Source organism: Bidens hawaiensis, unplaced genomic scaffold (assembly GCF_021521415.1).
Source record: "Bidens hawaiensis isolate Kalapana, Puna unplaced genomic scaffold, B.hawaiensis_p1.1 tig00014095_1, whole genome shotgun sequence".
NCBI classification, from domain to species: domain Eukaryota; kingdom Viridiplantae; phylum Streptophyta; class Magnoliopsida; order Asterales; family Asteraceae; genus Bidens; species Bidens hawaiensis.
This window is the reverse complement of record NW_027492212.1, coordinates 241,395-313,483: the sequence shown is the minus strand read 5'-3', so window position 1 is coordinate 313,483 and position 72,089 is coordinate 241,395. Positions and strand designations below refer to the sequence as shown.

The following is a 72,089-nucleotide window of genomic DNA, read 5'->3' as shown; positions in this document are numbered from 1 at the left end:
TAAATAAATTTCAATCTGAGTCACTGTACTCATCTACATTGTTCAATCCTTCAATTACTAGCTGTGAAAATCTTTTAGATTTAGATATATGTTAGGACCGTGAATGAACTCAAATACGTATATTTGTTTCTATTCGTTTATTTTTTGTTAACACACTAAATGAAAATAAATGTATATACCTATACCTATATATTTTTAAGTAATATCTATATCTACATACACAACCAAGATTAGCTAAAAGTTTAGACATCTAAAAAGGGTGAGACAATGCATTTTGCTAGACACATTAAGGTCTATATCCAAACTAGTGCACTATGCGATTTTACCTCATAACGTTGGGTCAAGATTGGTGACTTCATGCTCAGATTTTTGTTAATCTGTTTGACGCACTTACAAACTTAACTCTTACCCCATTGGTATATGTGGCAATTCATGTTGCATTCTCATGCTTTTTAGGCCTAACGATGACTCGATAACACATGTATATTCATTAATGACATCCTTTAATAAACATAAATCTATAATATATATAAACGAAATCCAAAAAATCATAGGTGTCGCGATGTGGTCACTCCCCCTCTTTTTGGAGTCACCAGATTTGCTTGATTTTTAAATGGAGGCTTCTCATGCATTTGACCCGAATTCATGGGTATGGGTCTTACCAAACCCAGATATTCTTTAAACATGTTATAACATCTCATTAAATTAAAAATTATTCTCATCAAATTATTGATGTAAAAATCCTATAAAATTGGATATACTAAAAATTAATATCTTATTTATTTTAAAAAACATATATATATATATTATTTAAATTAAAAAACCATTATGATAGTAAAAAATAAACGGGTTTTAGGTCTCATCAAACCATAAGTATATTATTAGCTTTCATAAATATTATTTATAATTAAAAAACCAATTTTATAGTAAAAGAAATAAACGGGTCTTAGGTCTCATTAACATCTCATTTATTTGTCAAACAATTTATCATCAAGCCATAAGTATATTATTAACTTTCATACAATAAAATAATATTAATACAAAAAATAAGTAAGTATTAGTTAAAATAATATAAAACAACCCCCGTAACACGGGGGATAAAAACTAGTATATAAATAAATATGTATATTGGTAAATGAACGATAAGACATGTGTTTGTATTAATTCACTTAATTAATTAATTGAAGTAAAAAACGAGTTTCATTTTTGTTTTATGATTAATCAACGACTGCTGAATAGCTCACAAAGGATTCATTAAACGTTTGGTTAAATTTTTTCTATACCTCTTGACTCTCGTTCTTCTTATATACAAAACTTGTTTAAAGTAAGTCAAATTTTATTTTAAATCATAAAAAGTAGAGGGGAACATTATTTACTTGTATCAAGAAGCAAAGAAAAACGTATATACTGAAAATTGTTATTTTAGAATTGCGTCTAGATCTATATTTATTTATTTATTACGAAACTTGAAAACTTATCACTTTAGAAATTAAAATCTTTATGTAACACGATCGTACACTAGACCAAAGGTATTTTGGTAGTTATTGATATTTGTAACAAGTGGATATATAAAATTTCATATATTTGTTTTCATTTATTATGTTAAACACTAGAACCATAGATAAGTTGTTCAATGTGTTTAAGTATATAAAAAAGAAAACCAAACACAATTTGATTAAGTGAGACAAGAATTAAAGTGTGTTTTTGTTTAATAGAAAGTATTATATTGGATATTTAAGGATAGTTAGGTATATACATAAATTAAGAAATATAAAGGAAAATATTTAAAGTTTAGTTAGGTATATACAAAATTAAGAAATATTTAAAGGAAAATAAATATTAAATCTTACTAACATAATAATATTTTTATGAATTGTACAACAAATTTATTATTTATCAAAATGAAAGGAAAGAAAAGCTGAAAAAAAGCTAGTAGTTCTTTTGGAGGATGGCAAAGATAAAATGGTCTGGTGTGGGGATGTTGTGGAGAAGTTCTCGGTTAGGAGCTTCAAAAGGTTATTAAATGTGAGCTCTCTTGTCATTCCTGAGCATGTTTTTGTTTGGAATAAATGGGTTCCCCTTAAGGTGGGTTTTATCGCATGGAGGGCGGTTCTTAATAGGCTTCCGACGTTCGTGGAGTTGGCGAAAAAGAATGTGTCGGTTGGGTCTTTGTTGTGTCCAGTGTGTGAAGCGGAGGTGGAGTCGGTAGATCACCTGTTTATTTCTTGTGGCCTAGCGCAAACGGTTTGGAGCTTCATATCACAATGGTGTAAGGTCCCCTTGATTTATGCTTTCAGTGTTCGGGATTTGGTGGAATTGTATAAGTATTCTTCGTTTCCTAAAGACAAAGCTAAAGTATTCCATGCGGTGTGTTTGGTGTCAGTTTGGTGTATTTGGAAGAAACGTAATGCGTTAGTCCACAATGGAACTCCAGTACGCGTGACTGATTTGGTGGAAGAAATCAAAGCGATGAGTTTTCTTTGGATAAAGAATAGATCTAAAAAGAGTGGGTTATTGTGGGAGGATTGGTGCAAATTTCGAATATAATTCATGTATTAGCTCGTTTTGGTAGATGGTTAGCCTTTGTTGTAAATGTCGGGTCTGGTGTACGATGGCTATACTCGGTGGTGTTCTAGCTCCTTGCTAAAATTTTTATTAATAAAATTAAATTTTGTTGGTCGTTCAAAAGAAAGAAAAACAAGTAGGCTTGTGGGTCAATAGTGAAATTTCTTCACCTATTGTTTTTTTTTCTTTTCTTGATATGTCGAAAAAAATGTGTGTAAATAGGTGTAGAGATAATAAGAAAAAGAAGTTGTACATTAAGCTATGCTAAGTTGTACTATCAAGGAAGGAGTGGGTAGATGGGCTATGTAAATGTAAGGTTGGTCAGTTTATGTATGAAAATGGGGACTGTTTACTTGATGTGATCTTTTGCTTTCTTTTTCTTCACCTTGCCCTCTTTTCTTTTTTCCTTTACTGTTTTCCCTCCAATACAGCCTTTAACTTTAAATAAACATTTTGTTATTTTTTGGTTTTATTTGACAAAATGGTTTGCAATTTAATACATAACTGAACAATATGGTAACATTCAATATAATTCATGAATGGGGGAAAATATGTACTTGATACACATAAAGTGAATGCTTTATGTTGGTTTTGTTGTGTGTACTAAGTAGATATATGTGAAGATATCTATTTGATTTGAAAATTTATAACCAGAGTTAGTATCTGATTTTTGGGTCATTGACGGTTTAAATTTCCGGGTTTCAAGTTTTTCGGGTTTTTTGTCAAAAAAAAGTGACCTGATAATCGACCCATATTAATTTGGGTTGGTCAGGTTCGGGTTAGTTCGGGTCAGGTTGTTCGGTTTTCGGGTTTAAGTATAAAATGAAAAAAAAAAGGTTTTATTCGCAAAATATCAACATGTTACTAAATAAATATCATAAAAATTCAAACATGATAATATTTAAAATCCCAAAACAAACTATAAAACATAATATTTTTAAATACCAAATACTCCAAACCAAAACACATATATCAAGAAAAGACAAAAAATGCTCGGGTTGTTTTCGGGTCAAGTTATTCGGGTTTTTGTTGAGAAAAAATTAACCGATAACCGACCCATTTAAGGTTCGAGTTGGTTGGGTTCAGGTTGTTCGGGTTCGGGTTTCTCGGTATCCTCTAAGTCGGGTTCGAGTGGCTTTGGGTCGGATACGGTTAAAAAACACACCATGGGGGTCACTAGCATTGTTTTCAAGCTAAAGTTGATGTCAATCAACTCGTTTTTCCTTCCATGTCTCGGTTAAAAAAACGTCATTTCCACTTTGGTGGGGGTGGTAACTGGTAAGGCGGTTAAGGTATAGAACATAAGGTTAAGAGTTTAATCCATGTAAAATGTGACATTTTGTTAGAAAAAAAATTTATAATAAGACAAATTGTAAATAATTCCACCTTTTGTGTATTAGCCGTTAATAATCTCACATTTAAAAATTTCCGCCAACCGTCCAACTTTTCCACTATTTTTCTTTCATTTGACCTCCGTTAAAAAACACTTAACGTCGTTAAGTGTTTTTTCCGAATTTCCAACCGATGTTGTAGGGCTTTTGATTGAAAAAAGATACGAGTCAACTGATGTAAAACTTATCTCGAAACATGATTCAAATGGCTTGATTTTTGTTAATTGAAAATTTAAACACCTGAATTGAAACATTGTTTTGTCGTTTGGATCACCGTTTCGAGATCATTTTTACATTAGTCAACTCGTATTATTCTTCTGATCAAAAGCCTTAAAACATCGGTTTGAAATTCGAATAAAAAAAATTAACGACGTTAAATGTTTTTTAGCAGAGGTCCATTGAAAGAAAAATAGTTGAAAGGTTAAACCGTCGGCGTGATTTTTAAAGATATTATTATTATCGACCAATACACAAAATATGAGATTATTTATTTGAATGTCTTATAATAAAAAACAGTTATATAATGTATCAACTTCTAATTATTACCACTCATATTATTCTCGATGATTGCAAGTTGAAATTGTGAGTATTGATGGGAATACACCACCACTTGATCACTTATTACCCTCAGTTTTCGGTTCTTTTGGGGACTACAATCATTGTACAGTTTCTAAACAAACAATGCTTCATGGTACATGTTTTCAAGTTGTAACAAGTGGATTAAAAGTGGTAACATGCAACTTCATACTTCATGGGTATGCGACCCACGAATGGCCTAGACCCCAAATATGACAATCTCAACACCCAAAGATTGCATATTTGAGAACTATTATACTTTTTAAGAAGAAACAGTTTGCAATTACATTTGATGTACAACCCTTATAAAATTATAAAGATATAAACATTTATGAGTAGCACTTGTATTAAGGTAGTCAGAGGGGGACGGTATGGGCTTGGCAACAGCTCGACAAGTTAGCAATGCTAGCGAAAACACTGGTCTGCCTCCTCCTCTACCGCTGCCAAAGCTACCTGCCCGACTTGTTCTCGTTGAGCGTCTATGTGGTGAACGGCACCGTTAAAATATAGTGTTTCTTATTACTAAAAAAACAACAATCTTACATCAATCTTAAATACGTCTATCATTTTCAACCTAAACTCAATATCATGCATCTTTTAAAATTCCATCATCTAGTTCAACATCATCATCAAGTTCACACAACTCATCATCTGGTGATACTAATCTTAATATCTTACTCCAATACGTCTAGAAGTTTCAGAAAGCACAAGGTCAAAAGTGTGTATATCGGATATCAAGAAGTTGTTCATCATCGTCTAGTGCAAGATTACTTTGTTGAAAATGCAATGTTTGGTGATGAAGTTTCCATAAAAGGTTTCCGAGGTCAAGAGAACTATATATTTGTGTGAATCGTCGGTGGTATGGAGAAAAACTTTGAATGGTTCAAACAAGTTGGGAGGCTAGAAGTAAAAGGACCTTTACATCATTACAGAATTGCACATATACAATACAAGAACTAACATACAAAATATTTCCTGACACTTATGACAAGTACTTGAATAATGCCTGAAAGAATACCACATGAAAATCTATAATACTTTACGACGATGTTATTCATTTGTATGGAAAAGAATATTTGTGTAGACCCACTTCCAACTACATACAACTTTTGTTCGCAACATACGAAAGTTAACATGGATTTCCTAGTTGCTAGGTAACATTGATTTTCTTTGGAGTTAGAGGAATCGATCAATAAAACAACATGGTTACACATAAGAGATGATCACAAGTATCTGATAATTATACTTGAAGTTGTAGCATCCTGAAGAAACACGGATCCACTCCCCGGGTATGGGTCCTGGATCCAATGAGTCCACAAGGTACAATACAATAACTACTACCACGATATGAGTAAGGCTTCCTAAAGTCCAATGACCGGAACCTGCAAAACAGATACCGTGAGTCTTGTTACAGGAAGGACAAGAGGGGGGGTCTTCCTGTAACCACCCTCCAGCGTGAGAATCAGTAACGTTCATAAATGGAGAAAGTACTGAAATGTAAAGACTAAATGTAGTCAGAATGTGGGTGAGTGAATGAATACCTCATACCGTTTGACAAGGTATTTATAGCCGAAGGATTATGGAAGATGATTGGGACAGATGTCCTCTTCTAGAAGATCTTTGATAACCGCCTGGACACGTGTCTTCTTGTGATAGGTTGGGCTATACGTCCCATGTGCATGGGTATAACAACATGGACACGTGTCACCAGCTGATAGGATGGATCGCACCCTGACCATGTGCATGGTTATAACAACCTGGCCATGTGTCCTTTGTTCATTGGTTAGTGTGTCACGTATTCCCTAAGTAAGAATCATGAGTCTTCTTCTAGAGAGTACTTGAATGGTGACAGCTGGCCCGCAGGCACTGTCCTCCAGTTGCTATGCGGACAGATGTCTTGTCCTGCGGACGACTTCTGAGGACGCCCGAATGCTTCCCCGTAAGCTACGAGGACGTTCCTCCTCTATCGTGATATGCGGGTGACCCATGTGTCCCACGGGTGGCTTATAAGAGGATTCTCTGTGATCCGCGGGTGGTACTTAAGGGTATTTGGGTCTTTTTGGTACCTTACCTCTATAAGTCCCCCCAGTCCAGTGTTTCTTCCGTGTGAAGTCTTATGCGGGTGAAATTCTCGACTTAATGTGTGTTGGGGATTTTTGTTGTTCGGAAGTTAGGTAGAAAATATCTTCTGTTGGTATAGATAATCATGAAAAAGGACAAGTTGACCACTCGCAGGCGCGTGAACAGGTGATGGAACGTTTTTTACGGCTGTCACTGTACCCGGCTGTACAACTTTTTCTCTTTTTCGAATTTCCCGCGTGACGTGGTAATCACTTATTGGGTGATGAACTTCTCTCTCCACTGTTCGTATCCCATCGCATTGATTGTAATGGGTATAAATAAGGAGAAACTCCTTCTTTTTAAGGTTTTATCGCTCTTTTTTTTCTGATTATCTTCTTAATTTTCTCTCTGATAAAGCATTGAACTTTCTTATATTCTCTCATCAGATCTTTCTATAATGTCGAATGTTCAAACTGATGTTGACGAGACAGAAGTCGCCTGGGACTATGCAGAGTATGAAAAATTGTTGAAAACTTATGGTATTCCACCCGAGTGGGAACCAGAGTTCCCTTCTATTGGTTCTATAGCCAGTTTCCCACCGCCTGGGAAAATGGCTTTGTATGCCGATTACTTTGTTTATGGAAATTTTCGTCTTCCTATAACAAAATTTTTGCAGAGATTGATAACTGCGTATGGGATCCACTTATCCCAATTGCATCCTCGTGCTATGATGCGGATTCGTCACTATGAATTTGTATGCATAGCACGTGACATGGTGCCACACATTGACCGATTTCCAGTGTTTTATCGGCTTGCTAACCTAATGGTTGGTACACGTGTCAAGGGTTTTCCGATCGGAGTATCGGATATGAAGTTGAAAAAGGGTCCAAGGACTGGCGGAACAAGTTTTTTTGGATTTCTGAGGACGTGGTATCGTTAGATATGGTTCGCCGCCCAGTAAATTCCGCCCTTCCTAACGTTGTTACCGCTGCTCATGAGGGCCAAGAATGATATCGTGTACTCACAATGGAACCGACACCCATGCGAGCCTTGCCGGAAGAAGCTCTAGTGTGTGCGGGCATGAGCCGTTTGTGGTCAACAGAATTTATGGAGCCCATTTTCATCGACTTGAATGAGCGTAAGTTTCCTTTTACTGTCTCTTTGCTTGCTTGAATATTTTTATGATTAAGCTCCTATCTTTTTCAGGTCGGAGTTCTATGATTAATTCTCTTTTTGAGGACAGAGGGTGTGTCCGAAAAAGTATCCGCGAGGCGGGGGACCAACCCATACTTGACAAAACTAAGTCCCATTTTCTGTTCCCGAAAAAGGTTCAGGCTGAACCTGTAATTTCAAATGCCATATTCGAAACAGGTGCGTATGTTCTGGACCCTCCTCCCCTTACTGTCGTTACTTACGATGGAGCGATTGCCATCTTATCATCAAGCGATGATGATGGAGATATTTCTCAGCTTTCCACTTCGGAAGAAGAAGAAGAAGACTCTGATGAGGGTACTTCTGAATTTTCCTCTGTCTCGTCTTTGTTAGCAGAATTGGAGAGAAAAAGAGCTTTTGTAGCTTCTCAGACGGGTCATAAAAACGTAGAAGCTGCGGATACTGAGGCGGGACCATCAAAGAAAAAACGAAAAATTCACCGTCCCAAAAAGCCACAGTATAGCCTTGCTGACCGTCTTGACACTGTTGAAGGTGTGTTTCATCTTTTATTGTGTTCTTTTTTATAAGTGTTTGGCTAAGTGTAACTTTGTTATGTAGATCCGTTAATCTTCAATGAGGAAATATCAGAGAAGCTATCCACACCAACTCCACATATTGACAAGCCATCATCCCCTTATTCAAGAGGAGAGGCGGAGGATAGACCTTCTACTCCGCCTGATGTTACTGGTATGGAGGACCGGCCAACCTCCCCTTTGGTTGATGTTACTGAAGATGAGAGGATGCCAACTCCTCCAACTGGTGTTTCAACAGAAAGTCCAGACAACCAGTCTGGTCGTGATACCCGTTTTGATTACTTGTTTCAGGGTGGGGGTGGCACTGGTGATCAGCAGGACAATCCTGCTGTAAACGAAGAAAATGTTAGAAATGTGGAGTCTTCTCCTCCGCGACAACCTTTTTCTACCCCAGCTGGGTTCCCGTTATTACGGTGATACAGGCTTGGGAGACAAACATGAGTTGTTTGTTCCTCCATGGGGCATTACTAACGGATCCCGGTTCTCCCAAGCTAGAACTTGTATGGATTTCGTTGAGCATTGTACACCACCTGCTGAGATGGCATATCAACGCGACCTTTCCCGCCATGATCTTCACACGAATGTGGCTTATCATTTAGCTAATGCTTTGGCTGATAGCCAGGAAGTGTTAAGCGAATGGCGTACTTTAAGCGGGAAGGTGGGAGAGGCTTGTCGGGCGACTGAGGTTGCCAAGAAGGAGGCTGAGGAGCATCGTATTGCTGCCCAAACCGCCAAATGGAAACAATCTGATGCGGAGATCGCCCTTAAAAACGAGCAGGATCGCAATGCAGAGGCTGCTCGCCGATGGAAGGAAGCCTGTGAAAAGCAAAATTCCATTCTTGAAGCTGCTCGAGCTAAGGCTCAGAGGGAAAGAGACGAGTTAACTCGTGCTCAAGAGGCTAACTCTTCATTAGAGAATCAAGTAGCTCCTCAAGGTGCACGGATTCACGATCTTGAAGCGGAGCTAAAGCTGCAGAAGGAGCGGACCGAACTTAAGGATCAAAGTGCTACTGAAATTCAGGCTGCCTATGACTCTCTCCTTCAAGCTCATGAGGAAACTACTGCAGAAGCCAAGGAGTTCCGAGCGCGGGCAGAGCGTGCGGAGCAGGATCGTCAGTGGTTCCTTGCTCGGGGAGTTGATGCTGTAAGTTAAACTTTATCATTTGTTTTTTTATTCTTACCTTTGGTATTGGGGACTTATGTTTTTGTCTTAACAGGTTGTCCGTCATATCAAAGGAAGTAAAGAGCTTAATGACAGCCTCACCAATGTGATGGCTGCTTCTTCATCCCTCGGGCGTGTTACGGGTTTCCATGAGGGAGTGAACTACGCGCGAGGTAACCGCACATTTAAATATCATCCGCTTTATGGCGTAAACGTTAAACAAGATCGTGTCAACCGGGTTAAGGAACATGATGCTTTAGTCTTCCCTCTACAAGATGTGCTTCCAAAATTTGCTTCCGCATATGACGGCGTACAACTTTTGAAGACTTATCTTGGGGAAGACTCTGAGGATGACTCTTCGGAAGACACGTCGTTGAAGGGTCCGGAAGGCTCATCCACCTCAAACCCTTAGGATAGGTTTGCCACTTCTATCACTTGTAAATTTTTTCTTTTCCTTCTTGTAATTTTTTTGGATCATTAATGAGGAATATTTCTTTTTGCCCTTTTGTGACCCTTATACTGTTTTTAATATCTGGTGAGAAGATTTTTATTGAGATCTTCAACTTTTTTGAAATGTTTGAAAGTTTGGATAACTATGGTGACGTGGCGGAGAGAGAAATTTCTTGAGGGTAATTGACAAGACGTATATGACGCCGCCGACAGTCTGTTTTCACTATCTTGAATTTCCCACCTGACGTGTCAGTCATCTGACGGACCGCGGTTTCTCTCTCCTCTGGCACTTTATGGATCGCATTAATTGCGATGGGTATAAATATGACCTTTATGGTTTCCACTTAATCTTTATCACTTTTAGATTTCTTTCAAACGCTCGATATTTTCAACCTTCTCTTAGAATACTTCCCTTTTTCTGTGATTTCTTCATCTTACTGTTATTCCGATGGCTAAAGAAAAAAAGAGTACCCCTACTATCGACGAGGTTGTCGTTCGTCTTAAAGAAGAAGACTATAATGATGTTGTCAATGTTTATGGATTGACGACGGGGTGGGAACCAGAACTTCCTGCTAGTGGTTCTATTGCTACTAGTCCGCCTTCAAAGAAAATAGCTATATACATAGACCACTTTACAACGGGGAACTTCCGGATTCCGATTACCAAATTTGTTCATTCGGTCTTGACAACTTATAGGATTCATCTTTCCCAGATCCATCCCTTCGGGATGTTGAGGATTCGACACATCGAATTCTGTTGCCAAACCCACAACCTTGAACCGACTGTTGGCATGTTCGCCGTTATTACAAAATGACCTTCCGTGACGGATGGTACAGGTTCGCGGCTGTGGAGAAGAGGGTTATAGGCACGGAATGGCTCCGTAGCCTCCATGGCTGGAAACCTAAATTTTTTTGGATCCGAGAGGATGTTATTCCTTTCGCGATGCATAAACGGAAGGCGAAAGAGGCTATGCCAGTGGTTGTGGCCTTCGCCTATGAAGATCAGGCATGGTATCAAACGCTGATCTCCACACCGACTCCCATGCGCCCAATCCACGAAGGGGCAATGGTGAGTGCGAGGATGAGCCGATTGTGGCCATTTCCAACTCTGGAACCGTACTACGAGGAGACCGAGAAGAGTAAGTTTGTTGTTATCTCTGTTTTGTCATTAAGAATTTTCTAATTTGTTTTCTTGCTTTTTGTAGGTGAAGGTTCCGCCTTTAGCACTTTGTTGGATCGCAAGGGGGGAATGACGGTGCGCCGCCCAATCGATAAAAGGGATGCGTCTTTTCTTGAGCGCACTCGTTCTAATTTCGTGTTTCCCACAGCTTTTCGCCCAGAACCCAAAGTTTCCGAGGCAATGTATGCCAAAGGTGAGGCGTATGTTAAAGAATGCATCCAGAAAGGTGAGGACGCTTTGAAACCCAATCCTGTGACTGCTATTAGTTCCAGCGGAGTGATTGTGCTCTTCTCGTCTAGCGAGGAATCGTCACTATCTGGAGAAATATGTTCGATTGACGTTAACAAAATTATGGGCTCAACTGCAGGTCTCACCCGTCAACGAGCCGCGACTATTCAATCAACGGGCCAAGATGACACTGCCGCCACTGTGGAAGTTGAGGGTCTAGGACCCGATGATGTTACTGCTGAAGGCCAACGTCCGGTCGTTGACGCGGGTGTTTCCAAGGCGGCGGGTAAGCACAAGGTTAATCCTGTGAAGATTGCCTTAAAGAAGAAAAAACCCAAGAAAACAACTTCTTCCGCCTTGGATGATCGTTTGGAACAGCTTGATGCAGATGACCCTTCGCTGGGTATGTAAAGTTTACTTTATTTCTTATCTGTTTTGAACTGGAATGTTTCTAACCCATTGTTAATGATTTTCAGTGAACCTGGATAACCTTTCTGAAGGTATTTCCGGTTTGAAGGATTCTCCTGTTCGTCCGCCACCACCGCCTCCTAACACTGCCAAAGATCCGGTTATTGTGGCGGATGACTCCCCACTGAAGAAGAAAGAGGCCGACACCGCTGTTCATGCTAAGGTGTCGCCTTCTCATAATGTATACCACTTCAGGGATCAAGGAGGTATGAGCACATTTCCGTATGCTTCTCCGACTTCTTCTTTTTTTGAGGAGGAAGACCCCACCCCTCATCAACCTAACTGGTCCTTAAGCCGAGATTCAACATTCCGGGATGTGGACTATGCTTTGAATTCTTGGGAGAGTGTCTTCCGCCTGGTAAAAAGGAGAGACGTCGCCTTAGTGTTCGCCAAGAATTGCTAAACTCCCATTCTTACTATTTGGCGAACACTATTTCCACCACCCATGAAATAATCAGGGATTGGTTGGCGATGAATGAACAATGGGATGAACTGGCGGCCTCTGCTTCCGATGCTAAAGAAGAAGCCCTTAAGGCTATAAACGAAGCTAGAGAAACCGGCCAGGCCCTGGAGGCGGAGAAAGCTGCTCGGTCTGCTGCCGAGGAGGCCAAGGTTACTCTCCAAAAGCAACTGGATGAACAATCGAAGATGATGGCTGAGCAGACCATGTTTCTGGAGGCCCTTCAGGCTGAATCGGTGGCCAAGTACAAACGCTTGGCTGATCTAAACGCCAAAAGCCGTGATCAAGCCTTGGAATGTGCTAAACATAAAATGGAACTTGTCCGGGCCAAGGCGGACCAAAAATGGCTACTGGAGGAGGCGATTCCCAAAGTATGCACCTTTTACTTGTCATAAATAATCTAAGTGTTTTTAGAGTTACTTATATATGATTGAATCAACAGGTCATTGCCGATGTTCGAGTGAGTGACGAACTTGGGAATTGTGTTGCTATCCTCCTCAAAGCTTCGAAGCAAGCCGGTCGCCAACTAGGCTTTCAAGAAGGTTATCAGTTTGGCTCGACTTCTAAGCTTCCTGAGGAGTATGTGTTGGACGGCAAAGATACTGTTGCCATTTTGAAGCAGAAATCAAAGGATTTTGATTCTTTGAAATTTTCTTTGACGGAGCAAATATCCGGGCTTGCTGATGAGGAGGATAGCATTCAGCAATTAAAGACTCTTCTTGAACTTGATGGAGGAAACGAAGAAGAAGAAGAAGATGCTGAAGATGCAGAAGGCGAAGGTGCGGGGCCTAAAGATGCCGCATCATAAATTTTTTTGTTCTTGTAGCTTGACTTTTTTTTTGTAATCCCATTTGTGTAAATGAAGAAGGTTTAATTTTGCATCTGGTACACTTTGTTTATTTGTCGTAATATAAGTGTTTTGTAGGATCTTCTTTGTATGTCAATAAAGGATTACGTGATAATACAAGTCTCAAATGACTGAAATGAAAATTTTCATAACTAAGGCATAAGCCAACTTACAAGAAATGAAATTACAAAGGTTTTTAACGTCTAGTTAGGCGCGCAGGCCAAAAGAAAAACCAACTAAATGTAACATTTTTTCAGTTGGGCCCCATTCCAAGTTCTAGGGATCTCCGTCCCGTCTAACCTCTCTAACTTGTAGGCACCCTTAGATAAAACTTTCTGAATTTTATAAGGTCCTTCCCAAGTTGGGTCCAACTTGCCTGGGAGCTCTTGCCCTGAGGATTCATTGTTGCGGAAGACATAGTCTCCCGCATCGAATTCACATCTTTGAACCCGCGAGTCATAATATTTTTGCAACTGTTATTTGTAATTATGCTCGCGGATCAATGCCATTTCTCTTCTTTCTTTGAGGAGGTCGAGGTTCATCCGGAGTTCATGATCATTATCCTCAATCATAACAACTTTGGCGGATGGGATACCAATATCGACGGGAATCATGGCTTCTGTATCATATGTTAAACTGAAGGGGGTTTCGGAATTACTGGAATTCCTTTGAGTGCGGAAGGCCCATAGTACATGGGGCAATTCGTCCACCCATCCCGTTCGTTTCGTTCCCAATCTCATTTTGATTCCTTCTTTGATTGTCCGATTGGTTCTCTCGACTTGACCATTCGCTTGCGGGTGGGCTACGGAAGTGAAGATTTGAGAAATGTGGAACTCTTTTAACCATTCTTGCAACCCACTGTCCGCGAATTGTGACCCGTTGTCACTAACTAGCTCTAGAGGGAGGCCAAAACGGCATATGATGAATTCCCACAAGAATTTTTTAACACTTGCTGCTGTTATAGAAGCAACTGGTTTGACCTCCACCCATTTTGTAAAGTAGTCAATGGCTACTATCAGGAATTTGACGCGTCCGGGGGCTTCAGGGAAAGGTCCCATTATGTCCACTGCCCATTTCTGGAACGGCCAAGCTGAAGTGACTGGGACTAACTCGTTCTTTGGTCGAAGCGTGTTAGGAGCATGGCGTTGACATGAATCACACTTCCTGATTTCACGTACAGCATCCATATGCATCCCCGGCCAGTAATATCCAGCGTTCATTACCTTTGCTACGACCATCCGCGGACCCGCGTGAAGACCACAAATGCCTTCATGAATCTCTCTGATTAAATAATTCGCGTCCTCGGCATCTACACATCGAAGTAGTGGGCCAAGGAAGGAACGTCGGTATAAAATACCGTCAAGTATCTGGTAGTTCAAGGCTTTGTGCTTTATCTTCCGGGCCGCTGCTTTTCCTTCCGGAAGTGCTCCGTATGACAAGTATGCTACAATGGGTGTCATCTAGGATTCTACTCCCGTTTGGATCACTAAAACCTGATGTTGCGGAACAGACGGGCGATCTAATACTTCGATGTGGATGTCTTTGGCAAAATGTTCGAAGTTCGTTGAGGCCAATTTACTGAGAGCGTCCGCTGATTTGTTTTCACTTCTATTTATATGAATGACTTTGCAAGAAGAGAACTGGAGCATCAAATCTTTCGCCTGTGATACATATGAAGCCATGATATCATTCTTTGCTTCATATGTACCATTGATCTGTCCCGCAATCAACATGGAATCCACTCGGGCTTTTAAATGCTTAACCCTAAGCTTTTTGGCTATCCGCAAGCCTGCCAATAAAGCTTCATACTCTGTCTCGTTGTTGGTACTTTTGAAATCCAGCTTTATGGCATATGTAAACTCATGGCCTTCGGGGTTGACTAGCCTGAGGCTTGCGCCACATCCCTCACTGCTTGAAGCTCCATCCGTGAATAAAGACCAAATCTGTCCCAATTCCGGAGGTGCTTGGGGTTGTTGCTCGATTAAACATTATTTTTCTTTGTGATGCGGAACTTCTGTTACGAAGTCCGCCAACACCTGTCCTTTGATTGCTGGTCTAGGTTTGTACTCTATTGCATGTTCACCTAGCTCGATGGCCCATTTGGCCAGTCGCCTAGATAATTCAGGCTTACTGAGAACGTTTTTGAGCTTGTATCCGGTTAAAACATTGATGGGGTGCCCTTGAAAGTACCTGCGGAGGCGTCGGGCAGCATAAACCAATGCTAAAACAAGTTTTTCAAGCATGGAGTACCTTGTTTCCGGGTCCGATAGTGTTCTGTTGACGTAGTAGATCGGTGTTTGAATATTCTTTCGATCTGTCAGAAGGACGGCCCCAATGGCAATGTCTGAAGCTGATAGGTATAACGTTAAAGGTTCCCCCACAAAAGGTGATGTTAACGTGGGCAGCTCCATCAAACATTTTTTAACCTCCACAAAAGCTTGTTCTGCTTCCGCAGTCCAATTGAAATGTGCTTTTGTAAGGCAATTTCTTAGTGTTGAAATAAATGGGTGAGATTTGGCTGCATGGTTTGCCAAGAATCGATTCAAAGCAACCAAACGCCCATTGAGTGTCTGTACTTCTTTGAGGGAGGACGGGAAAGGCATGCCTTCTTTGTTGTTGTCTGTTCTAATAACAACCTAAATGTCCACAACCAATAAACGTTATTCAACGATGGTGTACATCGATTCGGCCGAAGTGCCCATTTGAGGTAAAAGGATTTCATTAGCCGATGGGTACAACCCCAGTTGGGTATTTTTTGTAAAATCATTTTTTATCCACGTGATAATAAAAAAAGGTCCAAGGAAATGCAAGCCGGAAAGAAAGAACGTGGACCGGTCTTCTGGTGTCTTAAAACCTCGTTTGGCTACACGAGCTTTGCGTTCTTCCAAAATTAGGAAAACCATGTACACTTCGATTATACAATACAAAATGATCCTAATACATGGATGTTTAGCGATATCTCCTGGACAAGAAATCTATCCTCCAACCATCGAAAAGGCAATATATGATATTCTTAGAAAATTGCAAAAGCGTGAAACCCACCACATGCCCACATCCTATGAGATCGAATCTCGTAAAGCATATTGCAAACACCACACCTAATTTGCATAACTATTTATTTTCAATGCGTGTTTATATAGTATTGTAATACTTTTCTTAATTAGTGAAATCTTATGAATGTTATTTTATATTTACAGTTAATATACATACTTTTTTTAATGTAATCTTACTTTTGGTATGTTATATTAAGTTTACAATTAATTTATATAGGCTTTTATTTATATTAAAAGATGATGTGACACTAATGTAAAAGAAATAGTTTAACCAGAAAAGTTCATATATGAGAAAAATGGATTCCCTCATCACTTAGAAGAGAGAAAGAAAGACCGTTAAGCGGTCACATTAACACGTTGCAGTTAAAACATGAAATGTTTCTCATTTTAAGATTTAGTCGTTATTGAAAGGTGTGTACAATACGTTAACTACAGCAATCGACGAACCGTGTATTAATCGCGTAATTAAGACTAGTAGTCAGAATAATGGCATTTGTAGCATCACAACAAACATTCACATGGTAGGTGACTATGTTCATGACTGCAAAGAAAGCACTAAATATTTGTCTTTTAGGGGCCAACTGCCTCCAAAGACACCAGTCCAACACCCCTTTTTTACATTTCCAACCAATGCATAGAAAAACCCAAATCTGGAAAACATTAACTTATCACATCCCAAACAAACATCAATACAAGTCAACAAAATTATATCTTTTAACTTCAATCATTTTTCTCCCTAAATTGTATTTGTTCCCATTTCAAATACCATTATCTACCCCCATTGACAAAATGTGTTTGATGCTTCAAACCCAATGGTCAATCAGTCAACTACTACTGCGTTTGTAATGTTCTTTGATGAACTTTTCAGCATAAGACGGGTATTTATGTCGAATGTAAGCTCGAATGCATTTTTGGTAGGAAAAATCGATCCATACACCATTGGTTCTCACCACAAACAGACATCTTGAATTTCTGAACTGTGGATGTCTGTCAAGTGTCAACCTTCAAATTTAAGAGAACTATTGTTAAAAAGTAATAATATAAACGTACAAAAATTAATAACCCGGTCAAGATAAAATCGATCACGGGTCTACACGACAACCATTGTGGGCCATTTATGTCTCAAGATTTCTGTAGACAAGGACTTTTAAGTGAATTAGACAGGTGAAGACTCAATGTCAAATTAATAGTTTACCTGTAAAGAATGTGATCCCAAATGTATATAAACAATAAAATACTTAACGGGTAGACCGGTTCGTTGCTACATGTAGACTTAAAAACTGTAAAAGTTAGTTGTTTTAAATAACTTATTAAATGGAGCATATACTTAAGAGTTAAGTTATAGTTGTTAATATAAGTATAAAGTTAAAAGCCACTTATTTGCCATCTAAAAGTCAAAAGTAGATTTAAGTTATGTGGTGGGAGGTAATAATTAGGTGACTTACTATTTAATTTACACCTCAATTAAAAAAAAGGATTCATTGAATGTGTTGGCATCTATGATTTTGCTGGCAATATGGATGAAAAAATAAAACCAACATGCACTTGAGTATTAAATCTTTAGGAATACTGTGTGTGATTAACTGATTATTATAATAAGGGATACAAATGAGACCAATTAAAGTTATTATAAAACTTACCATGATAGAATCGATGCCACAGCCGATTTTATCTTCAGAGTGAGGATGATAAGCAAGAAGCTTATCTACCACCATTTTCTGGTCTGTTGATGTAAGTTGCTCTCCATCCATATATCTGGCAGCAGGTAATTAGATTAATTAGTGAATATGATTATTTGGTAATGTATATAAGTGAACGATGTTATGCAACATTTCTTTTGGAAGAGAAATGAAAAGTTTTACTACTAAACACAATATCGAGAATAGTTTCTACAGTAATGTTGAAATATCTATGAAACAAAGCAAATAAATGAAAAAGGTCAAATTGTAAAACAGTATTGAGGGACAAAATGGTCTTTTGACCACGAATCAGATTTCAAAGAGACTACCAAGCATCAAGAATTATCAAACCCCGAGTTTAGAACCATTTCACCAAAGGAAACAAGTAATTGTAATCTTGACCTGTTTTTGAATCCATTTAAGTACGTTCTTGAGTATACATGTTTAGATTCAACTTTATGTTTAGAAAACACGTACATAATGAACATTAACGAAAAAAATGATGCATTCATGAATCATAATAGTATTAAATTTATGATTTTTATGTGATATGTGCATGCTCGGATATTTGTTTGGCTTTTAACTTTTAACCTACATTGTTGATCTAAGGTTGTTATATATTGATTATCAGTTGCATGAAAATGATCGGGGGTTGATGCAGTTTCGACTAGCAATCAAATGGCTCAAGAACACATTGATTTAATTCAAACGATTCGAACCGAATGATTCGCTTAACAAGCTTAAAAGCTTACAATCTTTAATTCAAAAACAATCAACTAACTAAACAAAAAGACCTAACAAACCTATTTATAAATAAAAATAAACATTTGAGATGGGCCGGGCCTGACCGACTTAATGAACCGGATGCTCCTGCATCATACTCCCGCTCTTAAAAAAAACTCGTCCTCGAGTTTTGCCTCCGGGGTCGAATGGAACATCAACCCGCTTCTCATTTATTATTATCATGACTGAGCTAAACAATTTAACTTCATAAGTCGTTTCACTCAACTCTTGATTTATACCACTCGGGTCAAAAGAAACATCAACCCTATTCACCTTACTAATCGTCTCGAGGCTTGTACCACCATGATGTTGAAATTCCCACTAGATTTTGCATGTGAAACACGTGGATTTGTAGCTAACATACACTTATATAAATTGTTTTGCACAATCTTATTTTTTGCCGGCTCAAACTTTTCAATATTATATGGAAATAACAAATTAAATAACCCTTCACGTGGATTGCCATCGTAACGAGCAACCTCAAAATTCAAATTATGTTTCTTATCAGAATTACCTTTATCTTTAGAAATGTTCAAATAGCCCATAATCATGCGCGAAGATAATGGAATGTCAACATTTAAACCAAAATTACCATCTGACTCCATAAATGTAGGCATATTGATTGAAACTTCCAAAAACAAGTCCACGCCTCCAACTAATTCATTGTCACTAGTAGTCATGGTCTCGCCACACAAATCCATCGCATGACCTTCATCAACATCTAAAGAAACAATTATATTTTTCCGCACATCATGCTTTGTATCACAGTCATTAACGTCTTTATCTTTCTTTGGCTCGGTCTCTTGGACGGTAATCCCGCTAAGAACGTTTTGCACAAACGAATATTCTTCTTCATCGAAATCAACTCCGTCTTCATCAAACACGGGGTGTCTTCAGACACACTTTCTGGATAAATTGGTTCAAAGAACCGAGGTGGGTGACTGCCAAACGGATGCTGCTCTCAGTCGTCACCCTCGTCCCAGACGTCGGTGCTCGACTCGGTTTCCGCTTTGCACATCTCCCCTTTCAACTCGAGATCTCGAATCCTCTGTCGGAGCCGCTTGATCTCTTGTTGTATTTCAAGATCTCGGACTCGTTTCCGGAGCCGTTTGATCATCTTATGATCCCGTGGGTCATAATAGACTCCGTCGCTGCCTCGATCGGCGACTCTGCGAGTAGGATGTCGATCTTCACCACGAGCACGTGAACTACCAATGTTCTTGTAGATGCCTCGGTCGGCAACTCTTCGAACAAGAAAACACCCGCCTTCACGTAGAGCCATTTGAACAACCAAAGCTCTTATACCAACTGATGCAGTTTCGGAAGCGATCAATGGCTCGAGAGACTCATGATTAATCAAAGACGGATAAACAAACCAAAGGTTCCAAGAACAATGTTCTTTATAAATTAAACTTAATCATAAACCGAATAACAAAGAAACCTTAGCACCCTATTTATACTAAAGGAAAAAGAGATAAACATGGAAACGTAAAATAATAAAAGATTAACTAATAATAAAAAGATACTCCGATGCTCCTGCATCATACTCCCGGTCTTCGAAAAAAACTCGTCCTCGAGTTTTGTCTTCGGCCCAAAGCCGCCTGGGTCGAAAGGAACATCAATGCGCTCGATATTTATTAACTTCATGACATGCCCAAATAATTCACTAGTGCAAAACATCTCACGCAACTCTAAACGTATATCCCCAAGGTTGAATGTAGCATTATAATGGTTCCTGTTTGCTCTCAATTTTACCCGCTCAACTATATTAATTTCACGAGTCGCCTCACCCGACTTTAAACTCGTACCATCGGGGTCTATCGGGTTCCCGGGTCTCGCTTCCGAAACTGCATCAGTTGGTATCAGAGCTTTTAGTTCTCAAATGGCTCGACATGAAGATGAACACTTTCTTCCTCGTAGATTCGCCGACAGAGGCAACGAAAGGAGGGGTTTCTATTCATGTGCTCGTGGAGAAGATCAACGTCATGTTCGCATATTCGCCGACCGTGGCAGCGGTGGAATTTGTTCCGACCCACGAGATCTTAAGAAGATCAAACGACTCCGCCAACGAGTCCGCGATCTTGAAGAGATTCAACGACTCCGAAAACGAGTCCACGATCTTGAGTTACAACGGGAGATGCGCAAGGCGGAAACCGAGTCAAGCACCGTCGTCTGGGACGAAGGTGGCGGCGGAGAGCAGCAGCCGTTTAGCCATCCTCCACCTTGGTTCGACGAACCGATCTATCAGGAGGATATGTCAGAAGATTTACCAAAGTTTGATGATGATGGGATTGATGTCGATGAGGAAGAATATGCGTTGGTTCAAAAGGTTTTCTTTGAAGTTGTCGGTCAAGAGGATGAACTGGTATATGAGGGTTTAAGAGAAAAAGCAGTCATTAGCGGTGGTCCGTCGTTGAATACGGTGGTTCGTAGCAGTCGTACGGGGGTGAACGAAGGTCCGTTTACTACGTGTGGGGCTCAAACAAATTCCAAAGCAGCCCCTTTCTTCATGCCGCAAGTTATGACGAGAGTGGATGTTGACGCAACAATCCTGGGTTTTTGAAGAAACACTAAGTGACCCGATACAGATTATAGATAATCTGGGGGTTAAGTAATGTTTCCCACGGATGAGATCTAGCTGAGAAGGCTGTTCTTCAGGAGACCTGCAAAACAAACACCGTAAGCTCGTCACTGAGAAGGGGGGGTTCCTCCTTGTGACCACCCTCCGGCGTGAGAATCAGACTAGGTTGCTCTGAATATAAGTGTATATTAAGAGATTGCTAGATAACAGGATAGCAGATGATCTTACCATTCCAAGATGTTGGAGTATTTATAGCCGAAGGTAGGTTTCCTAGAAGGTACAGCCGGCTGAATAGTATTCCTGTTCTACCAACAGTGGACTATGCACAGGCCATACTGGTTGGTGGATAGGTTACGGCCAACAGTAACTATGTCGGCTGCACTATTCCTCCAACTGTAGATTATGCACGTCCTACCTACTGTGGATTATACGCAGGCCATGCTGGTTGGTGAATAGGTTACGGCCAACAGTAACACTATTTCACCAACTGTAGGCTGCGCACGCCCTGCAGTAAGGGTTGGTGAGTAGGCAGCGGCTAATAGTGACAAACAGTACTAGAGGGTGCTCCTCCTCGTACTGTTGTCGGTGAGCTGTCACCCTGTGATTGGCTCATAGGCTATTCTGGTCAGATTGTCTGTCCTATCCATACCTTGGTATGTATAGTACAGAAGATCTTTCAGAATTATAAGGACTGGCTCATTTTGGCGGGATTGTTCCCGTCTTGCTCATTCCTTCATGTGACTACTGAAGTATCTATTGTCTTGTGCGTGTAGCCCTGCTGTCTGCGGGTAGCCTTCCCTGACGGCTTGTATCCGCAACTGCGGGAACAGGCGGGGTACTTCACCATTGGGAGGCTTTCCCTGCGTGTACAGCTTGCGTACTGCGCGTAAGGTTCTCTGAGCATGGTGGGTCCTGCGGAAGCAGATGGCCTTTGCGCAGACGTCCCTGTTCAAGGTGAGTCTTGCGGAACCAACTGGGTTCTGCTGGGACCTACCTCTTCAAGTCCCCCCAGTCCAATGTTCTTCTCATGAATGTTTAATAAAGTGAGGTGAACTTTTGGACTTTGAGCAAGGGGTTTTGAAAAGGCTTTTTAGTTTTAAGGTTCTCCGTGGGGATTCTTCCCGCGGGTTTCCTAGTGTCACTTGCAAAAATTCCCGATTTTTTTGCTTGATCTTTGGGTATGATGCGGGTAGGTATGTAACCTTCTCGCAAGGCAGGAGTGTTGAGTCTCACTTGTATATAGTCTCCATGAGGTTCTGGTGGTTTTCAACATAGTGATCAATTATGCTAAGACCACCAATTCCATTACGGAGTTTCAAACAATATAATTCTCGACGTTCCCGTTATGCGGGGATGTTATTCCTCTATCCGCAAGCATTGCCTAGAAGATCCTTCTTGGTTTCAATTCTCTGCGGGTGCTAGGTATGTGAAGGGTTTTGCCTTAACACTGTACCCGCATCCGGCTTATGGTTACTTGGTTGCCAAGGTTTTCTTGGCTTCAATTCCCTGCGGGTGCTAGGTATGTGAAGGGTTTTGCCTTCACACTGTACCCGCATCCGGCTTATGGTTACTTGTTTGCCAAGGTTTTCTTGGCTTCAATTCCCTGCGGGTGCTAGGTATGTGAAGGGTTTTGCCTTAACACTGTACCCGCATTCGGCTTATGGTTACTTGTTTGCCAAGGTAAGGGGTGTTTTCCCGCTTACTTTTGAATCTTTTTTGAATTTTGAATTTCAAAATTCGAAGAGTTGGTAGAAAGATAGGAACAGTCCAAACGTCTGAAACGTCGTGCGACGGTTTCTTCTGAGTGTCAGGACGTGCAGGAAGTTATGGTGACGTGACATTATATGGTCATTCCAGTCTCTTTTTCAGGCGCGTGGGCGTGATTTTTCGGGCGCGTGGCCGCGAAATTACTGGCACACGTCCTGTCAACAGCTGTTGCCAGCCTGCTTTATGCCACGTGTCATAGTTTCATTGCACCTTCGATTTCTCTCTCCTCCGCATTAAATTCATTGTATTAATTGCGATTAGTATATAAAGGGGGAGAGGGCTGTTTGCAATCCACACCTTCACCCTTCTCTTCTTTTTTAGCGATTTCCGGCAAATACTCCCCTTTTCAGGCTAGCATTTTCCCGAAATCGCTTTCTTTTTTCTGCACAATGTCTTCTCGTGATCTTGAGTCTTCGGCCGATGACAAGAGTACTGCTGGTGAGTGCCAGTGTGCTCTGCCCGGCGATCAGTACCGGTACATTGTTAGGAAGTTCATGCTCGATCCTTTCGAGCCTGAGTTTCCTGAACCCCATCAGACCGTGTACGATGCCCCCAGAGGCAAGATCGGGGTTTATGCAGCATTCTTTATCTACGGGAATCTTAGGTTCCCGTTGACAAAGTTTGTTTACCGTGTCCTTGAGAGGCACGGTGTTCATCTGACCGAGTTGCACCCTATGGCGATCGCCAAGATTCGCCATTTCGAGTGGGTGTGCCGGATTTTGGGCTTCGAGCCCCATGTTGACCGCCTGATGACCTTCTACACTTGGAGGTGCATCCAGGGGTGGTATACACTGACAACCCGTATCAAGGGTTTGAAGATTTGTGCCACCGAGCGCAGTCTCCGTTCGTGGAAGCAGGAGTTCTTCTACATTTCTGCCCGCGTCATCCCCATCGCCATGAAGTTTAAAAATGGCCAAGCAATTCCGAGCCTTCACGCCACCAACTACCAGGAGGCGGAATGGTTCTCGAGGATATCCCGGGTCCAATCTCCGGTTTTCCGGTTTCCGGAGTCCGGGATGGTGATGTTGGGGATGAGCCGAGTGTGGAAAGAGGCTGACGCGCAAAAGGTTCCAATCGTCCTCGAATATGGTTCGAACTCTATCCCTTACGGTATGCTCCGTTTCTCTTTGCTTATACGAGTTTATCTTCTAACTGTTTATTTTCTCAGAGGGGAACAACTTGGAGTCGCTCCTGTACCCGCGGGAAGCTGACGGTCCCGCGCGGATGGGTACTCGTGCTCTAGACGAGAACGAGTTGCCCATCCTGGAACAAATGGCGGATCGGTTGTGGAGGTCTATCCGCCGGGCCAAGAGATCCTGAGCCACCGGCGGCCAGGTAAGGCGATATTCTATCCTGAACCCCTCAATGCTGTACCCGCTGCCGGAATTCCTTACACCCTGTCTTCTTCTGAGGAATCCGCAGATGGTCCTCCGCTAGTGCGGAAGAAGAAGGCTGCCGGCGGGAAAGGGAAGGAGAAGGTGGCCTCCACAGCTGATCCGGTGCTTCTATCTGACACCGAGTCAGATACTGAAGAGGTGGCGGGGAACCCCGGTGGTGAGAAGACCACTGCTCCGGAGGCTACGACTGTTACCTCCGGAGAACCGACGACGACGGCGACCGGCGTCAAGAGACCGGCTCCATCGGGTTCGTCCCCGCCCGTCCGTACGTTCAGGCTCAAGAAAACCCGTAAGTATAAACATTCTTTTTGTAGATTTATCATACTTCATAAATTTATTAACACTTGTCTTTTTTCTGCAGGCGTGGATGTTGACGCATTCCAGGGTGGAGCGCAGGGGAGTACCTCTCCGCCAATGACGGTAGGCTCGGTCAGCCTACCTGAGGCGTCGACCCAGGCACCTTCGCCTGCTTCCGCTGGTCCAGTTGCTCAATCTTTTGAGCCAACTGTTCCAGCCGAGATGACGTCACCGCCGGCGGTGAGTGCAATTTTTACAGCATCATTCACCGAGCCGGCGGTTACTGTTGCTGCTGACTCTTCGGCGGCGTCCGCGGCAGACACCATGCCTCCGCCATCGACTGCGGCGGAAACCATGCCGCCTCCGCCATCGGCCTTGACGGCTGGACCTTCAGGTACGCGCGGGGCTTCTCGCCGATCTTTGTTACCTTCCCATCTGCCTGACCTTTTGGATGGATTTCCCTTAGGTTCAGGTGATGGGTTCGGTGGCTATCGGCCTGTGATCGACCCTACAGGTGCGTAGGGTTCTTTTGTCCTTTAAGTAATTTTTATCATCTTTTCCTAACTGCTTTGTTTCTTTTGCAGTGTCGGATTCCAATGAAGTGTATGTTCCAAGATGGAACATACGCCGAGGAACAACCCTTCGCACACCTGTGGAGTGCGTGGACTGGGCTCGCCACGCTGCTCCCCATGGTGCGTTGGGGGAAGCCATGGCTAGCTACCAGGAGGGTAGGCTAACCAACGAGCTTCGGGTTCTCCTGGCCCGGATGCAGCCACGCGTCGAGCTGCTTTGTCGTGAAAACGACAAGTTGAAAGCAGCTCGTGTTAAAGAAATATCTCAGGCGCGTGCTCTCCGGGAGGAGAACCAAAAACTGACCGCAGTATCTGCGGAGAAGGAGAAGGCCTTCAAGGCCCTCGAGGTTGAGGTTCAAGCGCGACTCGAGGCCCGCTCCAAGGCTGCCCAAGCTGTTAACGAACAGCTTCGGCTAGCTAAGGAGACTGCGAGGAACGCGACCGAGAGGGCCACCAAGGCTGAAGCTGTTGCTGAGCCTCTCCGCCTGGAGAATGAAGAACTTAAAGCTAAGTTAGAGGCTCTTCAACAGGCTCATGATGCCTTGGCTATGGAGGATGCGAAGAAGCTTCAAGAGATCCTGGACCAGAGGGGTGTGCTTGCGCACACCGAGCGGAAGCTTAAGGGCGTTGAAGAGGCCGCTGCAAAAGATGTGCTTCTCGCCAATCTTAATAAGAACGAAGCTGAACGCGCCTGCACCCAAGCTTTGGCTGCCAAGGAATGGCTTCTTCGAGAAGCGTTGCCTCAGGTATTTTAGCTTTATGTCCTCACGCTTTCCTTTGTAGAATAGAAGTTCTTATACTTGTACATTTTTTGTAGGTTGTGCATCGGGTCTTTTCAGAGACATCTTACGACGATGCTATGAGAGCAGCCCTCAACGCTTCTCATGAGGATGGGGAACGGACCGGCTTCCTGCTTGGTCTAGGGTTTGCTGAGAAAGGCGTCCCGCCTTCCAACTTCCCTTTGTATAATGCGGATACCGAAACTATTTATGACCAAGCAGTGAACCAGTATGCTGCCTTCCCGCATCCGGTGGTGGAGAAGGTAAATGAAATTGCTGCTGCTGATGATGGGCTTGCCGTCCTTAGAGCTTTCCTTGAACCGTCACACTCTGCTGATGGTGCGGGTCCAAGTGGGAGTGGTCCTGAAGCCTGATCCAAAAGATCCCTTTCCACCACTAGCGTAGATATTTGCTCTTGTACTTCTTTTGTATGCGGGTATATACCCAGCAATGTTTGTAATATTCAAGTTGATGAAATAAAGAATGTGTTTGTCCTTTTCTTTGTTTATTTAACGCATGTTTACATTTAGCAATTTCTTTAGTACTTAGATAAGTTTAAATTTTTGACATGGTAAATTATAAGTTTATTTTTGCTTCCTCTTTCATGATTGTGCGGGTAGGACCGTCACTTGCACTTAGTAGGATGGCTAAACTTACATTTATCCTGCGTGGAAGTTTTCCTTATCTTTTCCTTGAAATTTTCTAAGTGTTCAGAATAAGTTAACCTTTGAACGTGGTAGATGATAGGTTGAAGTTTTGCTTCCTTGTTTGTGATTGTGCGGGTAAGACCGTCACTTGCACTTACAAGGATGGCTAAACTTTACTTACATCTGACCTGCGTGTAGGTTTTCCTTAGAACTTTTTAACGTTTTTAGCGTTGTGTTTATGCGGGTTTTGCCGCCTTCCACACGCAACTACTTACTTCTTCACGCATTGGTGCGGTGAATACCGGCACATGGGAAGTTCATAAGTTAAAGGTAAGGCTATCAACACATTGTGTAAGGAGAATCATTTCCATTAGAAGTGGCTCTAGGCCTTTTCTTTACAAGTTTGGAATTGATCTACATATAACATTTGCGTAATTGAGCTCCATTCCATGTTCTTGGGATAGGAGTGCCATCGAGCCTTTCAAGCCGGTATGCGCCTTTTCCCAGGACTTCTTTGATAATGTATGGCCCTTCCCAGACCGGGGCCAGCTTTCCTGGGCGCTCTTGGTTTGAAGCCTCGTTGTTACGCAGTATGTAGTCTCCTTCATTGAAGTTGCAGAGTTTTACCCGCGTGTTGTAGTACTTTTGCATTTGTCGTTTGTAATTTTCTTCACGCACTGCGGCTAAGTCTCTGCGTTCCTCGGTTAGCATAAGGTCTAACCGTCTTTCCGCATCATTGTCTTCTGGCTGGATCAAGACCCTTGGTGAGGGTAAACCAATTTCGACTGGGACCATGGCTTCAGTGCCATAAGTAAGATTGAACGGGGTTTCCCCCGTACTGGCCTTTTTCAGCGTTCTGTTTGCCCAAAGGACGTGCGGGAGCTCGTCCACCCAGCCGGATCTGTGTCTCAAGAGTCTTTTCTTTATGCCATCGACGATGCTCTTGTTTGCTCTTTCCACCTCACCATTACCTTGCGGGTGTGCCACTGAGGTAAAGGTGTGGGTGATTTGAAGTTCTTTCAGCCATTGCTGTAGCTTCTTGTCAGCAAAGTTGGTGCCGTTATCGCTCACCAGATTCTGTGGAAGTCCAAAACGACAGATAATAAATTCCCAAATAAATTTTTTGATATGTTTTGCGGTTGTTTGGGCTAAAGGTTTTGCTTCTATCCACTTGGTGAAGTAGTCGATGGCTACCACTAGGAATTGAACATTTCCTGCTGCCGTGGGAAATGGGCCTGTCACATCGATGGCCCATTTCTGAAATGGCCATGAAGAAGTGACTGGAACAAGTTCATTCTTCGGGCGATGCGTGTTGGGTGCGTAAAGCTGGCAAGACCTGCATTTTCTGATGTATGCCAGTGCATCCGTATGCATCCCCGGCCAAAAATATCCCGCGTTGTTTAGCTTGGCTACAACAGCGCGGGGACCTGCGTGTACCCCACAGATGCCTTCGTGTACTTCCCTTAGAAGGTAATCAGCATCCTGGTTGTCCACGCATCTTAAGAGTGGGCCAAGAAAGTTACGTCTGTAAAGGGTGTCATTGATAAGTTGATAATTTAGTGCTTTACAGCGTAGTTTTCTTGCCTGTGTTTTTGACTCTGGTAGTGTTCCTGCTGCAAGGTAATTTATTATCGGTGTCATCCACGTTTCTGTACCGGTTTGGATGACACAAATTTCCTTGTGCGGGACTGATGGTGCTTCGAGGAGTTCAATGCGGATGTCCTTTCCCAAATGGGTGAAGGCTAGTGACGCAAGCTTGCTTAACGCATCCGCAGATTTGTTTTCGCTGCGCTTGACGTGTATGACTTTACAATCATTAAAATCACGCATGAGGGTTTTTGCCTGGGCGAGGTACAGGGCCATTGTGTCGTTCACAGCCGTGTACGTCCCATTTATTTGGTTGGCCACCAGCATGGAATCCACGTGGGCTTCCAAGTTTTTCACTCCAATCTTACGCGCAATTCTCAAACCGGCCAAGAATGCTTCGTATTCGGCTTCGTTATTCGTACTTGGAAAATCCAACCGAATAGCGTAAGTATATTCTTGGCCTGCTGGGTTGGTTAATTTTAACCCTGCGCCTGAACCCTCGTTACTGGCGGCTCCATCAGTGTAGAGTCGCCAGACATCATTGATGTCCTGTGCTGGGGAGGGTTGAGCCTCCTCCTGGCACTCTTTCTCCCGCGTAGCGGGGACTTCTGCAATAAAATCGGCCAGGACCTGGCCTTTTATGGCTGGTCTTGGCTTGTACTTAATTGCATATTCTCCCAATTCAATTGCCCATTTGGCTAGACGTCCCGATAATTCGGGTTTGCCTAGAACGTTTGAGAGTTTGAAGTTGGTGAGAATGGTGATTGGGTGGCCCTGGAAATATCGTCTTAACCTGCGTGAAGCGTGTATAAGTGCTAAGACTAATTTTTCGAGGGTAGAGTACCGGGTTTCTACGTCTGTTAGTACACGGCTAACATAATAGATTGGCATCTGGATGCCTTTTCGTTCTGTTAGCAGTACTGCCCCGGTTGCTCTATCTGTTGCGGAAAGGTATAGGATTAACTCCTCTCCCACTTGTGGTGCTGTAAGTGTTGGGAGTTCGATCAGGCGTGACCGAATCTCCTGAAAAGCTGCTTCCGCTTCTGGTGTCCAGCGGAAGTGCGTTTTCTTTAAGCAGTTTCTTAATGTTGACACGAAAGGAAACGACTTATCTGCATGGTTTGCCAAAAAGCGATTAAGTGCGACTAGTCGTCCATTCAGTGTCTGAGCCTGTTTGATGGTGGTAGGTGATTCCATTTTAACAATGGCTTCGACCTTTTCAGGGTTCGCTCTGAAGCCATCTTTAGTAACAATGACTCCAAGAACTTCCCTTCTTCCATCCCAAATGAACACTTGCTCGGGTTGAGCTTCATGTTTATCTTTCTGAGCGTGTTGAAAGTTTCTTCAATGTCTTTCAACATCGCTTCTGGCTCGGGGCTTTTGATGACCAAATCATCCATATAGACTTCCAAGTTTCTCCCGATTTGGGCATGAAACTCTTTGTCCATCAGGCGTTGGTACGTGGACCCTGCATTCTTAAGTCCGAAGGGCATCATTTTATAACAAAATGTACCATCGGGCGTCCGAAACGCGGTTTTGTCCTGGTCATCTACGGCCATGTGGATTTGGTGGTACCCCTTATACGCATCCAAGAAGCATTTAAGGCGAAATGGTGCCAACGAATCCACCTTAAGATCAATTTCTGGTAACGGATAACAATCTTTGGGGCATGCTTTGTTCAAATCTTTGAAATCTATGCACATGCGCCATTGTTTGTCATTCTTCGGTACCATTACGGGATTTGCAACCCATGTTTGATATTTACTAACGCGTATGATGCCTGCGTCAAGGAGTTCCTTGACTTGGGTTCTACACGCGTTAGTTTGTTCAGGCCCCATTACTCTGCGCTTTTGTACGACTGGCGTAACAGCCGGATCGCACTTGAGCTTATGCTCCGCCTTACCTCGGGGTACACCAGTCATGTCAGCTGGTGTCCACGCAAAGATGTCGGCGTTTTTCTGCAGTAGGCGTTTGAGTAAGGTGCGGGTGGGATCAACGATTGTTGGTCCAATGGTAACGGCCTGGTCGGGGTATTTGCCATTGAAGGCCCATTTTTCCGGTTCGGTAATGGTTGGTTTGGCCATTTTTGGTTTGGGTTTAGATGAGACAGATGCGATGCATACCTGGGGAATGCCAGTGATCATCGCTACACCCTCAGCTGTTGGCCATCCCATCATGCCGTGGACTGAAGATACCACGGCGTTGAATCTTGCCATCCCGTCTCTTCCGAATAGGATGTCGTACGTGTGGTGTGGCTTTCTCATCACGACAAAATCCACGTCTTCTGTGCGTGAATGATTCCCATCGGTAAGAGTAACGGGGAAAGATAGGATACCCAGGGGGGTTTCTGTGCTGCCATCAAACCCTTCCATTGAAGCGTAGACCGTTTCCAGGCGCTCTTTGTCTTCATCATCCAGCTTGTCAAAAAACTGCCTGTACATCACCGTCGACGAAGCGCCGTTGTCAACAAGAGTGCGGGAAGTGATGTAATGCCCCAGCTGGCTTTTGATGACGATGGGGCCTTCTTTGCTGGGGCCTCCTGGCACTCGCGGGAAGCGCACCTCAGCTTCCTTCCACGCGCATGGTTCTGTCGCTCGTCTTTTTCTTCCTCCGACCTTGCCATGAACCATGTTGATGCTGATGTCGACGGGCTTTCGTCCGTTACCTCTGTACCGGTTGTCATTTCTTCCTCCCTTCCTGATTGATGCCACGAGATGTGCAAGTCTTCCATCCTTCACAAATGTCTCAACAATATCCTTCAGGGATGTGCACTCTTCAGTACCATGACCCTTTGTCCCGTGGAAATCACAGGATTTGCTCTGATCCGCATTAGGTTTCTGCCGGATCAATGGGGCTTTTGGCCATGGCAATTTCTCCGTGGCAAATATCTCCGTGACGCTCTTGGTGAGTGGCGTCCACCGGTGTTTTCGGTTTGAAGGGTGTGTGTTGTCCCTTCCACCAACAAGAGGGCGAGAGCTGGATGAGGTGTCAAAGTTTACCCTTGACTGCCAAATACCTAGCCGCCTCTTTTTGTTCTGCCGGGCGGTCCTAACGTTGTTTTCCCTTGTCCTCTGCGTGTAGAGGTGAGTATTCTGTGGAAGATCTCTTCCCAGCTGCTTCTCCGTCTCGGCAAAGCGCTTGGCTGCCGTCATGATGGCATCCCATGTGGATGGCATGCCATCCTTACCCGTTAATGTGCGGATAAGCTCTGGGTACTCGGCGCCCTGGATGAAAGCGGCGCGAACGAGATCTTCACTTACGTTGCCCAGATTCAGTTTCTTGGAGTTGAAGCGGGTGATGAAGTCGAGTAAAGATTCATCCTCCTCTCTCACGCAGTTGAGGATCGTCCACTGCTCTTCAGTATACTTCCTCTGCTGGCTGAAGTGCTGGCTGAACTTATTCTGAAAGTCCGCCCAGTCATATATGTGGTGGACTGGTAAACGATCGAACCATGCCCTGGCTGCTCCGACCAGAGTCATCTGGAACATGTAACACCACGTGGGTTCCGTCCAGTTACTGACGGTAGCCCCTGCAATGAACCTGTTCAAATGGTCATCTGGGTCGGATAGACCATCATAAGTGCCAATGTTGGACATTTGTTTGGCACTTCTCGGGGCAATTGCTTCCGCAATGTCCCTTGCAAATTTTGACTTTCCTGCATTCGTAGCAGTTGGTCTAAAGGTTTTGGAGAAGTCACGCGGGTTTTTCTCCGCATATGTTGGTTTAAAGGCTTCCCCAAAATTCCTTTTTGGCTGGGAGTCCGTTTCCTTACGCTTCCCTTTCGCCTTATGGCGAGGGTTTGCGTCGGTATCGGACTCCTCCCTCTCGTCTGAGTACTCGCCCTCGCTGTTCATAATGAGGTGTTGGCGAGTACTGCCGAATTCGTCAGCCTGTTGAACTGAACGCAAGCGTTCGTCCAACTCAGCTTGGAACTCTTTCTGACGTTCTTCGGCCCACGCCTTCACTTGGTCTAGTGTTTGGCGAGGGACCCTCGTTCGTTTTTCCAGCTGGGTATCGGTGAACCCCAGTGGAATATTTACTCCACTTGCCCCGGCTTGGGTAGTCGGGGTAGTGTTCGTAAGGATTGTATAACCGCCGGTGTTCCCCCCAGTTGCTGGGGTTGTTACCGGGGTTTCTTGGTCGGTTACTGGCCTTTGGACCGGAGTAACGTTAACCATTTCTTCAGAAAATTCGAAAAAACTAAATTAGTTCTAGCTTTTATGCACGGATGGCGCCAATGAAGAAACACTAAGTGACCCGATACAGATTATAGATAATCTGGGGGTTAAGTAATGTTTCCCACGGATGAGATCTAGCTGAGAAGGCTGTTCTTCAGGAGACCTGCAAAACAAACACCGTAAGCTCGTCACTGAGAAGGGGGGGTTCCTCCTTGTGACCACCCTCCGGCGTGAGAATCAGACTAGGTTGCTCTGAATATAAGTGTATATTAAGAGATTGCTAGATAACAGGATAGCAGATGATCTTACCATTCCAAGATGTTGGAGTATTTATAGCCGAAGGTAGGTTTCCTAGAAGGTACAGCCGGCTGAATAGTATTCCTGTTCTACCAACAGTGGACTATGCACAGGCCATACTGGTTGGTGGATAGGTTACGGCCAACAGTAACTATGTCGGCTGCACTATTCCTCCAACTGTAGATTATGCACGTCCTACCTACTGTGGATTATACGCAGGCCATGCTAGTTGGTGAATATGTTACGGCCAACAGTAACACTATTTCACCAACTGTAGGCTGCGCACGCCCTGCAGTAAGGGTTGGTGAGTAGGCAGCGGCTAATAGTGACAAACAGTACTAGAGGGTGCTCCTCCTCGTACTGTTGTCGGTGAGCTGTCACCCTGTGATTGGCTCATGGGCTATTCTGGTCAGATTGTCTGTCCTATCCATACCTTGGTAGGTATAGTACAGAAGATCTTTCAGAATTATAAGGACTGGCTCATTTTGGCGGGATTGTTCCCGTCTTGCTCATTCCTTCATGTGACTACTGAAGTATCTATTGTCTTGTGCGTGTAGCCCTGCTGTTTGCGGGTAGCCTTCCCTGACGGCTTGTATCCGCAACTGCGGGAACAGGCGGGGTACTTCACCATTGGGAGGCTTTCCCTGCGTGTACTGCTTGCGTACTGCGCGTAAGGTTCTCTGAGCATGGTGGGTCCTGCGGAAGCAGATGGCCTTTGCGCAGACGTCCCTGTTCAAGGTGAGTCTTGCGGAACCAACTGGGCTCTGCTGGGACCTACCTCTTCAGTTTTCAATTGGCAGGTGATAATAATATTATTCAAAAAAATTAAGTTGCCAACAATATGGATATTGTTACCGAAAAAAATGATCAAATATCAATAAGAAATTTGGAAACTTTAAATGAAAAAGATAGGGTGAATAATCCTACACTTACTCGTTATATTGTGGGCCCTGATGTGGTCATTAAACAAAATGAAAAGGGTGGAGCAAGTATGGATATGGGCTTACAAAATATATGTGGAGTACATGGTGCATGTCAACAGGGACCATTACCCTTAAATGAAACACAAATAGATAGGGAGTCTAATTGTGTTTGTCCGCATGAAAAAACCACTGTCATCTCCTAAATGTTCATAGCTCATTAGTGGAGTTGTTTGTTAGCACAAATAGTAACCCCTTCGACCCAGGTGGCAATGTCCAAGCTGAAAAGCCTACTATTCCAAGCACAATGCGAGTTACTGTCGCGTCCAAGAAAATTTCAAAAGTTGTCAATGATTTTTTCGACATTCTCAAGACTCGAGGACAAGTCTTTTTCGAAGACGAGGAGAAGGAGGTGAAGAGACCCGGGAACCCGATAGACACCGATGGTACGAGTTTAGAGTCGGGTGAGGCGACTCGTGAAATTAATATAGTTGAGCGGGTAAAATTGAGAGCAAACAGGAACCATTATAATGCTACATTCGACCTTGGGGATATACGTTTAGAGTTGCGTGAGATGTTTTGCACTAGTGAATTATTTGGGCATGTCATGAAGTTAATAAATATCGAGCGCATTGATGTTCCTTTCGACCCAGGCGGCTTTGGGCCGAAGACAAAACTCGAGGACGAGTTTTTTTCGAAGACCGGGAGTATGATGCAGGAGCATCGGAGTATCTTTTTATTATTAGTTAATCTTTTATTATTTTACCTTTATCTCGTTTCCATGTTTATCTCTTTTTCCTTTAGTATAAATAGGGTGCTAAGGTTTCTTTGTTATTCGGTTTATGATTAAGTTTAATATATAAAGAACATTGTTCTTGGAACCTTTGGTTCGTTTATCCGTCTTTGATTAATCATGAGTCTCTCGAGCCATTGATCGCTTCCGAAACTGCATCAGGGGTGGTGGCAGAAGTCCAGAACCACTACGCCTTGGCAGAAGCTGCTTGAAAGCTAGCTAAGAGTTGTGAAAGATAGAGACTTCACGAAAGATAAAGTTATGTGGAAGATAAGACTTTGTGAAAGATGAAAATGGGGTCTTTAGTGAAAGAAAAATGAGGTGTCACTTTACAGTATAGTAGTGAATTTAGAAAGAATAATTGTGATTGTGATCATTTATCGTTTTTGAGTTGTTATCCTTGTGTACTATGTTGTTTGAGCTTGCAATGGAAACTCACGGTTTCTCACTAAGCTTTATAGCCTCTGTGTGTGTGTGTGTCGTGTCTCTCCAAGCAAGGGCTGGCTTTAGCATAGCACAAGATTATGCAGAAGTTGGATGCGATCGAGATAATAAAGACAAGAAGTATATATAAACTAAGACAGATATTTGAAGATAATACATAGTAATGATATAGTCTTGGTTTACTAGATTGTTAGTTACATAAAATACTTAAAAATATAATTCCTACCTAAAACGTCAAAATTTATGAGATACCAAGTAGGAAACTAGGATATTCTAGGAGTGAACAGTAAAGCACATATATCTTTTGATTTTCTTTATTTTCGTGTGTATCATACGGGATCACCATTTCATAACAACTCATATTGCATTTAGGGGGAGGGTACAAATATGTCTTAGCTTTGTCTTATGGGCTTAGCTTTTCCTATACTTTTGGTGGCCTTTACATGTTACTTTCTTGTCTTCATATCTCTATGATGTTTTCTCTGTTACTATTATACTTTCCACCATTTTTCTGTTATTGGTAGCTTACTAGTTACCAATACTATAGTTTTAGTACTTTTTTGTTTCTGCTGTTTAGATTCCATGAGAAGCACTCTTTGTTTCTAATATACTTTTCATATCCAAATATGGTTTTGGAGCCAGAGGTCTCACCGAAATCAGTCTATCTATCTATCTATGATAGAGGTATGGCTTGCTAACATTCAACATTTCCACCCTATCAATAGCTTTGCTATGGTTGGGATTTTATTGGGCATGGTGTAGAATTCTATCAACGTTTAGACATATCCTAGCAATCTTGTAACATGACCCATAGTTCTCCTAAATTTTGAATTCTCTATTAATATGAAAACTCGCGTATAACATATAGGACAGCCTCATTTGTAATCGAGTGATTCGTGCCGACGTAGCATCATCAAGGACATACAAGGTACTAAGGTTGAATGGTTGGTTAAGGTCATAATATTATACTCATTATGTTACCACATATGCAACAAGGTGTAGACTATGTTGATCGTGGAAATGGTTCATATGTTTTCAAATATGTGCAGTTTTTCCCTTGTATTATGCTTCAAAATTAGAGCATCCTATATGTTGTAAGAAGACTTATCACTTAAAGAAAAGAGGTAGTTGACGTTCATCTTATTCAATGAAAGAGAACATATACATAGAGTGTAAAATAGTCATGAGTTGAGCTCCCAGTGAATAAAACTATTTTAACAAGCGTGTAGAAAAACCACATACGTATATATGTTGCAAGTAAGTGCTCAAAAGAATAAACATATAATGTTGGCTTATTGTTACTTCACTTTCGGCTAATTGACCCGTATCTATGCCGGTGAATGAACCAAACAAACATGAATGGGGCATGTTCATGTTCGTTGGTTTCAATATAACCAAACAAACATGGTTTTCTTGTCCGTGTCTGTTCATAAAAAAAAATGAATGTGGTCATGTTCGTTAATGTTCGCTCGTTAATAGTATGAACGAACAGTTCACGAAAGTAAACGAACAAATATGACTGAACGTAGATGAATGAATACAAACAAATAGTCAAACATAACTGAGCAAACAACATTTAAAGGTAAATGTGAGTATCAATCTGTTAGGCCTAAAAATATTTATAAAACTAGACTTAAATGTAAGGGCCTAACAGTTAAAATGAAGTAATGAACACATAAACGAACAAACTTAAAAAAAATCATGAATGAACTAAATGAACAAATATGAATGAACTAAATGAACAAATATAAATGAACGTAAACGAACGACTATAAATGAACGAATGGGACATGTGCTCATGTCCATTCGTTTAACTAAATGAACAAAAAGTTTTGTTCAAGTTTGTTCGTTTATTAAATGAACTAGCTTTAGAACCCGTGTGATGCACAGATGGATTAAAAGAAATACAATTAAGCTATAAGAATTAAATGGATTAAATAAAAAAACCTACATTTTATCAAGTTAAATGTTTTTATAAGTTCAAATTATATTTTCTAATACGCGATGAACTCTCACGCAATTTTTTCATAATCACTAAAAAGATGCACTTAGTGATTCTATAAGTTGTAATTATATTTTTAATGGAATAACGAATTCTAACAAAAGATGATACGATGTTTAATTATGAATGACATAAAAAAAGAACATCATATATAAAATTAGCATGAATAAAACACGCTTTTGTATTACAGTTTCGAAAGAGATTGATGAAAATTTCATGGATCCATGGAGGTTGAATGAATATGTGAGAATAAAATGATATTCATTCATAATTTCTTCTTGTCTTTATGATCTTAGAAATATAAATATCATTCATTGAATTTTACCACATTCATTTCCTATATTCAAAAGTGCATTTAAATTGATTTAATAAATAAAAGGTAGATCTGATTTCATTAAAGATCTATATATTTTGATTATATTGACATAAATACCTGCATATTTTTAATCTCTATAATTTAGGTGATTAGTTATTTGATTAAATGGTGAATTGATATGTTATGATTACACTGACATAAATATTGTTCATTAAAAAAAGAAAATAGTTTGAGCAGGAAATTTAGGCTGGGAATGAATCTCCAAGTGACACGTATCCCCAGTTATTATCTTTTCTTTAATTAGAATAGGTAGATGAACTTCCTATCCGCTTCATTCCAAGTAATTTCAATGATGTTTTGTAACAGCATAGACGACAGAAAACCTTATAAGTGGATTTTGCTTACAAACTCAAAAGCTCAAACAATGCACATTACAAAACGCATTTGAAGAATTACGGCGTGAGAACTAACACTAATGCAATAAGTTAAAGTCTTTAATCATCAAAACTAGTAGCTTTGAATACATATTCATCAAGCTCATATTATACCCTATATAATAAAGATAACTACAAATAAAACAATCTAATAGAATAAAACTATATGCCTAGTTCCTAACAATACCATCCATCCTATACAAATATCAATTTCCAAAACAACTGGATAAAATAATACATAAAATACCTGGCGGAGTGGAGGATATCTTTAATTAGGAGAGTGGTGGGGTCGATATCCAAGAAGATTTCAGCTTCCTTATCCTTCCATTTGCGATAATCAGGGTCGTTTTCCCATTTAGGATGTCGTTTTGAAGAGTCGTCATCGAATGAAGTGGTGGAAGGTGTTTTAATCGGGTGAGGGGGGTCGGCGGCGGTAGTGGTGTAGGAGGGTCTGCGTACGAGTGAACAGACGGTGGCCGGAAGTGTTGGGTGGTGGCGGATATGAGTGACGGCTCGTAGCAGTAACGGTAGTGGTGCTGTCATATTAGTCGGGACCAGAGTTGCATCTGTGGACTGGAGGGGTTTACCTACGCCCACTCTTTCTTCATTCCAAGTAGTCTAATAATAATACTCATAATTATTTAATAATAATAAATAAACAAATGATACAAAAAATATCTTATGTTCCAAATCACGTTTCAAATTCTATGTATTATACGTGTCTAGCTACGTGCCTAACTAGAGAAAAGACAAACAGTTATACAAAAATACGCCCATGTTGTTCATGCTCTAACTTTGCGTGAAATCTATCTGTAACACGTTCTAAAAAACGTGTTACACTTATACTAAACGTCTTAATGTATTTATCATTGTCTTCTTTTTTACCCGCTTTCTCTTCTGTTTTTTTTTTGAAGGTTCTATTGGGCTTTGGGAACGATCTCGTGTTAAACTTCCTGGGTTTCGAGTGTGACTTGTGAGTGTTGTGATTCTTGGAGTTGTTGTGATAGTTGGGACAGTTGTGATTGTTGCCTTGTTGGAAATGTTGGAAGACTTGAAACACATTCACGTTTTGGTTGTAACTGTAAATGACAAAGAATTGTTGGAAGAAAGCGTAACCGGGCAGTGAAAGAGGATTTTGGGGATTGTTTTGTCCGTTTTGGTGAAGAGAGTTTAAAAAGAGGATTTCGGATTATTTTTTTAGGAATAAAATATTTGAACTTACTTTGGTGGTAATGTGGACGAAATCGTAGTTCTCTCTTTTCATCCAATGCTAGTTGAGCTCAACAACAATACTTGTGTTGTTACTAGTGATTAAAAACAAGTTTATTTTGTTTAACAATAAAGTGATTGTATGAATCTTTGCTATAATTCACTCAACGATACTTTATGAGAAACAGGGTCCAACCCATTACCTATACATGGTATTGGTTATGAAGACGAATACGCTTTTCTTCGTTAATTGTTTCCTATTAACAGGTCAAAATTTATGTATCGAGAATTATACTGTGAGTTACTTAAGTTTAAGACTATATGTTGGAGGTAATAATGAGAGACTTGTGAATGTTTTCAAACAATAATATTAATTAAATCTATTATCTAAATACTCCCTCCGTTTCGATCAAAGTGTCTTAGTTTGAAAAACAAAAAGTTTAGGGTAAATTAAACTATTGTTTTCTTTGCTTACCAAATGACAATAATACCCTTGAAAATTGGGTCCATCTGTATTACTTATTAATACTAGTTGTGTATGTTTAAGGGTAAACTTGAAAATTAGCTAATAAATTTTGAAAGTGAACATTTATAATAAGATAAATAAAAAAGGAAATGTGTGCACTTTTAATGGGACAAATGGAGTACTATAAAACCATAGAAATAACATAAGTATTGTCGATGAGCTCAACTGGCATTGGATGAAACAATTTTTGTTAATGTGGTTTGTTCAAAATTGTTTGGATGAAACAATTTTTGTTAACGTGGTTTGTTCAAATTTGTTTGGATGAAAAAAGAGAGCTATGGTTTTCGTTCATGTGTTTTGTTCAGATTTGCTATTTCAGACCAGAAGTTTATTATTTTCGTTCATGTGTTTTGTTCAAATTTGTTAGTTCGTTCATGCTCTTTGTTCAAATTTATTATTTTCGTCTCTACAGTTTCATTTACATTGCAATTTTTGTCCACAAGGTTTTGCTTTAATTGCGATTTTCGCTCATATGATTACTTAAAATATGTCATTTCAGTTCAAAATATGTTAACAAAACGGACGAAAATTGCAATGCAAATTAAACTTTGAGACTAAAATAGCAAATTTGAATAAAATTATGATATCAAAATCGCAGTTCACCGAAATGGCTCGCTCCACGCCAAATCAGAACTCATAACGCCGTGCCTTCTCTCTTCGCTCGAATCGACTCGGTAACGAAACTGTCTCTTAACTGTGACCGTATATGTTTTATTCTAATATCTCATCGTTGAGTTTATCTTGAAAGGCTACAGTTGAGTGATTACTAGGATATTATGAAAACACTATATTGTTCAAATTTAGGGCTTATTTCTGTTGCTTTGAGTTGCAAGCTTCACCTTGATGGATGGAAAACAAATAGGATAAACAATGAAGAATTAAGCAGTGTGTCCAAACACGGCCATAATTTATTGGTGTTAATTCCACTCGTTCTAGTTTAGAATTACTAGCTACAAATTGCCAGAAGAAGTTAGAGCGTGTGGCGCTATGCAGGAGTGAAACTGTTGGGGATGATGAGAATGAGATAATCTGCACAGTGACGGTGGCGGTGTTCAAGATGAAAACCTTCTGCAAGTAGCCAAATTGAAGGCGCTAGTAATGTCGTTTCCATCGTTTAAGGCTGGATCAGGGCTTATTGCCAGGAGAAATTTAGTGTCTTGTGCGTTTAAGAAGTGGTTGAGCTTTAGTGTCTTGTGTGCTTAGCTTGGTATGCTGTTAACGCGTTCTAACTTCTAAGTTTGCATGCATTGATGGTATGTATTTATTTATTAATGAAGTTTGTTCTCCCTTACTGTTTCCATAGATAAACCAAGAGCTGTATTGTATATTGATTGTGTTCATAATAGGGTTGCATAGAAGCTCTATATGCAGAGAGAATAATATTACACTTGAATAGATAGGATGATGATTAACAAGAACACAGCTAGTCTACTAGGGTTTTTAAGTTTCTTGGCTCCGATGCCATGGTAAACCACGTGTAGTGTATATCTATTGTGTTCGTAATAGGGTTAAACAGAAGCTCTATACATAGACTAATATTAGGTTATCTGGAGCAGTGGAGCACCCATTTTCTAGTGAAATCAGCTTCTCAGTTTAACACTTCCGCGATGGATCAGCTTCTCCATTCTGCTAAAGAAATCCGGTTCTACTACCGAGGAGTTCATTGAAGAAACCAATGTAAAAGGGTTTGGGTATTTTAGCAAACGCCAACCTAATGGTTTGGGTACTTTAGTAATATAACGAGGTGTTTGTTATTTATTTGATTGTTTGGTTGCATTTGGGTAAATCGGCTTGTGCTCTCAATAGTAATAGTAAAAGTAACAGTAAAAGTAACAGTAGTAATAATAATAATAATCTAACTATACTATTAAAACAAATGAGTTAAACTCAACATAGCCTCTTCCTATTATTGGATTCTAAAACTTTTTATTTTTATCTACTACTTCTCTATTTTTAATGTGAATAAAAAAATTCTAAAATAAATAAAAATACTAGACAATAAATTCTATTAAATGATTATTGATTATTAATAGTAATTTATATCATTCATATTATTCCTTTTTCATTATTCATTATAACATATTTTACCATATACCCAAATCAATTATCCATTCTTTCATGCCTTCATCCTAATCTTCCACGGATCCCTACCTTCATTTCATTTATCCAGCAAATTAACCGTCCACCGTCGATGAAGCTGTTCACCAGCCGGACGCTTAATCTACAGCAATTCGGCCTACCCATGATTGTGTTAACAAACCATCAACGTTTCTACCGGTCACTTTATAAAGCATCAGGTATTACATTGTGTATGTTGATTCACATGAAATTATATATTTTTTTGTGATTTCATACACTAATTTAGGCTGCCCACCAGGTGTCCGATCAAATGTCAGTTTGTTATTTTTTATTATTATTGCTTAATGTTTAATTGTTTGATTTATTAATTGATAAATAATGGTTTTAATTTTAGATTTATGAGATTTGGCGGATTAATTGCAAGTAAACTTGAAATCCGTAATCAATTGCAAGTAAATTTCTCTATATTAGGAACAAATCAACCATATGATTAAGGATTACTTTGATTACGAAGTTTTAAAATTATAATCGATTATGATATATACGTGGTATGAATGATTTTAACATAATCATCAAATCAACCATATGATTAAGGATCTAATATTATCATAATGATTCTAATTTTAGGGATGGTAATAAATAAAAGTATAAAATTCATTATACAAGAAGCAATTATCATAGGGATTCTAAAATTATCATAAATCTACAACTTATATCAATTATGCAATTATTCAATTGATGATTAATTTTATTAATGGTAATAAATAGAAAATAAATTAGTTGCATATTTTTATACATTACTATCTTTATGTTGTATGTTGAAATATGTTGTAGATTCAAACATATTAATTTTATTTATATTGTAATTATAATATAATAATATAATTTAACAACATTAAATTCAAATATTTAAAAATTATAAAATCCGTAATCAAAGACCTCCTAATTTTCGTCCATATTTCAAGCTAATTCAAAATTCCTAATTTTATGATTTTTAATTAATTATATTTATACCTTCTTTCTTTATTAACATATCCAAAAATTCAACATCTAATACTTATGTATAAATACTCTGACATTCACACAATAATTCTCACACCATCACACAAGAATTAGCAAAGATGAATTTATTTCTTTGTAAGGTATATAGTTTTTTCGTGCTTATTCAATTCATTTTGTTGTTTAGTTGTTTGGTTCAAAGTATAATTGTTCAAAAATTAATAATTTGTTTATTTTTAATTTTTCACCACCAGGAAGATGGAGCCAACAAACATTACAATGTTGAACCAATTGGATGTGCTTAACAACGACTGTGTCCTCAAGGTTCGTATTTTGAAACTATAACGTCTCAAGGACAATAACAAGCCCAGTGAATATTGGTCGATAGAGATGATTTTGCAGACGAAATGACATTGTTACATGAAAACAAATAGCTTACCATAATCCGGATTTTACTTTTATTCCAAATTACACATTAATTATTTTAGTATATTATTCACACAATTTTGTACTGATAGTTGGATGGTGAATGTTTTTATATTTATTGGTTAGGTTTTCACCGATTTTGTACTAACACACATTTATATGTTTTTTCAGTAAGGTTATATCGTTTTCCGGTAATGTTTAAATTTGTTCACATATTTTAAATCTTTCATAATTGGTAATTTATTTATTATGTGATATTAATATTAATATTTAATTTTATCATTTCAGGTTATTGTCCCCAACTTGATATAATGGATTGAGAATTTGTTGACAAGATGTCTTATTTTTTGTTTAATGTTAATGTATATTTTTGTTATTATTCATGTATTTTTTCTTTTCACAATTCATTTAATTAAATTGATTATTATATAATCTAGAAATGAAATTTAACTGATCATTCTATAATACATTAAATTAGTTACAGTAAAATAATCAAACTTATATTGTTGTTGTTCAAATTCCAATTAAATCACTAATGTCAACGCAATTTAAAACATTATTATATTTTTCAATATTATCGTATTTAACATTTTAAAATAATACACATTTAATATGACATTTTAGAAACCAATTTTCACCATTCAAATTTGGATTTTCATTATTTATGTGAAGTTTACAAAAATGTGTTATATAGTTTGACTTTCACCAGCTATTCAAAGACCGAAATTTAACGAATTTGACAATTTCAGAAATTTTCAATATTAATGCCTTAAATAAAAAAACATATTTTTAATAACAATTTTTAAATATTTCAAGTAATTATGATTTTAATGTCAATTTCAACTAAATCTATTAATATATTATTTCCTAAATATCAAAAATAAAATATATAATAAAATGTACATTTATTTAATTCGGTTTTTATATAATACCTTTAATTTATGGTTAATATTCATAACATATTTAAACCCTTATTTCTATTTTTTATATTTAACCAGTTTTAATTATGTCTAAATTTTAAAATTCATACATTTAGTAAAACCCCCATATTTTCTATAACCGATTAAATACGGAATTTACAAATTAAATACAAAGTTTTACAAATTGAATGTCAAAATTAATGTATAAAATAAACCCCCATTTTAATATTACAAAAATAAAAAAAAATCATTTTTTTGAAGTTTATTTATTACAATACAACTGTACTAAATATTTTTTTGAAGTTTACTAATAATTTTTTTATTCATAAAAGTGAACTCTAGCATTAGATTTAATAGATCTAACAAAAAAAGTTATTGAATGTTTCTTATACAAAAGTTAAAATAAAAATTCTTTTATAACAATTTGTATATTTATTTATTACAGTTTTTATATAATTATATGTTTTTGTTCATATACAAAGCATGTATTTTTTCTTCATTCTAAATCTTATTAACAAACACTACAATTATAATTTGTCAAATTCTATCAATATAATCTATTTGCAGTCGTAACTCAAACTCAGCAAACGTTATTTGACTAATTCTCATTGACATTTAAAAAATTTTGATACTTTCTAATCTTAAAAAAGTTTACATTTTTTTATTTGACAATTTTAAGATTGTGTATAAATGTCAAGATGCGTATGCCTAAAAATAGCATCAATTGACTTCCTGAATTTCTATAGCTTAAGCATTTTGTTATTACATCATTAATATCAAATTAACTCACTTTATATTGTATTGTTACAGTATTTTATAAAATAAAAATGATTATTGTTAGAGTCAAAAATCAATATTCATTTTACTTTAATAATAATCGTATTATCAAAATTATCATTATATTAAATACAATTACTTAAAAACTTGATTCGTATTTATTATTTATTTATTTAGTAATTGTTACACTTTTAATTATGGTATCAAAGTATATAAATAACTTATTCGTAACTAGAAATAGAAATTATTTGTAACTTTCAACTTGTATTCGTTTGGATAAGATTAATTATAAAGTTTATTTAATAGTCATCAACAATATTCATATACATCATCTACTAATTATGTTTTAATTCGTATTTTAATCACTATTTTTATTATACAAAATGATAGTACTTTTTTGACATAACATAAGTTTTGACTTAAATCAATTCTTAAGTGGACACACATTAATTTACATTAAATCTTATGTTTTTAAACACCTAAAAATAATGCATAAGATGATTTTAAAATAATTATCAAACAAATAGTGGTTGTTAAAAATAAAACACGTTTTCTCCTTATACATTTTTCTTCGTAAATAACCATTAGTGAACGTGAAATGTTTTCTTAGTTTATTCATATTATTCTCATAATGAAAAATCATTTTTTTTAATTATTTCTATGTTTAAGTTTTAACAAAATTAAATTTTTATTTTCATCACCACCAAATTAGCATGTACGAAATATGGCGAAAAGTTTAATCTCCCGAGTAGATGCAATTTGTCTAAATGGGTAAAAAATACAGCTACAAAGAAAACAGGTTAAACGGATACACAATGAAAGAAGCATAAAAGCTAAAGAGCACAATCTATTAAACCAATATTAGATTATTATTATTATTATTATTATTATTATTATTATTATTATATATTCAATAATTATTTAACATAATTTATCCTTAAAGAAGTTTTAAAAAAATGGATGAGAAAGCTTTGCCTAAGTTCATAAATGACATATATTAAGAATCAACTACATGTCAACTATACTTGAATGAAAATTAATATGCTATTGAATATTGACTAAGACTTTATTTTGAAGATAAATTAATTATAGTATTATAAAAGACTAAATTTAGGTTTTAGATTGTCATAACTTTTTGTTTTGTAACATAAATTTAATATATTTATAAAAAGAAATGTCTTATATATTGCTCATCTTTTAACATTGATCTGCAACAAATATTTAATTTGATGTGTAAATAAACACGAGTACTATTTTAGAGTAATAAACATTACAGTTATTGATGTGTAATAAATGTCTTAGATAAAGTTCATCTTTTGAATCAACATTGAGATAAAAGTTTTGTTGAATCAAAATTGTAAAATTGTTTTGTTGATTTGAAGACTAATTTCTTTGTTTACTTATTATTGTACTCATGATATAAGTTATAAAATATATTAATTCTTCATTTATCTTTGTTAGTCTTTGTATGTTTTTGCATTTGATTCAAAGTAAGTTATGATATCTTATAATTCATGTAAAATTAACGTTTATTTATTAATACAACATTTGCATTTCATTATTTATAAATACAACAACGCCATTATACATATACCAAATGATATTTTGATTGGTGATTCATCCGATCCTATTTCTAATCTGATTGATTTTGTATATCCAGCGTTATTGGGAAATTTTAATGATATTTCATATTTTCAAGAAAGGGTCATACTTGCACCTTTAAATGAGGTTGTCCAAGATATTAATGATAAATTTTTGTCTTTGTTTCCCGAAGAAGAAGTTGAATATCTAAGTTCTAATAGTATAGACAAGTCTGATAGTGTTGGTCCTGATTTCGATCCAGCATTACACTCACCGGATTCTCTAAATGGTTTAAAGATGTCCGGTATGCCTAATCGTAGATTGGTTCTAAAAGTTGGTGTGCCAATAATGTTACTAAGTAATATTGATCAGAAGAACGGTTTATGCAACTAAACCAGGTAACAAGTAATTGACTTGGGGAGGCGTTTTATCGAAGTAAAAGTTATTTCAGGTACTAACATTGGGTTTCGCACTTATATTACTCGTAGTGGTCTTACTCTTTCAGATAAGAAACTTTCATTCATATTGAAACGAAGACAGTTTTCTGTTGCAGTTTGTTTTGCAATGACCATTAATAAAAGTCAAGGCCAATCACTAGCAAGAGTTGGCATATACCTGCGAGAACCGGTGTCTACACATGGTCAACTATATGTGGCTTTAACACGAGTGAATAGTAGAACGATGTTAAAATGTTTATATTAGACAAGAAATGTAAAGTTACAAATAAAATTACAAATGTGGTTTATAAGGAACTATTAACTAATTTAGAATTGTAAAATGGATGTTATTTTAGTTGAATGTTAAGTTTTTACATGATTTATATATCAGTTGATGCTAGAAACGTGCGGATATTAAATGATTTATATTTTTCTACCCGTGACGCCCACGGGTCAATAACCTAGTAATAATAATAAACAAAACATATCTAGTCTAATATTCATATATGATAAGCTGATCTGTTTAGTTTCAATTAAGCATCTGAAGAGGTAGGTCCCAGCAGAGCCCAGTTTGTAACACCCCGACCAAAGGCGGATTATACATCGGGGCGCCACATATTGTTTCATTACTCGTGACACTATTGGGTGTCAATATTTAATAAATACATTCATTCGCGCACGCGCAAAGCAAACACATAATATAAATCAACATAAATCAATATATTATAAATCAAAATATTCGAACAGCAATAACTTGTCTTGATACATTTTAATCTAGGTCCAAAAGTAAAAACGTCCTATGTGTCCACAAGCTCCAAAACGGCTACTGCAAACCTGAACATGTGTTAAAATAAACGTCAAACACTTGCGTGTTGGTGAGAAATCAAGTTTAATACAATACATAGATAGCAATAAATCTGCGCGCAACATGTGTATGTCTGGTGTTTAACAAGGGTGCAATCAGATTGTGATCAAGCCTAGATAGATCATAGCTCATAGTTCATAGTTCAATCCGTGCTCCCAATTGAGCACAAAAACGAGAAAACATCTGTGCAAGTGTAAACAAAGAAAACCGTAAACGATAGGTCTCCCGTGTTCATCTAATGGATCCATGAAAACTGCGGAATAGGCCGAACAAAGCGGTTAATGATACACACATACAAATAAACAGCCAAGTAAACGTCCTCAACACATGGGATACTGCGCGACTAAAGTTCATAAACAAGTTTAAGACTCTAAGTTTGTATGAACACATGAACATCCCAAAACATTAAAAGCAAAAAGGGATTAGGTACGAGATTACTCACTTGATAAAGATGCGATGATAGATAAAGCAAGAACCAACTTTAAACAAGCACAAGTTAACCTATAAACAAGATTATTGTTTTAATGATTGGTTTTAAGTCTTGATTATAAGTTAGCATAATTAATAAGTAAATTATTATATATAATATATATTACCGAAAAAGCAGGGCAGAACAGGGAGGAAGACGGAGGCAGAGAGGAAGACGGCAGAGAGAGCAAGGGGCAAGAGAACAGGAGAGATTAAGTGTTTTGTGTGTGTAGTGTTAGGAAAAATAATACTATTATTTATAGAGAAACCTTAGGAGACATAATCCCTAGAAAGGGGAAAGGATCTTTAACAGGATCAAGCAAAAGATATCAAAAAGCAAGTAAAAGATATCAAAAGATATGGCAGCTGCAGGGGGCAAGATAAAGCTGACAGGGAACAGTAAAAAGCATGGGCGGGTCAGATAAAGGTACTGGTCAAGCATGGCAAAAGCAGATCTCAAAAGATAATGTCAGTCACTTTTTCTGCCAACCAATGGGGTTGGTGCGCATGCTGCGCCGAAAGTAACTTTTCAGACAAAGCAGATTAGGTCAACAGCACAAAAGATAAGACAACACAAAAGCAAACGGCTAGATTTAAACAGAAGAAAACTCAAAGGGTTTAGCGCGAGAAGGCTAAGGCGCGAAGGCAGACACAGAAGGTCAAGAGAGCGCGAGCGCGAAGGCAGACAGAACTAACCTTAACGCGTCGCGGAAAGAACAATATTTCTAAGCGCGCCGCGGGAAGAATCATATTTCTTAGCGCGCCGCGGGAGGAACTAAAATTCCTAGCGCGCCGCGGGAAGAACTATAATTCTTCGCGCGTCGAGGGATGAACTACGATTCGTAGCGCGCTGCGAGAAGAACTACAAATCCTTAGCGCGTCGCGGGAAGAACTACCGTTCTTAGCGCGCTGCGAGAAGAATTACAATTCTTAACGCGCTGCGAGAAGAGTTCGTCTCGCGTATCGCTGAAACAGGTGGTCTTCACGCAGGATTCCTTGTAAGGGGTCTGGCGCGTGAAGCTGCGCAGACAACCTTAGGCGGGAAGGAACAAAGGACAAGCAAAGAGAAGAAAAAGAGGGAAACAAGGCGGAAAGAGAGAAGGAGAGGGACGGGACGGCGGAAAGAAAGAGAGAGAAAGAGGCGGGAAGGAAAAGTATATATTATTATTAAAAGTAAAATATAAGTATAAATAAATATTAAATCATAAAAGAAAGAGATCGGGTCAGAGAAACGGGTACCTGGGTCGGGTCGGATCGGGTCAGATGTTACAGTCTCCCCTACTTTAAGAAATTTCGTCCCGAAATTTATCTCGAAGTAGGTTGCGCAGAGAACAGGTGCGGGTACTTGATCTTCATTTGATCTTCCCTTTCCCATGTAAACTCGGCTCCGCGCTTGGACTCCCAGCGAACTTTCACGATAGGGATACGACTGCGCTTGGTTTGCTTAACCTCGCGATCCATAATCTCAACAGGCTTCTCAACGAAATGCATAGTTTCATCAACTTGAACTTCATCAAGTGGAATGTGAAGGTTCTCGTCAGCTAAACACTTCTTGAGATTGGATACATGGAACGTTGGATGCACATTACTGAGCGCGGGCGGCAGGTCAAGTCTGTAGGCAACTTTTCCCACACGCGCGAGAATCTTGAATGGACCAACATATCGAGGAGCAAGCTTACCTTTCTTCCCAAAGCGGACAACACCTTTCCAGGGCGACACCTTGAGGAGAACAAGATCACCAACTTGAAATTCGAGAGGCTTCCGCCTACGATCTGCGTAACTCTTCTGTCGGCTTCTGGCAGTCAGCAGATGATCACGGATCTTGGCGATTTTATCGGTTGTCTCTTGAACAAGTTCGGGTCCTGTGATTTGAGTTTCACCCACTTCGCTCCAACAAATCGGGGAGCGGCACTTACGACCGTAAAGTGCTTCAAATGGGGCCATACCAATACTGGAATGATAGCTGTTATTATAAGAGAACTCGATCAAAGGCAGGTGCGAATCCCAATTACCTCCAAAATCAAGAACACAAGATCGGAGCATATCCTCAAGAGTCTGAATAGTTCGCTCAGACTGACCGTCAGTCTGGGGATGATATGCCGTACTCATGTCCAAGCGAGTTCCTAGCGCAGATTGGAGAGATTTCCAAAAGCGAGATATAAAACGGCCATCGCGATCGGATATGATGCTCAAAGGAGTACCATGGCGGCAGACAATTTCCTTGACATAAAGCTGCGCGAGTTGCTCAACACGGTAGTTTTCACGAATGGGCAGGAAGTGAGCAGACTTAGTCAATCGATCCACTATTACCCAAATGCTATCATGTTTGCTTGCTGTCAAAGGTAACTTGGTAATAAAGTCCATCGCTACACATTCCCATTTCCACGTAGGAATTTCTGGTTGTTCGAGCAAACCAGATGGGCGTTGGTGTTCAGCTTTTACTTTAGAACAAGTCAGGCATCTAGCTACGAACACAGCAATATCCTTTTTCATACCGGGCCACCAATAAGTAATGCGCAAATCCTTGTACATCTTATCAGCGCCGGGATGAACGGAATATCGAGATTTATGCGCTTCACTCAGGATATCAGCGCGAAGATTCTCATCAAAGGGAATCCAGATGCGATTGAGATAGCAGAGAATTCCACTCAGATTAGGGACAAAATGCGCTTCCGCGCCACACGCTAACTCGGCGCGAAGGTTACCATTACTGATGGATGCGCGCTGCGCGTCACGAATACGCGATTCAAGGTTGCTTTGAATCGGCGCGAAGTGAAGCTGCGTGCGCGGCAAAATACAGTTAAGCTGGCAGGGTTTTCGGCTGAGCGCATCGGCTACCACATTAGCCTTACCAGGATGATACCGGATCTCACAATCGTAATCGCTGATGAGTTCGTTCCATCGGCGTTGCCTCATGTTAAGTTCCTTTTGATCAAAGATATGCTGAAGGCTTTTATGGTCAGTGTAGAGGATACACTTAGTACCATAAAGGTAGTGTCTCCAGATCTTCAAGGCAAATACAACTGCACCAAGTTCGAGATCGTGAGTTGTATAATTCTTTTCATGAACCTTGAGTTGCCTTGATGCGTAAGCGATAACCTTGCCTCGTTGCATAAGAACACAACCGAGACCTTGGTTGGATGCATCGCAATACACGACAAAATCATCATTACCCTCAGGTAGCGCAAGAACAGGAGCTTCACACAACAAACGCTTGAGCGTTAGAAAGGCTTCTTCTTGCTTCGAGCCCCAAATATATGGTTTACCTTTGTGCGTTAGAGCTGTTAAAGGCAAAGCGATCTTCGAGAAGTTCGAAATGAATCGCCGGTAGTAACCAGCTAAGCCCAGAAAGGAACGGATCTCAGAAGGAGAGGATGGCGTAATCCAGTTCTTGATTGCTTCAATTTTGGATGGGTCGACATGAATACCCATCTTGTTTACAACATGACCAAGAAACTGTACTTCATCAGACCAGAATTCACACTTGGAAAGCTTGGCAAAGAGCTGCTCGGCTCTAAGCTTTTGCAACACCAATCGGAGATGTTGCTCATGCTCGGCCTTGGTCTTAGAATACACCAGAACATCATCGATAAACACAATCACGAAACGGTCCAAGAAAGGCCTACACACCCGATTCATTAGATCCATGAAAACGGCGGGTGCGTTGGTTAGACCGAAGGACATGACCAAGAATTCAAAATGGCCATAACGAGTTCGAAAAGCAGTCTTCGGAACATCTTCATCGCGGATGCGCAACTGGTGATAGCCAGAGCGGAGATCAATCTTCGAGAAACAAGAGGCACCTTGGAGTTGATCAAAGAGGTCGTCAATACGCGGTAAGGGATACCGGTTTTTAATGGTGAGTTTGTTCAACTCGCGGTAATCAATACACATGCGAAACGATCCATCTTTCTTTTTAACGAACAACACCGGAGCACCCCAGGGCGAAGAGCTAGGGCGGATGAATCCTTTAGCAGTCAACTCTTGAAGTTGGCTTGCCAATTCTTGCATCTCAGCGGGTGCAAGACGATAAGGAGATTTAGCCACGGGGGAAGCACCAGGGACAAGATCAATACGGAACTCGACTTCACGAGCGGGAGGGATACCAGGAAGATCATCAGGAAAAACTTCAGGGAAATCACGCACAACAGGGATATCGCGAAGCTTCTTCTCTTCAGCAGGTTTAACCACATGGGCTAAGAATGCAACACACTTCTTCCGCATGAGCCTTTGGGCTTCGGCGCAAGACATAAGTTTAAGACCACTGGAGGGTTTTTCGCCGTAAATATGAAGATCACCATTTTCTCGAGGAATGCGAATCAACTTCTTGGCGCAAATAACTTCGGCGCGATTATGCGTAAGCCAGTCCATACCAATGATAACATCAAAGCTTCCAAGAGGCATGGGGATGAGGTCGATCAGAAAATCGTTTTCGTTAAGGTTAAGCGTGCAATCTTTAATCACCGAGTTAATTAAAACAGTTTCGCCATTAGCCAATTCAACTGAAAAATCTTCTTTTAAATCGCTGCGCGGTCGCGCAAGCTTCTGCTCGAAGGCGCGAGAGATAAAACTTCGATCGGCGCCAGTATCAAAAAGTATAGAAGCATAAAATCCGTTAAGCAAAAATGTACCATTAACTACGTCATTATTCGCTTGCGCTTGGTGCGCGGTTATGTTAAAAGCTCGTCCACGCGTCACTTGGTTTGAAATCTGGTTCACCGGATTCGCTTGTGTGATTTGCACTTGTAGTCTCGGGCACGCGTTCCGGAAATGACTGGGATCACCGCAGTTAAAGCACGATCTGGGTCGTGGGTTTTGGTAGATTGATTGTGGGTTCTGCGGGTAGACTGGTGGTGTTGGCGCAATTGGGTTGGCGGGAAGGATTTTACAGAACTCAGCAGAGTGACCAACGCGGCCACATCGGTTACATTGACGACACGGGGTTTGGGTTGGGTGGTGAAGTCTACAGGTTGGGCAAAAGGGTTGATTTCCTGTGTAAGGTTTCTTAGGTGGCGGGGCAGGGAGTGCGGGATTGGTTAAGGCATAGTTATGGACTACAGGAGGTGTTGGGTAAGCTGTCAGAGGGTTAGGCGCATAAACTGGGGGTTGATAAATGGGTTGCTGGGCAATGGGCGGGTTGGTAAGCGCATAGGCCTTGCGCCTGCGCTTGAGGTTGTTACGGTTTGAGGGTTCAGGTTTGGTTTCTGTTGGTTCAGGGACAGTCTTGGTGGGTTTGGTTTTCTCAGCTCCCCGCAGGAACAGGGTTCCTGCTCTGACATGGTTGTCGCTGAGCACAGCGGCCAACTCAATGGCGTCAGAGAGGGTTACTGGGTTTCTGGCCCATACAGAATCTTGAATTTCCATGGGGAGATCCCCAAGGAATTTCTCTATGGCTCGGCGGGAAGGGGTAACAAGGTGAGGGACCAGTAAGCTTAGCTCGTGGAAGCGCGTCGCGTACTTTCGCGCTTCACCGCTGTATTGCTTAAGATTCCAAAATTCCTCCTCCAGGCGCTTAATTTCGTTGGGAGGGCAGAATTCTCGCGTAAGAATCTCCTTGAATTCCTCCCATGTCATGCTAGAAGCAGCCTCTGCGCCACGCGCATGAGCTACTCCATTCCACCATGTAAGCGCTCCGGATTCCAGGACACTGGAAGCATATAGGGTTCGTCTGTCTGAGGGGCATTGGGTATGGAGGAAAGTGTTTTCAATCTTTTCGAGCCATTGGAGCATCACGGTGGCTCCTTCAAGACCTGTGAACTTTGGAGGGTTACCCGCGTTAAAGGACTTAATGTTATAACTCGAGGTGTTGTTTTGGCTCAAGGCTTGGGCTATCGCGGCGGCCATTTCCTGGGAACGTTGCTGTCTACGCATGCGCGAGGCTTCTCTTCTCTGAAATCGGCGAGATAGCGGAGGCATTCTATAAAAATTTTAATTTTAGTTAATATCTTGGTTTTAGCGCAAAGTTTTAATCTTATAAAGCTTGGTTTCACGGAGTCAGTTACAGTCAACAGTTAAAGTAAAATAAATGATCCTAAATGCAGACTTAATAAAGGTAACAAATTCGAATCAAGAATCGACAATTCATGTATCACCATGACTTTCCGAATTCCCAATTTAAAATATACGAGCAAACGAGTATTGGAGATTGACGATTCATGTATCACCATGACTTTTCAATCCTCAATATAAAACATACAAGAAAATGAGTATTGGAGGTCGACAATTCATGTATCACCATGACTTTTCAAGTCTCCAACCTCAGAACATAATCGTAAATGGAAATTGAAAATCAACAATTCATGTATCACCATGACTTTTCGGATTTTTCAAATCCAACAAACGAATATCAATAAAAATCGAAATTCAATCAAAAATCGAAATATCGCGGAATAAAACATAAAATCATATACTGCGCAAGCGCGAGCATATTCATAAATAACGAGTAATTAACAATAAGCGCGCAAACATGAGATTTCTCTCATGCGCGAGAAGGGACTCTTAGGTATTCTAGGCCGTTACGTCTAACCACCTATCCTAAAGTCAACGAGCTCTGATACCAATCTGTAACACCCCGACCAAAGGCGGATTATACATCGGGGCGCCACATATTGTTTCATTACTCGTGACACTATTGGGTGTCAATATTTAATAAATACATTCATTCGCGCACGCGCAAAGCAAACACATAATATAAATCAACATAAATCAATATATTATAAATCAAAATATTCGAACAGCAATAACTTGTCTTGATACATTTTAATCTAGGTCCAAAAGTAAAAACGTCCTATGTGTCCACAAGCTCCAAAACGGCTACTGCAAACCTGAACATGTGTTAAAATAAACGTCAAACACTTGCGTGTTGGTGAGAAATCAAGTTTAATACAATACATAGATAGCAATAAATCTGCGCGCAACATGTGTATGTCTGGTGTTTAACAAGGGTGCAATCAGATTGTGATCAAGCCTAGATAGATCATAGCTCATAGTTCATAGTTCAATCCGTGCTCCCAATTGAGCACAAAAACGAGAAAACATCTGTGCAAGTGTAAACAAAGAAAACCGTAAACGATAGGTCTCCCGTGTTCATCTAATGGATCCATGAAAACTGCGGAATAGGCCGAACAAAGCGGTTAATGATACACACATACAAATAAACAGCCAAGTAAACGTCCTCAACACATGGGATACTGCGCGACTAAAGTTCATAAACAAGTTTAAGACTCTAAGTTTGTATGAACACATGAACATCCCAAAACATTAAAAGCAAAAAGGGATTAGGTACGAGATTACTCACTTGATAAAGATGCGATGATAGATAAAGCAAGAACCAACTTTAAACAAGCACAAGTTAACCTATAAACAAGATTATTGTTTTAATGATTGGTTTTAAGTCTTGATTATAAGTTAGCATACTTAATAAGTAAATTATTATATATAATATATATTACCGAAAAAGCAGGGCAGAACAGGGAGGAAGACGGAGGCAGAGAGGAAGACGGCAGAGAGAGCAAGGGGCAAGAGAACAGGAGAGATTAAGTGTTTTGTGTGTGTAGTGTTAGGAAAAATAATACTATTATTTATAGAGAAACCTTAGGAGACATAATCCCTAGAAAGGGGAAAGGATCTTTAACAGGATCAAGCAAAAGATATCAAAAAGCAAGTAAAAGATATCAAAAGATATGGCAGCTGCAGGGGGCAAGATAAAGCTGACAGGGAACAGTAAAAAGCATGGGCGGGTCAGATAAAGGTACTGGTCAAGCATGGCAAAAGCAGATCTCAAAAGATAATGTCAGTCACTTTTTCTGCCAACCAATGGGGTTGGTGCGCATGCTGCGCCGAAAGTAACTTTTCAGACAAAGCAGATTAGGTCAACAGCACAAAAGATAAGACAACACAAAAGCAAACGGCTAGATTTAAACAGAAGAAAACTCAAAGGGTTTAGCGCGAGAAGGCTAAGGCGCGAAGGCAGACACAGAAGGTCAAGAGAGCGCGAGCGCGAAGGCAGACAGAACTAACCTTAACGCGTCGCGGAAAGAACAATATTTCTAAGCGCGCCGCGGGAAGAATCATATTTCTTAGCGCGCCGCGGGAGGAACTAAAATTCCTAGCGCGCCGCGGGAAGAACTATAATTCTTCGCGCGTCGAGGGATGAACTACGATTCGTAGCGCGCTGCGAGAAGAACTACAAATCCTTAGCGCGTCGCGGGAAGAACTACCGTTCTTAGCGCGCTGCGAGAAGAATTACAATTCTTAACGCGCTGTGAGAAGAGTTCGTCTCGCGTATCGCTGAAACAGGTGGTCTTCACGCAGGATTCCTTGTAAGGGGTCTGGCGCGTGAAGCTGCGCAGACAACCTTAGGCGGGAAGGAACAAAGGACAAGCAAAGAGAAGAAAAAGAGGGAAACAAGGCGGAAAGAGAGAAGGAGAGGGACGGGACGGCGGAAAGAAAGAGAGAGAAAGAGGCGGGAAGGAAAAGTATATATTATTATTAAAAGTAAAATATAAGTATAAATAAATATTAAATCATAAAAGAAAGAGATCGGGTCAGAGAAACGGGTACCTGGGTCGGGTCGGATCGGGTCAGATGTTACACAGTTGGACCCGCAATACTCACCTTGAAGAGGGACGTCTGCGCAGTAACCAACTGGATCCGCAGGACCAACCATGCTCAGAGACGTGACGTCCTTACGCGCAATACGCAAGCTGTTCCCGCAGGAAATGCCTCCCAATGGTGAAGGACTCTGCCTGTTCCCGCAGCTGCGGATACAAGCCATCAGGGAAGGCCACCCGCGCAGCAAGGCTACACGCACAAGGCACTTAGCTCTCAATCACTCAGTGTCACCTGAAGGAATGAGCAAAGCCGGGAACAATCCCGCACAAGGGCGGGAGGGGGAATACTCCCGCCCAAATAAGCCAGTCCGTACGATACGGGAAGATCTTCTGTACTGTACCTGACGAGGTATGGGCAAAAGATCTGACTAAAGATACGACAGCTTATTGACAACAGTATGGCGAGCAGCATGCTCCTGTACTGTATGTCACTATTAGCCGCTGCCTACTCACCAACTCCTGTCATACCACGTGCATAGCCGGCAGTTGGTGGAAAAGGAATAGTACACAGCAGGCCTGGTCACTATCAGCCGCTGCCTACCCACCAACTACCAGCAGGGCACGTGCGTAGGCCACTGTTGGTAGAACAGGAATACTATTCAGCAGGCCACACCTCCTTGGAAACCTACCTTCGGCTATAAATACCCCAAATGGTATGACCATCTCATCCTATCATATCTTATCACATTATCATCATATTATACCTGATATCTGCTCTAGCAATCTCTTAATATACACTTATATTTAAAGAGCAATCTAGTCTGATTCTCACGCCGGAGGGTGGTCACAAGGAGGAACCCCCCCCCCCCCTTCTCAGTGACAAGCTCACGGTGTCTGTTTTGCAGGTTATCAGAAGAACCATCTTTACCGGGTCTAACCCCTCGTGGGAAACATCTAACCCCCAGGTTACCCGTAATCTGCCCGGGGTCCGGTTAGTGTTTCTTCATTGGCGCCATCCGTGCATAAAATGAAACTATGACACGTGGCAAAAAGCAAGCTAGAAACAGCTGTTGAGAGGACGTGTGCCAGTAATTTCGCGGCCACGCGCCCGAAAAATCGCGCCCACGCACCTGAAAAAGCGTCTGGAATGACCATATAATGTCACGTCACCATAACTTCCTGCACGACCTGACACAGTCAGAAGAAACCGTCGCACGACGTTTCAGAGGTTTGGACTGTTCCTATCTTTCCACCAACCTTTCGAATTTCAAAATTCAAAAAGATTCAAAAGTAAGCGGGAAAATACCCCTTACCTTGGCAACCAAGTAACCGTAAGACGGATGCGGGTACAGTGTTAAGGCAAAACCCTTCACATACCTAGCACCCGCAGGGAATTGAAGCCAAGAATAACTTGGCAACCAAGTAACCGTAGGACGGATGCGGGTACAGTGTTAAAGCAAAACCCTTCACATACCTAGCACCCGCAGGGAATGGACGCCAGGAATACCTTGGAAGTAAAGTAACCGTAAGACGAGCGCGGGTACAGTGTTAAGGCAAAACCCTTCACATACCTAGCGCTCCGCAGAGAATTGAAACCAAGAAGGATCTGGGCAATGCTTGCGGAAACGGAAATAACATCCCCGCATAGCGGGAACGTCGAGAACTACGTTGTTTGAAGCTCCAGGATGGAATTGGTGGTTTTAACATAATTGATCACTATGTTCAAAACTACCAAGACCTCATGGAGAATCCACACAAGTGGGACTCAACGCTCCTGACTTGCGAGGAGGTTACAGACCTACCCGCATCATACCCAAAGATAGAGCAGGAAACTCGGGAATTTCTGCAAGTGACAAGGACTTCCGCGGGAAGAATCCCCATGGAAAACCATAAAAAACCCTTTCAAAACCCTTTGCTTAAGTCCAAAAGTTCACCTCACTTTATTAAACACTCATGAGAAGAACATTGGACTGGGGGGACTTGAAGAGGTAGGTCCCAGCAGAGCCCAGTTGGACCCGCAAGACTCACCTTGAAGAGGGACGTCTGCGCAGAAACCAACTGGATCCGCAGGACCAACCATGCTCAGAGACGTGACGTCCTTACGCGCAGTACGCAAGCTGTTCCCGCAGGAAATGCCTCCCAATGGTGAAGGACTCTGCCTGTTCCCGCAGCTGCGGATACAAGCCATCAGGGAAGGCCACCCGCGCAGCAAGGCTACACGCACAAGGCACTTAGCTCTCAATCACTCAGTGTCACCTGAAGGAATGAGCAAAGCCGGGAACAATCCCGCACAAGGGCGGGAGGGGGAATACTCCCGCCCAAATAAGCCAGTCCGTACGATACGGGAAGATCTTCTGTACTGTACCTGACGAGGTATGGGCAAAAGATCTGACTAAAGATACGACAGCTTATTGACAACAGTATGGCGAGCAGCATGCTCCTGTACTGTATGTCACTATTAGCCGCTGCCTACTCACCAACTTCTGTCATACCACGTGCATAGCCGGCAGTTGGTGGAAAAGGAATAGTACACAGCAGGCCTGGTCACTATCAGCCGCTGCCTACCCACCAACTACCAGCAGGGCACGTGCGTAGGCCACTGTTGGTAGAACAGGAATACTATTCAGCAGGCCACACCTCCTTGGAAACCTACCTTCGGCTATAAATACCCCAAATGGTATGACCATCTCATCCTATCATATCTTATCACATTATCATCATATTATACCTGATATCTGCTCTAGCAATCTCTTAATATACACTTATATTTAAAGAGCAATCTAGTCTGATTCTCACGCCGGAGGGTGGTCACAAGGAGGAACCCCCCCCTTCTCAGTGACAAGCTCACGGTGTCTGTTTTGCAGGTTATCAGAAGAACCATCTTTACCGGGTCTAACCCCTCGTGGGAAACATCTAACCCCCAGGTTACCCGTAATCTGCCCGGGGTCCGGTTAGTGTTTCTTCGGCATCCGAATTTGAAAAGAAAATCTTAAAAACATCATTAGAGGAAGCAAAGAAACAAAAACTCATACATGGTTTGTAATTAGATCAATCAATAGAAATTAACATACTAATAAAATTAAAGGTAAACTGGATGTTGTTTTTCTTCAAGTTGAGCAGCTTATTCAGTACAATGATACAAGTATCCGAATGAAGAAGATTGGTTAATATGGGGGTGGCGGATACACTCCAATGGAGGGTGGTGGTGGGCACACCCCTGGCGGTCCTGGTGTTTGTTGTGGTGGATAACCTTGTGGTTGTGGTGGGTACGTGGCGGCTGATGGTGGGTACGTTGTTTGTGGTGGATATGTAGCCGATGATGGTGGATATGTTGCAGGAGGATAAGTGTTAGCAGAAGTTGGAGGATATGCATTTAATCCTGGGAAAGGGCTTGATCCGGTAGGCGGGTAAGCAGGATTTGGAGGGTAAGATGGTAAAAGTGAAGCCATTGGATTTGAATTAGGAGGGTAAGATGGGAAAGGAGAAGATGTGGGTAAACCAGGAGGAGCTGTAGGGTAGATAGATGGTGCGTTTGTGTAACTTGGTTGTGGTGCAGATGGGTAGGCGGCTGGAGGACTAGGACCTGGCGGTGGAGCAGCGGGGGTAAGGTGCGGGTGCTGGCTGTTGCATGGTAGAGTAGGGGACGGCTGTTGGTTGTGGCATGCCGGTGTAAGGCGGGACAGCTGGCGGTGCTGAAGGATTAGGATTGTATGACTGGACGGTAGAAAGCGCAGCACTGGGGGTGGCGTATGGAGCGGCGGGTGGTGTGTATTTAGCATCCAAGCCGGTGGCGGAGGAGACTGGTGCACCAACCATGGTGGGAGTTGATTTGTGATGTGATTGTTGCAAGAATTAGAGATATAAATAAGGGGTGTTTAATGTTTATGATCTAGTTGACAATATGAAATGAAAGTTTATGATCTAAATATCAATAATCGAGAAGTTATAAAAGAAATGAATCAAGTTGGGTGTTTTATTCCACGGTTTGACTTGTTCTAAGGTTTGACATTTTTAGCGTGTTGGCATGGCATGTGGGTATAATTATCTACTCTAAATGTATTATTGTTAAGTTAAACTGGGTACCGTTTTCATGAAAAGTCAAATACAGATGTATACCAAGGAAAGTTCATTTCATGCCATCAATCCATTAATGTGAAGTTAAATATAGTATATTTAGCGACAAACAAGAAAATATAAATAAAAGTTTTTGTACTTTATTCTTGGTTAAATACTTACGAGTCATGACTAACTTGTACGGGTGATAATGAAGGATTATATTTCATATTTCAACTCTTAACGGGTCATGTGACCAAACAGCTAGGAGTCGGATTCTAATTTCTCCTTGGCCAATTTCATAATGGAGAAGCACATGTGCTATTAGCCTATTACTACTTGGGCCAAAAATTTAGAGAGAGAGAGACAAGGGACAACTGGAAAGAATCAATAGCAAAGATGATAGCTTGAATCTTAAATCTTGATTTTAGTTTAGGGTTTGATTTCTAAGAATAATTTAATGATTTTTATAAGTTGATAGATGATTCTTGAAATGAATATTAAGTTTTGCAAACAGTGAGGAAACCCTATAGTTGTTAAATCGTAGATTAATTGAAATAGGAGTGTGAAACAAATATTGTGAGCTTTCAAAAGAAAAAGAATGACCGCTCCCTCGTCATGTGATTGCTAGCACCATTATTGAGGTACCAAATCCCTTCTTTCGGTCCTTCGGATTGGTACAAACTCGGTAAAACTTTCTCCTCCTTTAGGTAGACCAGCTCATCTACTTGTTCTACCATCATAAGTCTCTTTGGCCTGGGTTAGATTGGCATCCTTCCTTCGTTCAGGACAAAAGAAAGCGAAATTAACCATCTGGTCACATCGATAACATTGTAACTTTGGCCGATCTTTGTCCTTGTGTTTTTCATCAGTTTGTTGTTTGGAGTTGTCTCGAGTTCCCTGGTTTTGGTCATTGTCCCGATTCTCGCCAGTTTCTCATCCCATTCACTCTATTTGATTCGCAATTCCGATTATTTTATGAATTGGAATAATGAAACAATAGTTTACCTTAGTCTACCGTTTGGATTTCTTCGTCTTTTGTTCAGTCTTCATAAGCTTTGAGCCGACCCACTACGTCTTCAAATCCAACCGTCTTTTGATCTCGGATTTGTTCAAGTGAAGCGACAATATGAACAAAATGACGAGGTAAGCTTGTGAGACATTTCTTGACGATTTTCTGTTGCTCGAAAGTCTCCCCAAGTGTGGTAGAATTTGAAGAGATCTTTGAAATTCTGTTTGCGTAATAGTCGATCTTTTCTAGAATCCTTCATCTTTAAAGCATCAAATTTAGCTATCAATGTTTGAAACCTTGCTTCTCTTACCATGTTGGCTCCTAGATGTCGGGTTCGGATTGCTTCCTACATCTCTTTTGCCGATTTCAGAGTGCCGACTTGCAAAAGCTATTGTTCGGGTATGGATTGCAAAAGTAGGGTGGTCGCCACATTATCTATCTTTGCATCAGTCATATCGGGATATATCGCATCCCATATGTTATGCAGATTAAAAATTACCTTCATGCGGAGTGCCCATACTATGTAGTTTGTTGTTAACTTCGGGCATTGAAATGAGCTCGGGTTATTACCCGGCTTGGCTAGCGGTGGTGGTGTAGTTGAGTCACCCATAACTGATCAAACCCAACTTGTTTGAACAATCTCTGATTGAATCCTTCTTTGCAGCTTGGATCGAAATGTAAGGCCTCGTTACCGGTAGCCCTACTTTCGTGTTGGATTTACTCATAAACGCCGTTCTAAATATCAGAGTTAATTATAACATTCGCGGAACATTAAAAACATTCAAACCATTACATTCCATAACCATAATTCTTGTCTTATCGAGCATTCATAGTCATTTAAAAACAAAACATAGTCTTTTAAAATAAAACATCATAGCAAAATCTTCAGATGCCAGCTTCGTCCAACTCTGCCATGTGTCCTCCTCAAACTACCTGCCTCATTCTACTCACCTGCGTGCATACTAAAAGTCAGCTACGCTGAGTGAGTTCTAGTTAATCACATGCTCATACAATACCTTCTTACATTTCATACTTAACCTCTTAACTTTCTTTCATACACACATAAGTGCATATACTTTCATTCTTACCTTCATACTTTCTTTACATACATAATCATACGTTTTAAAGAGCCTTTCGCCCTATAACCTCACAGATTTTATAAGGGTCTGGTCCCTAACATCACAGATATTATAAGGGTCTGGTCCCTAACATCACAGATATTATTAGGGTCTGGTCCCTAACATCACAGATATTATTAGGGTCTGGTCCCTCTTCGTTACCATACAACCATGCCTTTCCTTCGTTTATTAACTTTATCGCATTCATACATATAAGCAATACATTATACTTACCTTATACGTAACACTACAACCTGACAGTACGTGCAATATCCGAAGATCGTTCACGTACTAACAAGCAAACACTCATACATTTCACATCATTCATATAAGGCATACACTTATCACTTAGGATAAGTGTATTAACAAACATATCGAGTATGCACACAGCCCCAAAAACATAACACAGAAGTGGGGCTAGAAACTCACCTGAATCCTGTTACGCTCTCCGTTAATCGTTATTCTCTTCTTGAGCTGTGCACGGCTAACTGTATAATATTTACATGTATCAATTAACTACTACTACTCATGTTGTATATCCAACTTTATATAACCCACAACGAACGGGGGTTCGGGGGCAGCGCCCCTGGCAGCGGGGTCTAGGGGCGGCAGCCCCTAGCAGGGTCCAAGGGGCAGAGCCCCTGGCTGGGGTCGAGCTGCTAGGTCAGCTTGGAAAAATTTTATTTCCATTAACTGTTTTAACACATTTTTCATTAGGTTTTTAATTTATTTTCTAATTTGCTAACTTTAGCGAACTTATAATTAAGCGAACTTAACAATAAGCGAACTTATCATCAGCGAACTTGTATACAAGTGAACTTATACAAGCGAACTTATACAAGCGAAGTTGGCCACCAGCGAACTTAGCATGTAGCGAAGTTTAGCCATGAGCGAACTTATTTGGCAGGCGAAGTTATAGCCAGCCCTTAGCATCTGGCGAACTTGATCAACTGGCGAAGTTATTCAGTTCAGCTACGGGTTTGGTTCTTATCAATCTTAACAAGCATTTTAGCGATTTTAATATCCTTGTTATGGTTCGACATCACCCACTAACGTTCCCTAACCGTTTTCGTTCGTATATATCCCGTATATACTATAAATCTTGGATCTTTAAGCTTAAGGACGTTCAAAACAAGTCGCCGTACATAGCCATAGGTTTGTCAAGTTCATTTCCAACATCAAGTTTGTTACTTTACGTTTCGTTTAGACCCGATCCATTCTCGTTCTAAGTTTCAAGGCTAAACGTTTATAAAAACGTAAACTTTAAGATCCAAAACGTACCTTTTCGTGTTTGTTTGGCTTAGTCACGGACCATAGACCTTGTATTTATCTTGCGTATTGAAGGATCTATCAAGAATCTCGTTTACTTGGTCTTGGATCCTACTCTCGCTCTCGGCCGTATATAGGTGTAAGTGTATGTGTGTGTTTTTGAGTGTGTAGAGATTAAGATGGAAATGAATGAGGGTTTAGGGTTTTAGGTTGGTTTAGGGGGATATTTATATTTCCCAAGGCCCATGGACCTAAAGCCCATTACCCTTTAATCCATCTTATTTAATCCCAATCCATGATCTTTTCTTTATTTAGCATAGATTAATTTTTAACACTCGATAACCAAACGCAACTTTCTTTATTTAATATTATAATATTTTAGGATGTTACACGAAACACCTTCTTTGTTTACTTGATTCGTTATTATCGTGTTCTTGAACCAGGCTCTGATACCAATTCAAGATTGATAAACGATAATTAACGAACAATATATGTATAACTGACTTGTATTATAACCAGAACTAACTTAAAACTTATTACAATAACGTTTGGTTGTGATAATGGTAGTGATAGTGATTAGTGATGGGTGATATCTAACTCTGACTTGGTAGATCTATTTATATTAGTTACCCAACTTGTCAACTACATTCATTTATGTCCAACTGCTTGATATAAATGTCCAACCACAACTTATGACCAACTACATTAGTTATTGTCAACTACCATATAGCATCTTCATCCCATAAACCATAATGAGATACTTAGGCCTAGACTCGACAGGTCCGACTCTGTTAATTACCAACACGCTGCCCTCCCAATATGGATAGTAATTGACGGGTTCTCATCCTTCTCTGTGCCACCTCACAACGCTTACATGAGGCTTAAACCCGACTCTAGGTGAACATGTTTATCATATAAAACAACTTATATAGTATTCAACAAAATATGACTTGAAAGTTGAAACATACACTATTGCAATGACTAAAACATCCTTAAAATTAATATAAATCTCACGAAATGCATAAAAATAAATAACACTAAAGCATAAAATTGCCTTCTCCATGTTTCTTAGTAGATGAATCCTATTTGGAGTATCATGGAGTAATCATTTCAAGACTCCAAATTCCAACCACCACTACTAACAAAAGTGGGGCAGCATTAACCGAGTCAGTCATGAGCCAAACCAAACTCAATTTTGCTATCAAGCGACAATGAATACTTCCTCAGCCACCCGTTTTTCTTCTTGTCTGGCTGAACATTGAACCTATTTTCCCTGAATATGAGAAAGCGTAAGAGAAGGGAGTTAGGAGACAATATTCATGGTGGCTAGGGTGCGGTAAAGCATTTTTGGTGGCCCTGATCTTCTATAGATGGAAAGCCGAAGGTCCTCCCCCTTCTAACATGTTGGATTTGCCTATGGATTTATGCTCGGTTTTCAAAAAGCATCAAAAACACATTTATAAGAATGATCTATTTATGTCCAGATCACCTAAGTGATAAAAGTCAACATTATACCAAATGAGATACATGACATCAAAGTCATGAGATCCTAACATAATATAGTTACATCCGGGAAAAAAAGGGAGTAGGAGACTCAATACATATAAAAATTTCCATAAACGGAACGAGCTATTAGATTTATCTCCTGGCAAAATATCAATAATCTCAAACTTGGAGGGTTCCCTCATAAAGTTTAGCCTTTTGACTCTATCTACAACACAAGTATGCCAACCCAATTCTATCCTTATTTTTCCGATTATGCTACTTTTTATCTCCTTTTATTAGTAAAAATCCGAAACTTTTATCAAATGGGTCCTACAAGTTAGATAAAGTGGCATGTTCATTGGTACCTATCTATTCATGCCAAACCAATATTAAGAATTTAATATATCCAAATTCCAAAACTCAAAATTATCTGCCAAGAACAATGTAAAGTGTGAACTCAACTAACAATCATTTATTTATTTTAGTTAACTTTACAACATTGATGAGTCTACTATTTGTTTACCACTAATATACAAAAAGGACATGTTTATCAATACAAAATACAATAATACTATTATCATTTTTAAACAATAATAGATTGGTTGTATAAAACTCGGACTTGAACTCACTTAAACTCAGCTTGGTTCAAACTGTTACCTAGCTAATCTCAAGTATTTTATAAAGGAATTAGTTCGTTCACACGCCTGCTGCTGAAGATAAAGTTGTCAACTATATATTAGTGAAAACACTCACTGAGTATATTAGTCTTATAAGCACATTTAAAACCGAATTCAATCAAGGAATCACATATTTAAAAACTGTGAATTCAATCTATAATTTTAACTATTCAAATGTACATCCTAGGGTCCAAAAGGGTTTTGATATTTCCAAATGCCTTTAACAGTATACAGTATAGCAAATATTTTCCTAGACATAAATAACTAATTTAAGTTGGTAGTTCACGGGCCATGGGTTATACTCATGTTTTACACATAATGAATGATCGCCAATCTTAATTCTTAATATCAGAAAATTTTTATTCTTAACCCCAATTCACATTAATGAATGATCTACACCTTTTATTTATATTAGCGGGTGTTTTCATTCATTTGTATTTGATCAAAAGGGTTCTAACTTGGAACAATTTAGACATCAGACGACAAACATGCAACTTTGGATGATTTAACATCTTATTTGAATATTTGACACAATATGTGCCATTTTATATCTTTTAAGCAAAAATAATACGAAACAAGTATAAAAAGAAATTAACCCTCGTCCTATTTTCTTCACCACACTTCTATGATATTGTGCATCTATTCATGCTTAATAAACATGAGATTTCAATTTTGTTGTAAGTTTTGTTTTATTAATTGTTTTGAATTTGTGAGCTGTCGATTATGGCAGCAGTGGTTAGAGAAGACAATGAGAGTAGTTGATTTAGGTGCAGTGTTTTATGGTTGTGATGTTGAAAAAACCGAATGGTTATAAATTTAATCGTTGGTATGTGATAGTGAAATATTTAGAAAACTATAAAATTAGGAATCAGATCAAGTACGAGTGATGACAAAAAGTTATAAATGGGGTATTTAGAATATTTTATTTATATTTGTTTAATATAAAGACAAAATGGTTATTTAATATGGATATAATATCTTCTTTTAACATAGATAATACGAAAAGTGTATAGAAATGACAAGAAAATATTTGTTTTGAAACTTGATGGTTAACATACGTGCACAAAATTATTATTATATCAGAAGACATTATAAAATTAAACACTATTAATATAAGATATAAATTATTTTACTTCAAAAGAAGAGGTGATAAAGACCTCTCTATTCCTAACTCAAAGATAATAACATTTAAAATTAAGTTCTCCCCAACTTCAAATCAAGAAACATAAACGTGTTAAAAGAAGTTAAGAATTCTAGGGAATTCAAATCATTTTTGGTAAAAGAACAATTCACAACACATATGCATTTAAGTCATGGTTTATATTATCAATTAAATATAAAGTTTCAGCACCTTCGAGAGGTGGGAAAAGGTGTCTTTGATTGCAAAGTGAGTCATTCCTTACCCACAAAGGAAGAAATAGTATTGGGTAGGATTATGTAAACAAATCTAGTCGCTTGTGTTATTTGGAATCAACTCATTGAAAACTTAAATTGAACATAAGCTCGAGCATAAATTTAAAATTTAAACTCCCTTAATAAAGGAGCTCAAATTCAGTTTTATATATAGAGCTTGACTAAACTCGTAAAATTAACTAAGTTCCGAATTTATGACAACCCACAACCCTACCCGCTGAACCCGTTTGTTACACAACCCAATATGATTGAGAGAGACCCTTAACAACATTAAATCATAAAATTAGAGATCATTAATTAACGTGTTCAAATGAAGTACCGAAATCCAAATTCAAATTCAAATTCAAATGCAACACTATTTACAAATAAAAATCTAATGTCCAAAAGCATCCATCAGATTTTAGCAAATCATCAAATGTGTTTCTTAAACACTGCTCCTATTCAACTTAGTTGGTGTTGCAAGAATCCTCTTTGTTGCAGTAATCTCCAATGGGCTGTTCTTATTCTGTTCCATTCCACCAAACAAACAAACATTAATCAATCAAAACCTTATAAACATCAAAACACACCATCAAAACAAAAACATCATTAACTAACCTTTGAGCAAGTACCACGGCGCACATTGCAAACTGGATAATCATGCGGGCAACAACTATAATGATCATCACAACACGAAGCACCCTCTAGCGGACAACATCCCCAAGCAAAACAGTAGCCATAATACTCATAGACACAGCAACATGTTGTGCTTTCGGGGCACGTGCTGTATTCATCACACACTACCTCGGGTGCAGCGGGTGATGGTGGTGTGGGACCCGGGTTTGGTGGGTTATCACCGTTTTTGATTGGGTATGATGCCTCCATTGCAATACCACATTTCCCTGATTTATCTGCAATGTTTCTTTCCATCTTTAAGAAACCTGATTCTCCCCACTCTGCACCCCATGAGTTCTTGACCAACCAATAGTCTTTTCCGTTTTCAGTTCCGTATCCGGCTGCTAGAACACCGTGGTCTAAAGCAGTTCCACATGAACCAGTGAAGATACCCTGCAAAAATAAAAAATAACTTAAAATGAGACTCCCAATTTGTTTATAATTATTTGACATTGAAATAGTGTAAAGATTGCATTACTGATGTGTAGAACTGGAAATCCCGGCCACCAGCTTCAATGGCGACGGCTACGGGTTGGTTTACTACGGCCTTTTGGAGCGATTTCTCGTCGTTGACCGGAACATCTTCGTAATTATTGATAGTAACAACCTTCGCGTTTTTCTGCATATAATGAATAAATGTCATAAAAAGATTCAAAGAACTTAAATAATTTAATTGATAATTTTATTTATAATCAAATGTTAATAGTAATCCTAATATTAAAGTGTTTGATGGTAAGGAAGTTATTGTGAAAGAGATTATTGAAGATATTAAAGCTTATGGCTTTCTTTGGTTCAAGTATAGGTCTAAAACATAAATCGTTAGCTTGGCCGAATTGGTGTAAGTTTGTGTTTATGTAATTCTTGTTTTGGGTGGCTGTCCTCCGTCTTGTGGAGGTAGTTTTTGGTGTTGGGTTGTTTGTGCGTTGGTTTGTTTATAAAAGTTTATAGTTCGAAAAAAAAAATAGTAATCCTAATATTGAGAGAAATAAATCAAGGCTTTGGTCCCCTTTCCTAGGTCCACAAATTCTAAATAATAATTGTGGAGTAATTTGTGCAAAAATAAAGTTAATTGCTAACTCAAATAATAATAACTATAACAGATAATAAACTCAACGAAGCAATCACTATCAACAAATGAAAAGGTCAATACGAACCTTGTTAGCATCACATTTGCCATCTTTGCCAGTGTACGGGTAATCCGCTTCGGTATCAATACCACCATTCTTAATAATAAACTCGAAAGCATAATCCATAAGACCACCATTGCACCCTTGATTATAAGACGTGTCACAGTTCACAAGCTCCTGCTCAGATAATGAAATCAAATCCCCAGTCACAATCTTATTAATCCCCTCAACAGATCCGGTTGTCGAAAACGCCCAACAACTTCCTGCAATTCAAATTCCGGTCAATCACATGAAGGTTGACTGGTCAAAGTTACCAACTCCGTATAAAGTGGATCATTAGTTACACAAAGATAAACTTAGAAATAAAATAAAATTTAAAATAAATAATAATAATAATAATAATAATAATAAGAAAAAATAAATAACAAACTATTAGTAATTTAGTACACATATAAGCTTAAAAATTAAAATTTTATTATAGTAGTAACAAGTCAAATAATAAATTAATAATAATAATAATAAATAAATAATACACAAATAAGCTTAAAAATTAAAATTTTATAATAAAAGTAATAATAATAAAAATAATACTAATAAATAACAAACTATTCAAATAAGCTTAAAAATCAAAACTTTACAATAATAACAATAAATAATAATAACAAACTTACCGCAGCTTCCTTGATCTTTAACGGCGGTAACAGCGCCTTGTTCATTCCAATCAACCTTCTCCGGCAACGCATCGCCTGACCGGAAAGCGTAACGGTCACTCTTCACCGCCGTCAGCTTCTTCTTCCCATCAATCGTTTTAATCCCAGTGTACGTCGTACGGTACTCTTCATTCGTCAGATCGGCAAACTTATTCAGACCCACCTTATAACTATGGTCACCAGCGTTATGCTCATCAATGAATCGTAAATTATCTTTAAAGATCTGGAACCTCCGGTCCTTCTCGCCGATATCGTTGTAGGTTTTACCGTGTTTCACGAGCCATGATTCGTAGATGGTGTTAACTTCGTCGTCAGTGCGCCAGTTGTTGGTCATGTGGGTGTTGTCGTAAGTGATGATGGACATGTCCATGGCGGATGTGATGGTGATGAGAGTGAAGATGAAGAAGATGACGGCAGCCATGGATTTGAGCTTCATGGTTGCAGGTGGATTGGAATTGTGAGAGTATTGGGGTGTTTATAAAGGGAAATTGTAAAGGGGTATTGGAATATTTTAATTTAACTTTTGTTATTATTATTATATATTCTTTTTAATTAATATCTCTTAAATATTTTATTTTGTATGTATTCGTAGCTTAGCATCTTTTGGATTAGTAAGGCGTTCACATAAGGTTTGGATTAGTTTCATTGCTGAATGATGATGTGATTAAACATTTTATTATTAATTTAAGATAAGAACAACAAATTACAACTTGAAGGCAAAATTTGGCAACGATTTTACACACGAGAAAACTAGTTTAGAAATAGAAAATTAAAATTATTAATTCTTTCAATTTTAATACATTTTGGTTTTTAGCACAGGAGTTTGTGGAATTTTTTTGGCAAGGTTCGACGAGTCATGCATGTTTTGGTCCTAAGATTCAAAACATTGTTTTTTTATCGAATCGGATTTGTTATTCAAAAAGGGAATTACAACGCAAATTATTAACCTTTTACCTGCTACTATATTGTAATCGGTTTGTTTTGAATATATATATATATATATATATATATTGAAAAATAAATTTCAAGTTTTAATATTTAATAAAGATTAAAACTTCTATGCATAATTGCTTATATCGTTTAGTGAACTTGGGAATTTTATAAAGTGTATTAATTTATGACAGAATTACAGATATTTGTATCAAATTTCACTCGTTGTCCTTTATCTTTAAAATTAACGTGTTTTGTAATTTAGGTTTTCAAATGTTGCAACGTTTGTCTTCTGACCCTAACCCAGTTAGTTTTCAAGTCATGACATGTGCCTAGCACATGAGGGCATATTGGTTATTTTACCTATTTGTTTAAAAAAACAATTTAAAATAAATAGAAACAATTTAATTAAAGTATTTATAAATATTATATATGTTATTTATGTAATTATAATAACTTAACCCAACCCACCTCCCGTCTCCCTCTTCTTCCTCCTTTGCCACCACCACCGTCCGTCTTCTCCGAAGAAGGAAAGCCACCTCCACTCCCGCCGGAAACCACCACCAACACAGTCCGTTCACACCATTTGCAAAATCGGTGGAATAGCCCTATCTTGGCAAATCCCTGAAAGCCCTAATTTCCACCTCAACTTAATTAATTAACCAAGTTTCGTTATTGTAACATCCTAAAATTTTTAATGTTGAATAAAGAAAGTTACGTTTAGTGATTTCGCGTTATTAATTAATATCGAGTAAGGAGCGGAGCATGGACTTAGATTAATTGAGATGGGTTAAATGAGAATGGGCCTTAGGTCCATGGGCTTTAAGGGATATAAATATCCCCTAAACCCTAAACCATCATTCATTTCCATCTTATTCTCTAACACACTCCAAAACACACACACACCACACACCGCCATACGGCCGGCGGCCGAGGGAGAGGAACGAACAAGATCCGAGAGAGAGTGAACGATTAGTTGTGATTAAACAAGTTAAACGAGATCCAAACGAGCACAAAAAGGTATGTTCTTGACCTTTAAAGTTTAAAGATCCAAGCTTTATAGTATATACGGGGTATATATACGACCGTAAACGGTTAGGGAACGTAGTGGGTGATGTCGAACCATAACAAGGGTGTTAAAATC

General features: G+C 39.7%; 3 protein-coding genes across 3 annotated transcripts; 1 reads left to right on the top strand and 2 right to left on the bottom strand.

The window, feature by feature from the left end:
* The first annotated feature begins 1,962 nt into the window (after nt 1-1,962).
* On the top strand, nt 1,963-2,547 carry LOC143545875 (uncharacterized). The gene has a single exon (XM_077037670.1). It carries the CDS (start codon nt 1,963-1,965, stop codon nt 2,545-2,547), a length of 585 nt encoding a protein of 194 aa, XP_076893785.1.
* A 14,087-nt stretch (nt 2,548-16,634) lies between these two features.
* On the bottom strand, nt 16,635-38,262 carry LOC143545886 (protein DCL homolog, chloroplastic-like). The gene is made up of 3 exons (XM_077037678.1): nt 37,906-38,262; nt 17,825-17,940; nt 16,635-17,179 (listed from the first exon to the last, which is right to left on the bottom strand). Exons 1-3 carry the CDS (start codon nt 38,199-38,201, stop codon nt 17,010-17,012), a joined length of 582 nt encoding a protein of 193 aa, XP_076893793.1. The 5' UTR covers nt 38,202-38,262; the 3' UTR covers nt 16,635-17,009.
* A 29,523-nt stretch (nt 38,263-67,785) lies between these two features.
* Nucleotides 67,786-70,573, bottom strand: LOC143545885 (cysteine proteinase mucunain-like). The gene is made up of 5 exons (XM_077037677.1): nt 69,977-70,573; nt 69,333-69,568; nt 68,657-68,797; nt 68,122-68,571; nt 67,786-68,029 (listed from the first exon to the last, which is right to left on the bottom strand). The coding sequence occupies exons 1-5, from the start codon at nt 70,449-70,451 to the stop codon at nt 67,949-67,951; spliced, it is 1,383 nt and encodes a 460-aa protein (XP_076893792.1). The 5' UTR covers nt 70,452-70,573; the 3' UTR covers nt 67,786-67,948.
* Between the last annotated feature and the right edge of the window lie 1,516 nt (nt 70,574-72,089).

Excerpts from the sequence above, each read along its gene's own strand:
- LOC143545886 (XM_077037678.1), bottom strand. The coding sequence starts at position 38,201 with ATGACAGCACCACTACCGTTACTGCTACGAGCCGTCACTCATATCCGC. Across the intron at positions 17,941-37,905 it reads GATATCCTCCACTCCGCCAG|ATATATGGATGGAGAGCAAC; the intron begins GTATTTTATGTA and ends ACCTGCTGCCAG. Across the intron at positions 17,180-17,824 it reads TGGCATCGATTCTATCATGG|TTGACAGACATCCACAGTTC; the intron begins TAAGTTTTATAA and ends GAAGGTTGACAC.
- LOC143545875 (XM_077037670.1), top strand. The coding sequence starts at position 1,963 with ATGGTCTGGTGTGGGGATGTTGTGGAGAAGTTCTCGGTTAGGAGCTTC.
- LOC143545885 (XM_077037677.1), bottom strand. The coding sequence starts at position 70,451 with ATGAAGCTCAAATCCATGGCTGCCGTCATCTTCTTCATCTTCACTCTC. Across the intron at positions 68,798-69,332 it reads GCAAATGTGATGCTAACAAG|AAAAACGCGAAGGTTGTTAC; the intron begins GTTCGTATTGAC and ends CATTATATGCAG. Across the intron at positions 68,572-68,656 it reads ATTTCCAGTTCTACACATCA|GGTATCTTCACTGGTTCATG; the intron begins GTAATGCAATCT and ends TTATTTTTGCAG.